This window comes from Lissotriton helveticus, chromosome 4_2, assembly GCF_964261635.1.
Source record: "Lissotriton helveticus chromosome 4_2, aLisHel1.1, whole genome shotgun sequence".
NCBI classification, from domain to species: domain Eukaryota; kingdom Metazoa; phylum Chordata; class Amphibia; order Caudata; family Salamandridae; genus Lissotriton; species Lissotriton helveticus.
Genome location: NC_136064.1, coordinates 40,414,025 through 40,486,113, shown reverse-complemented (window position 1 = coordinate 40,486,113; position 72,089 = coordinate 40,414,025).

Genomic DNA, 72,089 nt, shown 5'->3' with positions numbered 1-72,089 from the left:
AGGATATTGATCCAGAAACACGAGTCGATGCTCGTGTCTAGAGATGTCTGGAGACTACAAGTAACTACTTGCACCAAACCTGGTGAAACACTTACAAACCCTTTCTTTTCCACTTGCGAAGACTAACGAACTGCATGACCCAGTATGCACAGGGGCAATCCAGCTGAGAGGTGGAGCAGCGTGCGCCCTGTCCTGTTGGACTACTTAAGGCTCCCGTGAGCCTCCCTAGCTGTCGGGCTAGTGGTGCTGCACCTGCGCGCCCGGGAGGCATCGAAGCCAGCGACTGTTGTTGGGCAGCCTACTCAGCGGCCTCATTACTTATCTCTACTGATGAAGGATATTGATCCAGAAACACGAGTCGATGCTCGTGTCTAGAGATGTCTGGATACTACAAGTAACTACTTGCACCAAACCTGGTGAAACACTTACAAACCCTTTCTTTTCCACTTACGAAGACTAACGAACTGCATGACCCAGTATGCACAGGGGCAATCCAGCTGAGAGGTGGAGCAGCTTGCGCCCAGTCCTGTTGTACTACATAAGGGCTCCCGTGAGCCTCCCTAGCTGACGAGCTAGTGGTGCTGCACCAGCGCGCACGGGAGGCATCGAAGCCAGCGACTGTTGTTGGGCAGCCTACTCAGTGGCCTCATTACTTATCTCTACTGATGAAGGATATTCATCCAGAAACACGAGTCCAAGCTCGTGTATAGACATGTCTGTAGACTACAAGTAACTACTTGCACCAAACCTGGTGAAACACTTACAAACCCTTTCTTTTCCACTTGCGAAGACTAACGAACTGCATGACCCAGTATGCACAGGGGCAATCCAGCTGAGAAGTGGTGCAGCGTGAGCCCAGTCCTGTTGGACTACTTAAGGCTCCCGTGAGCCTCCCTAGCTGTCGAGCTAGTGGTGCTGCACCTGAGCTCCCGGGAGGCATCGAAGCCAGCGACTGTTGTTGGGCAGCCTACTCAGCGGCCTCATTACTTATCTATACTGATGAAGGATATTGATCCAGAAACACGAGTCGATGCTCATGTCTAGAGATGTCTGGAGACTACAAGAAACTACTTGCACCAAACCTGGTGAAACACTTACAAACCCTTTCTTTTCCACTTGCGAAGACTAACAAACTGCATGTCCCAGTATGCACAGAGGCAATCCAGCTGAAAGGTGGAGCAGCGTGCGCCCAGTCCTGTTGTACTACTTAAGGGCTCCCGTGAGCCTCCCTAGCTGACGAGCTAGTGGTGCTGCACCTGCCCGCCCGGGAGGCATCGAAGCCAGCGACTGTTGTTGGGCAGCCTACTCAGCGGCCTCCTTACTTTTCTCTACTGATGAAGGATATTGATACAGAAACACGAGTCCATGCTCGTGTATAGAGATGTCTGTAGACTACAAGTAACTACGTGCACCAAACCTGGTAAAAAACTTACAAACCATTGTTTTTGCACTTGTGAAGACTAACGAACTGCATGGCCCAGTATGCACAGGGGCAATCCAGCTGAGAGGTGGATTAGCGTGAGCCCAGACCTGTTGTACTACTTAAGGGCTCCCGTGAGCCTCCCTAGCTGATGAGCTAGTGGTGCTGCACCTGCGCGCCCGGGAAGCATCAAAGCCATCGACTGTTGTTGGGCAGCCTACTCAGGGGCCTCATTACTTATCTCTACTGATGAAGGATATTGATCCAGAAACACAAGTCGATGCTCGTGTCTAGAGATGTCTGGAGACTACAAGTAACTACTTGCACCAAACCTGGTTAAACACTTACAAACCCTTTCTTTTCCACTTGCGAAGACTAACGAACTGCATGACCCAGTATGCACAGGGGCAATCTAGCTGAGAGGTTGAGCAGCGTGCGCCCAGTCCTGTTGGACTACTTAAGGCTACCGTGAGCCTCCCTAGCTGTCGAGCTAGTGGTGCTGCACCTGCGCGCCCGGGAGGCATCGAAGCCAGGGACTGTTGTTGGGCAGCCTACTCAGCAGCCTAATTACTTATCTCTACTGATGAAGGATATTGATCCAGAAACACGAGTCGATGCTCGTGTCTAGAGATGTCTTGAGACTACAAGTAACTACTTGCACCAAACCTGGTGAAACACTTACAAACCCTTTCTTTTCCACTTGCAAAGACTAACGAACTGCATGTCCCAGTATGCACAGAGGCAATCCAGCTGAGAGGTGGAGCAGCGTGCGCCCAGTCCTGTTGTACTACTTAAGGGCTCCCGTGAGCCTCCCTAGCTGACAAGCTAGTGGTGCTGCACCTGCGCGCCCGGGAGGCATCGAAGCCAGCGACTGTTGTTGGGCAGCCTACTCAGCGGCCTCATTACTTATCTCTACTGATGAAGGATATTGATCCAGAAACACGAGTCGATGCTCGTGTCTAGAGATGTCTGGAGACTACAAGTAACTACTTGCACCAAACCTGGTGAAACACTTAGAAACCCTTTGTTTTCCACTTGCGAAGACTAACGAACTGCATGACCCTGTATGCACAGGGGCAATCCAGCTGAGAGGTGGAGAAGCGTGCACCCAGTCCTGTTGTACTACTTAAGGGCTCCCGTGAGCCTCCCTAGCTGACGAGCTAGTGGTGCTGCACCTGCGCGCCCGGGAGGCATCGAAGCCAGCGACTGTTGTTGGGCAGACTACTCAGCGGCCTCATTACTTATCTCTACTGATGAAGGATATTGATCCAGAAAAACAAGTCGATGCTCGTGTCTAGAGATGTCTGGAGACTACAAGTAACTACTTGCACCAAACCTGGTGAAACACTTACAAACCCTTTCTTTTCCACTTGCTAAGACTAACGAACTGCATGACCCAGTATGCACAGGGGAAATCCAGCTGAGAGGTGGAGCAGCGTGCGCCCTGTCCTGTTGTACTACTTAAGGGCTCCCGTGAGCCTCCCTAGCTGACGAGCTAGTGGTGCTGCACCTGCGCGCCCGGGAGGCATCGAAGCCAGCGACTGTTGTTGGGCAGCCTACTCTGCGGCCTCATTAATCATCTCTACTGATGAAGGATATTGATCCAGAAAAACAAGTCGAAACACGTGTCTTGAGATGTCTGGAGACTACAAGTAACTACTTGCACCAAACCTGGTGAAACACTTACAAACCCTTTATTTTCCACTTGCGAGGACTAACGAACTGCATGACCCAGTATGCACAGGGGCAATCCAGCTGAGAGGTGGAGCAGCGTGCGCCCAGTCCTGTTGGACTACTTCAGGCTCCCGTGAGCCTCCCTAGCTGACGAACTAGTGTTGCTGCACCTGCGCGCCCGGGAGGCATCGAAGCCAGCGACTGTTGTTGGGCAGACTACGCAGCGGCCTCGTTACTTATCACTACTGATGAAGGATATTGATCCAGAAAAACGAGTCGATGCTCGTGTCTAGAGATGTCTGGAGACTACAAGTAACTACTTGCACCAAACCTGGTGAAACACTTACAAACCCTTTCTTTTCCACTTGCGAAGTCTAACGAACTGCATGACCCAGTATGCACAGGGGAAATCCAGCTGAGAGGTGGAGCAGCGTGCGCCCTGTCCTGTTGTACTACTTAAGGGCTCCCGTGAGCCTCCCTAGCTGACGAGCTAGTGGTGCTGCACCTGCGCGCCCGGGAGGCATCGAAGCCAGCGACTGTTGTTGGGCAGCCTACTCAGCGGCCTCATTACTCATCTCTACTGATGAAGGATATTGATCCAGAAAAACAAGTCGATACACGTGTCTAGAGATGTCTGGAGACTACAAGTAACTACTTGCACCAAACCTGGTGAAACACTTACAAACCCTTTCTTTTCCACTTGAGAAGACTAACGAACTGAATGACCCAGTATGCACAGGGGCAATCCAGTTGAGAGGTGGAGCTGCGTGCGCCCAGTCCTGTTGTACTACTTAAGGACTCCCGTGAGCCTCCCTAGCTGACGAGCTAGTGGTGCTGCACCTGCGCGCCCGGGAGGCATCGAAGCCAGCGACTGTTGTTGGGCAGCCTACTCAGTGGCCTCATTACTTATCTCTACTGATGAAGGATATTGATCCACAAACACAAGTCCATGCTCATGTATAGAGATGTCTGTAGACTACAAGTAACTACTTGCACCAAACCTGGTAAAACACTTACAAACCCTTTCTTTTCCACTTGTGAAGACTAACGAACTGCATGGCCCAGTATGCACAGGGGCAATCCAGCTGAGAGGTGGATTAGGGTGCGCCTAGTCCTGTTGTACTACTTAAGGGCTCCCGTGAGCCTCCCTAGCTGACGAGCAAGTGGTGCTGCACCTGCGCGCCCGGGAAGCATCAAAGCCATCGACTGTTGTTGGGCAGCCTACTCAGCGGCCTCATTACTTATCTCTACTGATGAAGGATATTGATCCAGAAACACGAGTCGATGCTCGTGTCTAGAGATGTCTGGAGACTACAAGTAACTACTTGCACCAAACCTGGTGAAACACTTACAAACCCTTTCTTTTCCACTTGCGAAGACTAACGAACTGCATGACCCAGTATGCACAGGGGCAATCCAGCTGAGAGGTGGAGCAGCGTGCGCCCTGTCCTGTTGGACTACTTAAGGCTCCCGTGAGCCTCCCTAGCTGTCGAGCTAGTGGTGCTGCACCTGCGCGCCCGGGAGGCATCGAAGCCAGCGACTGTTGTTGGGCAGCCTACTCAGCGGCCTCATTACTTATCTCTACTGATGAAGGATATTGATCCAGAAACACGAGTCGATGCTCGTGTCTAGAGATGTCTGGAGACTACAAGTAACTACTTGCCCCAAACCTGGTGAAACACTTACAAACCCTTTCTTTTCCACTTGCGAAGACTAACAAACTGCATGTCCCAGTATGCACAGAGGCAATCCAGCTGAGAGGTTGAGCAGCGTGCGCCCAGTCCTGTTGTACTACTTAAGGGCTCCCGTGAGCCTCCCTAGCTGTCGAGCTAGTGGTGCTGCACCTGCGCGCCCGGAGGCATCGAAGCCAGCGACTGTTGTTGGGCAGACTACGCAGCGGCCTCATTACTTATCACTACTGATGAAGGATATTGATCCAGAAAAACGAGTCGATGCTCGTGTCTAGAGATGTCTGGAGACTACAAGTAACTACTTGCACCAAACCTGGTGAAACACTTACAAACCCTTTCTTTTCCACTTGCGAAGACTAACGAACTGCATGACCCAGTATGCACAGGGGAAATCCAGCTGAGAGGTGGAGCAGCGTGCGCCCTGTCCTGTTGTACTACTTAAGGGCTCCCGTGAGCCTCCCTAGCTGACGAGCTAGTGGTGCTGCACCTGCGCGCCCGGGAGGCATCGAAGCCAGCGACTGTTGTTGGGCAGCCTACTCAGCGGCCTCATTACTCATCTCTACTGATGAAGGATATTGATCCAGAAAAACAAGTCGATAAACGTGTCTAGAGATGTCTGGAGACTACAAGTAACTACTTGCACCAAACCTGGTGAAACACTTACAAACCCTTTCTTTTCCACTTGCAAAGACTAACGAACTGCATGACCCAGTATGCACAGGGGCAATCCAGCTGAGAGGTGGTGCAGCGTGAGCCCTGTCCTGTTGGACTACTTAAGGCTCCCGTGAGCCTCCCTAGCTGTCGAGCTAGTGGTGCTGCACCTGCGCGCCCGGGAGGCATCGAAGCCAGCGACTGTTGTTGGGCAGCCTACTCAGCGGCCTCATTACTTATCTCTACTGATGAAGGATATTGATCCAGAAACACGAGTCGATGCTCGTGTCTAGAGATGTCTGGAGACTACAAGTAACTACTTGCCCCAAACCTGGTGAAACACTTACAAACCCTTTCTTTTCCACTTGCGAAGACTAACAAACTGCATGTCCCAGTATGCACAGAGGCAATCCAGCTGAGAGGTTGAGCAGCGTGCGCCCAGTCCTGTTGTACTACTTAAGGGCTCCCGTGAGCCTCCCTAGCTGTCGAGCTAGTGGTGCTGCACCTGCGCGCCCGGAGGCATCGAAGCCAGCGACTGTTGTTGGGCAGACTACGCAGCGGCCTCATTACTTATCACTACTGATGAAGGATATTGATCCAGAAAAACGAGTCGATGCTCGTGTCTAGAGATGTCTGGAGACTACAAGTAACTACTTGCACCAAACCTGGTGAAACACTTACAAACCCTTTCTTTTCCACTTGCGAAGACTAACGAACTGCATGACCCAGTATGCACAGGGGAAATCCAGCTGAGAGGTGGAGCAGCGTGCGCCCTGTCCTGTTGTACTACTTAAGGGCTCCCGTGAGCCTCCCTAGCTGACGAGCTAGTGGTGCTGCACCTGCGCGCCCGGGAGGCATCGAAGCCAGCGACTGTTGTTGGGCAGCCTACTCAGCGGCCTCATTACTCATCTCTACTGATGAAGGATATTGATCCAGAAAAACAAGTCGATAAACGTGTCTAGAGATGTCTGGAGACTACAAGTAACTACTTGCACCAAACCTGGTGAAACACTTACAAACCCTTTCTTTTCCACTTGCGAAGACTAACGAACTGCATGACCCAGTATGCACAGGGGCAATCCAGCTGAGAGGTGGTGCAGCGTGAGCCCTGTCCTGTTGGACTACTTAAGGCTCCCGTGAGCCTCCCTAGCTGTCGAGCTAGTGGTGCTGCACCTGCGCGCCCGGGAGGCATCGAAGCCAGCGACTGTTGTTGGGCAGCCTACTCAGCGGCCTCATTACTTATCTCTACTGATGAAGGATATTGATCCAGAAACACGAGTCGATGCTCGTGTCTAGAGATGTCTGGAGACTACAAGTAACTACTTGCACCAAACCTGGTGAAACACTTACAAACCCTTTCTTTTCCACTTGCGAAGACTAACGAACTGTATGTCCCAGTATGCACAGAGGCAATCCAGCTGAGAGGTGGAGCAGCGTGCGCCCAGTCCTGTTGTACTACTTAAGGGCTCCCGTGAGCCTCCCTAGCTGACAAGCTAGTGGTGCTGCACCTGCGCGCCCGGGAGGCATCGAAGCCATCGACTGTTGTTGGGTAGCCTACTCAGCGGCCTCATTACTTATCTCTACTGATGAAGGATATTGATCCAGAAACACGAGTCGATGCTCGTGTCTAGAGATGTCTGGAGACTACAAGTAACTACTTGCACCAAACCTGGTGAAACAATTAGAAACCCTTTGTTTTCCACTTGCGAAGACTAACGAACTGCATGACCCAGTATGCACAGGGGCAATCCAGCTGAGAGGTGGAGCAGCGTGCGCCCAGTCCTGTTGTACTACGTAAGGGCTCCCGTGAGTCTCCCTAGGTGACGAGCTAGTGGTGCTGCACCTGCGCGCCCAGGAAGCATCGAAGCCAGCGACTGTTGTTGGGTAGCCTACTCAGCGGCCTTATTACTTATCTCTACTCATGAAGGATATTGATCCAGAAAAACGAGTCGATGCTCGTGTCTAGAGATGTCTGGAGACTACAAGTAACTACTTGCACCAAACCTGGTGAAACACTTACAAACCCTTTCTTTTCCACTTGCGAAGACTAACGAACTGCATGACCCAGTATGCACAGGGGAAATCCAGCTGAGAGGTGGAGCAGGGTGCGCCCAGTCCTGTTGTACTACTTAAGGGCTCCCGTGAGCCTCCCTAGCTGACGAGCTAGTGGTGCTGCACCTGCCCGCCCGGGAGGCATCGAAGCCAGCGACTGTTGTTGGGCAGCCTACTCAGCGGCCTCATTACTTATCTCTACTGATGAAGGATATTGATCCAGAAACACGAGTCGATGCTCGTGTCTAGAGATGTCTGGAGACTACAAGTAACTACTTGCACCAAACCTGGTGAAACACTTACAAACCCTTTCTTTTCCACTTGCGAAGACTAACGAACTGCATGACCCAGTATGCGCAGGAGAAATCCAGCTGAGAGGTGGAGCAGCGTGCGCCCTGTCCTGTTGTACTACTTAAGGGCTCCCGTGAGCCTCCCTAGCTGACGAGCTAGTGGTGCTGCACCTGCGCGCCCGGGAGGCTTTGAAGCCAGCGACTGTTGTTGGGCAGCCTACTCAGCGGCCTCATTACTTATCTCTACTGATAAAGGATATTGATCCAGAAACACGAGTCGATGCTCGTGTCTAGAGATGTCTGGAGACTACAAGTAACTACTTGCACCAAACCTGGTGAAAAACTTACAAACCCTTTCTTTTCCACTTGCGAAGACTAACGAACTGCATGACCCAGTATGCACAGGGGCAATCCAGCTGAGAGGTGGAGCAGCGTGCGCCCAGTCCTGTTGTACTACTTAAGGGCTCCCGTGAGCCTCCCTAGCTGACAAGCTAGTGGTGCTGCACCTGCGCGCCCGGGAGGCATCGAAGACATCGACTGTTGTTGGGTAGCCTACTCAGCGGCCTCATTACTTATCTCTACTGATGAAGGATATAGATCCAGAAACACGAGTCGATGCTCGTGTCTAGAGATGTCTGGAGACTACAAGTAACTACTTGCACCAAACCTGGTGAAACAATTAGAAACCCTTTGTTTTCCACTTGCGAAGACTAACGAACTGCATGACCCAGTATGCACAGGGGCAATCCAGCTGAGAGGTGGAGCAGCGTGCGCCCAGTCCTGTTGTACTACTTAAGGGCTCCCGTGAGTCTCCCTAGGTGACGAGCTAGTGGTGCTGCACCTGCGCGCCCAGGAAGCATCGAAGCCAGCGACTGTTGTTGGGTAGCCTACTCAGCGGCCTCATTACTTATCTCTACTCATGAAGGATATTGATCCAGAAAAACGAGTCGATGCTCGTGTCTAGAGATGTCTGGAGACTACAAGTAACTACTTGCACCAAACCTGGTGATACACTTACAAACCCTTTCTTTTCCACTTGCGAAGACTAACGAACTGCATGACCCAGTATGCACAGGGGAAATCCAGCTGAGAGGTGGAGCAGGGTGCGCCCAGTCCTGTTGTACTACTTAAGGGCTCCCGTGAGCCTCCCTAGCTGACAAGCTAGTGGTGCTGCACCTGCGCCCGGGAGGCATTGAAGCCAGCGACTGTTGTTGGGCAGCCTACTCAGCGGCCTCATTACTTTTCTCCACTGATGAAGGATATTGATCCAGAAACACGAGTCCATGCTCGTGTATAGAGATGTCTGTAGACTACAAGTAACTACTTGCACCAAACCTGGTAAAACACTTACAAACCCTTTCTTTTCCACTTGTGAAGACTAACGAACTGCATGACCCAGTATGCATAGGGGCAATCCAGCTGAGAGGTGGAGCAGCGTGCGCCCAGTCCTGTTGGACTACTTAAGGCTCCCGTGAGCCTCCCTAGCTGTCGAGCTAGTGGTGCTACACCTGCGCACCCGGGAGGCATCGAAGCCAGCGACTGTTGTTGGGCAGCCTACTCAGCGGCCTCATTACTTATCTCTACTGATGAAGGATATTGATCCAGAAACACGAGTCGATGCTCGTGTCTAGAGATGCCTGGAGACTACAAGTAACTACTTGCACCAAACCTGGTGAAACACTTACAAACCCTTTCTTTTCCACTTGCGAAGACTAACGAACTGCATGTCCCAGTATGCACAGAGGCAATCCAGCTGAGAGGTGGAGCAGCGTGCGCCCAGTCCTGTTGTACTACTTAAGGGCTCCCGTGAGACTCCCTAGCTGACAAGCTAGTGGTGCTGCACCTGCGCGCCCGGGAGGCATCGAAGCCAGCGACTGTTGTTGGGCAGCCTACTCTGCGGCCTCATTAATCATCTCTATTGATGAAGGATATTGATCCAGAAAAACAAGTCGAAACACGTGTCTTGAGATGTCTGGAGACTACAAGTAACTACTTGCACCAAACCTGGTGAAACACTTACAAACCCTTTCTTTTCCACTTGCGAGGACTAACGAACTGCATGACCCAGTATGCACAGGGGCAATTCAGCTGAGAGGTGGAGCAGCGTGCGCCCAGTCCTGTTGGACTACTTAAGGCTCCCTTGAGCCTCCCTAGCTGACGAACTAGTGTTGCTGCACCTGCGCGCCCGGGAGGCATCGAAGCCAGCGACTGTTGTTGGGCAGACTACTCAGCGGCCTCATTACTTATCTCTACTGATGAAGGATATTGATCCAGAAAAACAAGTCGATGCTCGTGTCTAGAGATGTCTGGAGACTACAAGTAACTACTTGCACCAAACCTGGTGAAACACTTACAAACCCTTTCTTTTCCACTTGCGAAGACTAACGAACTGCATGACCCAGTATGCACAGGGGAAATCCAGCTGAGAGGTGGAGCAGCGTGCGCCCTGTCCTGTTGTATTACTTAAGGGCTCCCGTGAGCCTCCCTAGCTGACGAGCTAGTGGTGCTGCACCTGCGCGCCCGGGAGGCATCGAAGCCAGCGACTGTTGTTGGGCAGCCTACTCTGCGGCCTCATTAATCATCTCTACTGATGAAGGATATTGATCCAGAAAAACAAGTCGAAACACGTGTCTTGAGATGTCTGGAGACTACAAGTAACTACTTGCACCAAACCTGGTGAAACACTTACAAACCCTTTATTTTCCACTTGCGAGAACTAACGAACTGCATGACCCAGTATGCACAGGGGCAATCCAGCTGAGAGGTGGAGCAGCGTGCGCCCAGTCCTGTTGGACTACTTAAGGCTCCCGTGAGCCTCCCTAGCTGACGAACTAGTGTTGCTGCACCTGCGCGCCCGGGAGGCATCGAAGCCAGCGACTGTTGTTGGGCAGACTACGCAGCGGCCTCGTTACTTATCACTACTGATGAAGGATATTGATCCAGAAAAACGAGTCGATGCTCGTGTCTAGAGATGTCTGGAGACTACAAGTAACTACTTGCACCAAACCTGGTGAAACACTTACAAACCCTTTCTTTTCCACTTGCGAAGACTAACGAACTGCATGACCCAGTATGGACAGGGGAAATCCAGCTGAGAGGTGGAGCAGCGTGCGCCCTGTCCTGTTTTACTACTTAAGGGCTCCCGTGAGCCTCCCTAGCTGACGAGCTAGTGGTGCTGCACCTGCGCGCCCGGGAGGCATCGAAGCCAGCGACTGTTGTTGGGCAGCCTACTCAGCGGCCTCATTACTCATCTCTACTGATGAAGGATATTGATCCAGAAAAACAAGTCGATACACGTGTCTAGAGATGTCTGGAGACTACAAGTAACTACTTGCACCAAACCTGGTGAAACACTTACAAACCCTTTCTTTTCCACTTGAGAAGACTAACGAACTGAATGACCCAGTATGCACAGGGGCAATCCAGTTGAGAGGTGGAGCTGCATGCGCCCAGTCCTGTTGTACTACTTAAGGACTCCCGTGAGCCTCCCTAGCTGATGAGCTAGTGGTGCTGCACCTGCGCGCCCGGGAGGCATCGAAGCCAGTGACTGTTGTTGGGCAGCCTACTCAGTGGCCTCATTACTTATCTCTACTGATGAAGGATATTGATCCACAAACACAAGTCCATGCTCATGTATAGAGATGTCTGTAGACTACAAGTAACTACTTGCACCAAACCTGGTAAAACACTTACAAACCCTTTCTTTTCCACTTGTGAAGACTAACGAACTGCATGGCCCAGTATGCACAGGGGCAATCCAGCTGAGAGGTGGATTAGGGTGCGCCTAGTCCTGTTGTACTACTTAAGGGCTCCCGTGAGCCTCCCTAGCTGACGAGCTAGTGGTGCTGCACCTGCGCGCCCGGGAAGCATCAAAGCCATCGACTGTTGTTGGGCAGCCTACTCAGCGGCCTCATTACTTATCTCTACTGATGAAGGATATTGATCCAGAAACACGAGTCGATGCTCGTGTCTAGAGATGTCTGGAGACTACAAGTAACTACTTGCACCAAACCTGGTGAAACACTTACAAACCCTTTCTTTTTCACTTGCGAAGACTAACGAACTGCATGACCCAGTATGCACAGGGGAAATCCAGCTGAGAGGTGGAGCAGCGTGCGCCCTGTCCTGTTATACTACTTAAGGGCTCCCGTGAGCCTCCCTAGCTGACGAGCTAGTGGTGCTGCACCTGCGCGCCCGGGAGGCATCGAAGCCAGTGACTGTTGTTGGGCAGACTACGCAGCGGCCTCATTACTTATCACTACTGATGAAGGATATTGATCCAGAAAAACGAGTCGATGCTCGTGTCTAGAGATGTCTGGAGACTACAAGTAACTACTTGCACCAAACCTGGTGAAACACTTACAAACCCTTTCTTTTCCACTTGCGAAGACTAACGAACTGCATGACCCAGTATGCACAGGGGAAATCCAGCTGAGAGGTGGAGCAGCGTGCGCCCTGTCCTGTTGTACTACTTAAGGGCTCCCGTGAGCCTCCCTAGCTGACGAGCTAGTGGTGCTGCACCTGCGTGCCCGGGAGGCATCGAAGCCAGCGACTGTTGTTGGGCAGCCTACTCAGCGGCCTCATTATTTATCTCTACTGATGAAGGATATTGATCCAGAAACACGAGTCGATGCTCGTGTCTAGAGATGTCTGGAGACTACAAGTAACTACTTGCACCAAACCTGGTGAAACACTTACAAACCCTTTCTTTTCCACTTGCGTAGACTAACGAACTGCATGACCCAGTATGCACAGGGGCAATCCAGCTGAGAGGTGGAGCAGCGTGCGCCCAGTCCTGTTGTACTACTTAAGGGCTCCCGTGAGCCTCCCTAGCTGACAACCTAGTGGTGCTGCACCTGCGCGCCCGGGAGGCATCGAAGCCATCGACTGTTGTTGGGTAGCCTACTCAGCGTCCTCATTACTTATCTCTACTGATGAAGGATATTGATCCAGAAACACGAGTCGATGCTCGTGTCTAGAGATGTCTGGAGACTACAAGTAACTACTTGCACCAAACCTGGTGAAACAATTAGAAACCCTTTGTTTTCCACTTGCGAAGACTAACGAACTGCATGACCCAGTATGCACAGGGGCAATCCAGCTGAGAGGTGGAGCAGCGTGCGCCCAGTCCTGTTGTACTACTTAAGGGCTCCCGTGAGTCTCCCTAGGTGACGAGCTAGTGGTGCTGCACCTGCGCGCCCAGGAAGCATCGAAGCCAGCGACTGTTGTTGGGTAGCCTACTCAGCGGCCTCATTACTTATCTCTACCCATGAAGGATATTGATCCAGAAAAACGAGTCGATGCTCGTGTCTAGAGATGTCTGGAGACTACAAGTTACTACTTGCACCAAACCTGGTGAAACACTTACAAACCCTTTCTTTTCCACTTGCGAAGACTAACGAACTGCATGACCCAGTATGCACAGGGGAAATCCAGCTGAGAGGTGGAGCAAGGTGCGTCCAGTCCTGTTGTACTACTTAAGGGCTCCCGTGAGCCTCCCTAGCTGACGAGCTAGTGGTGCTGCACCTGCCCGCCCGGGAGGCATCGAAGCCAGCGACTGTTGTTGGGCAGCCTACTCAGCGGCCTCATTACTTATCTCTACTGATGAAGGATATTGATCCAGAAACACGAGTCAATGCTCGTGTCTAGAGATGTCCGGAGACTACAAATAACTACTTGCACCAAACCTGGTGAAAAACTTACAAACCCTTTCTTTTCCAATTGCGAAGACTAACGAACTGCATGACCCAGTATGCACAGGGGCAATCCAGCTGAGAGGTGGAGCAGCGTGCGCCCAGTCCTGTTGTACTACTTAAGGGCTCCCGTGAGCCTCCCTAGCTGACAAGCTAGTGGTGCTGCACCTGCGCGCCCGGGAGGCATCGAAGACATCGACTGTTGTTGGGTAGCCTACTCAGCGGCCTCATTACTTATCTCTACTGATGAAGGATATTGATCCAGAAACACGAGTCGATGCTCGTGTCTAGAGATGTCTGGAGACTACAAGTAACTACTTGCACCAAACCTGGTGATACACTTACAAACCCTTTCTTTTCCACTTGCGAAGACTAACGAACTGCATGACCCAGTATGCACAGGGGAAATCCAGCTGAGAGGTGGAGCAGGGTGCGCCCAGTCCTGTTGTACTACTTAAGGGCTCCCGTGAGCCTCCCTAGCTGACAAGCTAGTGGTGCTGCACCTGCGCCCGGGAGGCATTGAAGCCAGCGACTGTTGTTGGGCAGCCTACTCAGCGGCCTCATTACTTTTCTCCACTGATGAAGGATATTGATCCAGAAACACGAGTCCATGCTCGTGTATAGAGATGTCTGTAGACTACAAGTAACTACTTGCACCAAACCTGGTAAAACACTTACAAACCCTTTCTTTTCCACTTGTGAAGACTAACGAACTGCATGACCCAGTATGCACAGGGGCAATCCAGCTGAGAGGTGGAGCAGCGTGCGCCCAGTCCTGTTGGACTACTTAAGGCTCCCGTGAGCCTCCCTAGCTGTCGAGCTAGTGGTGCTGCACCTGCGCACCCGGGAGGCATCGAAGCCAGCGACTGTTGTTGGGCAGCCTACTCAGCGGCCTCATTACTTATCTCTACTGATGAAGGATATTGATCCAGAAACACGAGTCGATGCTCGTGTCTAGAGATGCCTGGAGACTACAAGTAACTACTTGCACCAAACCTGGTGAAACACTTACAAACCCTTTCTTTTCCACTTGCGAAGACTAACGAACTGCATGTCCCAGTATGCACATAGGCAATCCAGCTGAGAGGTGGAGCAGCGTGCGCGCAGTCCTGTTGTACTACTTAAGGGCTCCCGTGAGACTCCCTAGCTGACAAGCTAGTGGTGCTGCACCTGCGCGCCCGGGAGGCTTCGAAGCCAGCGACTGTTGTTGGGCAGCCTACTCAGCGGCCTCATTACTTATCTCTACTGATGAAGGATATTGTTCCAGAAACACGAGTTGATGCTCGTGTCTAGAGATGTCTGGAGACTACAAGTAACTACTTGCACCAAACCTGGTGAAACACTTACAAACCCTTTCTTTTCCACTTGCGAAGACTAACGAACTGCATGACCCAGTATGCACAGGGGCAATCCAGCTGAGAGGTGGAGCAGCCTGCGCCCAGTCCTGTTGTTCTACTTAAGGGCTCCCGTGAGCCTCCCTAGCTGACAAGCTAGTGGTGCTGCACCTGCGTGCCCTGGAGGCATCGAAGCCATCGACTGTTGTTGGGCAGCCTACTCAGCGGCCTCATTACTTATCTCTACTGATGAAGGATATTGATCCAGAAATACGAGTCGATGCTCGTGTCTAGAGATGTCTGGAGACTACAAGTAACTACTTGCACCAAACCTGGTGAAACACTTACAAACTCTTTCTTTTCCACTTGCGGAGACTAACGTACTGCATGACCAAGTATGCAGAGGGGAAATCCAGCTGAGAGGTGGAGCAGCGTGCACCCTGTCCTGTTGTACTACTTAAGGGCTCCCGTGAGCCTCCCTAGCTGACGAGCTAGTGGTGCTGCACCTGCACGCCCGGGAGGCATCGAAGCCAGCGACTGTTGTTGGGCAGCCTACTCAGCGGCCTCATTACTTATCTCTACTGATGAAGGATATTGATCCAGAAACACAAGTCGATGCTCGTGTCTAGAGATGTCTGGAGACTACAAGTAACTACTTGCACCAAACCTGGTGAAACACTTACAAACCCTTTCTTTTCCACTTGCGAAGACTAACGAACTGCATGACCCAGTATGCACAGGGGCAATCCAGCTGAGAGGTGGAGCAGCGTGCGCCCAGTCCTGTTGTACTACTTAAGGGCTCCCGTGAGTCTCCCTAGCTGACAAGCTAGTGGTGCTGCACCTGCGCGCCCGGGAGGCATCGAAGCCATTGACTGTTGTTGGGTAGCCTACTCAGCGGCCTCATTACTTATCTCTACTGATGAAGGATATTGATCCAGAAACACGAGTCGATGCTCGTGTCTAGAGATGTCTGGAGACTACAAGTAACTACTTGCACCAAACCTGGTGAAACAATTAGAAACCCTTTGTTTTCCACTTGCGAAGACTAACGAACTGCATGACCCAGTATGCACAGGGGCAATCCAGCTGAGAGGTGGAGCAGCGTGCGCCCAGTCCTGTTGTACTACTTAAGGGCTCCCGTGAGTCTCCCTAGGTGACAAGCTAGTGGTGCTGCACCTGCGCGCCCAGGAAGCATCGAAGCCAGCGACTGTTGTTGGGTAGCCTACTCAGCGGCCTCATTACTTATCTCTACTCATGAAGGATATTGATCCAGAAAAACGAGTCGATGCTCGTGTCTAGAGATGTCTGGAGACTACAAGTTACTACTTGCACCAAACCTGGCGAAACAACCCTTTCTTTTCCACTTGCGAAGACTAACGAACTGCATGACCCAGTATGCACAGGGGAAATCCAGCTGAGAGGTGGAGCAGGGTGCGCCCAGTCCTGTTGTACTACTTAAGGGCTCCCGTGAGCCTCCCTAGCTGACGAGCTAGTGGTGCTGCACCTGCCCGCCCGGGAGGCATCGAAGCCAGCGACTGTTGTTGGGCAGCCTACTCAGCGGCCTCATTACTTATCTCTACTGATGAAGGATATTGATCCAGAAACACGAGTCGATGCTCGTGTCTAGAGATGTCTGGAGACTACAAATAACTACTTGCACCAAACCTGGTGAAAAACTTACAAACCCTTTCTTTTCCAATTGCGAAGACTATCGAACTTCATGACCCAGTATGCACAGGGGCAATCCAGCTGAGAGGTGGAGCAGCGTGCGCCCAGTCCTGTTGTACTACTTAAGGGCTCCCGTGAGCCTCCCTAGCTGACAAGCTAGTGGTGCTGCACCTGCGCGCCCGGGAGGCATTGAAGCCAGCGACTGTTGTTGGGCAGCCTACTCAGCGGCCTCATTACTTTTCTCCACTGATGAAGGATATTGATCCAGAAACACGAGTCCATGCTCGTGTATAGAGATGTCTGTAGACTACACGTAACTACTTGCACCAAACCTGGTAAAACACTTACAAACCCTTTCTTTTCCACTTGTGAAGACTAACGAACTGCATGACCCAGTATGCACAGGGGCAATCCAGCTGAGAGGTGGAGCAGCGTGCGCCCAGTCCTGTTGGACTACTTAAGGCTCCCGTGACCCTTCCTAGCTGTCGAGCTAGTGGTGCTGCACCTGCGCACCCGGGAGGCATCGAAGCCAGCGACTGTTGTTGGGCAGCCTACTCAGCGGCCTCATTACTTATCTCTACTGATGAAGGATATTGATCCAGAAACACGAGTCGATGCTCGTGTCTAGAGATGCCTGGAGACTACAAGTAACTACTTGCACCAAACCTGGTGAAACACTTACAAACCCTTTCTTTTCCACTTGCGAAGACTAACGAACTGCATGTCCCAGTATGCACATAGGCAATCCAGCTGAGAGGTGGAGCAGCGTGCGCCCAGTCCTGTTGTACTACTTAAGGGCTCCCGTGAGACTCCTAGCTGACAAGCTAGTGGTGCTGCACCTGCGCGCCCTGGAGGCATCGAAGCCATCGACTGTTGTTGGGTAGCCTACTCAGCGGCCTCATTACTTATCTCTACTGATGAAGGATATTGATCCAGAAACACGAGTCGATGCTCGAGTCTAGAGATGTCTGGAGACTACAAGTAACTACTTGCACCAAACCTGGTGAAACACTTAGAAACCCTTTGTTTTCCACTTGCGAAGACTAACGAACTGCATGACCCTGTATGCACAGGGGCAATCCAGCTGAGAGGTGGAGCAGCGTGCGCCCAGTCCTGTTGTACTACTTAAGGGCTCCCGTGAGTCTCCCTAGGTGACGAGCTAGTGGTGCTGCACCTGCGCGCCCGGGAGGCATCGAAGCCAGCGACTGTTGTTGGGCAGCCTACTCAGCGGCCTCATTAATCATCTCTACTGATGAAGGATATTGATCCAGAAAAACAAGTCGATACACGTGTCTAGAGATGTCTGGAGACTACAAGTAACTACTTTCACCAAACCTGGTGAAACACTTACAAACCCTTTCTTTTCCACTTGCGAGGACTAACGAACTGCATGACCCAGTATGCACAGGGTCAATCCAGCTGAGAGGTGGAGCAGCGTGCGCCCAGTCCTGTTGGACTACTTAAGGCTCCCGTGAGCCTCTCTAGCTGACGAACTAGTGTTGCTGCACCTGCGCGCCCGGGAGGCATCGAAGCCAGCGACTGTTGTTGGGCAGACTACTCAGCGGCCTCATTACTCATCTCTACTGATGAAGGATATTCATCCAGAAAATAAAGTCGATACACATGTCTAGAGATGTCTGGAGACTACAAGTAACTGCTTGCACCAAACCTGGTGAAACACTTACAAACCCTTTCTTTTCCACTTGCGAAGACTAACGAACTGCATGACCCAGTATGCACAGGGGCAATCCAGTTGAGAGGTGGAGCAGCGTGCGCCCAGTACTGTTGTACTACTTGAGGACACCCGTGAGCCTCCCTAGCTGACGAGCTAGTGGTGCTGCACCTGCGCGCCCAAGGGGGCATCGAAGCCAGCAACTGTTGTTGGGCAGCCTACTCAGTGGCCTCATTACTTATCTCTACTGATGAAGGATATTGATCCAGAAACACGAGTCCATGCTCATGTATAGAGATGTCTGTAGACTACAGGTAACTACTTGCACCAAACCTGGTAAAACACTTACAAACCCTTTCTTTTCCACTTGTGAAGACTAACGAACTGCATGGCCCAGTATGCACAGGGGCAATCCAGCTGAGAGGTGGATTAGGGTGCGCCCAGTCCTGTTGTACTACTTAAGGGCTCCCGTGAGCCTCCCTAGCTGACGGGCTAGTGGTGCTGCACCTGCGCGCCCGGGAAGCATCAAAGCCATCGACTGTTGTTGGGCAGCCTACTCAGCGGCCTCATTACTTATCTCTACTGATGAAGGATATTGATCCAGATACACGAGTCGATGCTCGTGTCTAGAGATGTCTGGAGACTACAAGTAACTACTTGCACCAAACCTGGTGAAACACTTACAAACCCTTTCTTTTCCACTTGCGAAGACTAACGAACTGCATGAACCAGTTTGCACAGGGGCAATCCAGTTGAGAGGTGGAGCAGCGTGCGCCCAGTACTGTTGTACTACTTGAGGACACCCGTGAGCCTCCCTAGCTGACGAGCTAGTGGTGCTGCACCTGCGTGCCCAAGGGGGCATCGAAGCCAGCAACTGTTGTTGGGCAGCCTACTCAGTGGCCTCATTACTTATCTCTACTGATGAAGGATATTGATCCAGAAACACGAGTCGATGCTCGTGTCTAGAGATGTCTGGAGACTACAAGTAACTACTTGCACCAAACCTGGTGAAACAATTAGAAACCCTTTGTTTTCCACTTGCGAAGACTAACGAACTGCATGACCCAGTATGCACAGGGGCAATCCAGCTGAGAGGTGGAGCAGCGTGCGCCCAGTCCTGTTGTACTACTTAAGGGCTCCCGTGAGTCTCCCTAGGTGACAAGCTAGTGGTGCTGCACCTGCGCGCCCAGGAAGCATCGAAGCCAGCGACTGTTGTTGGGTAGCCTACTCAGCGGCCTCATTACTTATCTCTACTCATGAAGGATATTGATCCAGAAAAACGAGTCGATGCTCGTGTCTAGAGATGTCTGGAGACTACAAGTTACTACTTGCACCAAACCTGGCGAAACAACCCTTTCTTTTCCACTTGCGAAGACTAACGAACTGCATGACCCAGTATGCACAGGGGAAATCCAGCTGAGAGGTGGAGCAGGGTGCGCCCAGTCCTGTTGTACTACTTAAGGGCTCCCGTGAGCCTCCCTAGCTGACGAGCTAGTGGTGCTGCACCTGCCCGCCCGGGAGGCATCGAAGCCAGCGACTGTTGTTGGGCAGCCTACTCAGCGGCCTCATTACTTATCTCTACTGATGAAGGATATTGATCCAGAAACACGAGTCGATGCTCGTGTCTAGAGATGTCTGGAGACTACAAATAACTACTTGCACCAAACCTGGTGAAAAACTTACAAACCCTTTCTTTTCCAATTGCGAAGACTATCGAACTTCATGACCCAGTATGCACAGGGGCAATCCAGCTGAGAGGTGGAGCAGCGTGCGCCCAGTCCTGTTGTACTACTTAAGGGCTCCCGTGAGCCTCCCTAGCTGACAAGCTAGTGGTGCTGCACCTGCGCGCCCGGGAGGCATTGAAGCCAGCGACTGTTGTTGGGCAGCCTACTCAGCGGCCTCATTACTTTTCTCCACTGATGAAGGATATTGATCCAGAAACACGAGTCCATGCTCGTGTATAGAGATGTCTGTAGACTACAAGTAACTACTTGCACCAAACCTGGTGAAACACTTACAAACCCTTTCTTTTCCACTTGCGAAGACTAACGAACTGCATGTCCCAGTATGCACATAGGCAATCCAGCTGAGAGGTGGAGCAGCGTGCGCCCAGTCCTGTTGTACTACTTAAGGGCTCCCGTGAGACTCCTAGCTGACAAGCTAGTGGTGCTGCACCTGCGCGCCCTGGAGGCATCGAAGCCATCGACTGTTGTTGGGTAGCCTACTCAGCGGCCTCATTACTTATCTCTACTGATGAAGGATATTGATCCAGAAACACGAGTCGATGCTCGAGTCTAGAGATGTCTGGAGACTACAAGTAACTACTTGCACCAAACCTGGTGAAACACTTAGAAACCCTTTGTTTTCCACTTGCGAAGACTAACGAACTGCATGACCCTGTATGCACAGGGGCAATCCAGCTGAGAGGTGGAGCAGCGTGCGCCCAGTCCTGTTGTACTACTTAAGGGCTCCCGTGAGTCTCCCTAGGTGACGAGCTAGTGGTGCTGCACCTGCGCGCCCAGGAGGCATCGAAGCCAGCGACTGTTGTTGGGCAGCCTACTCAGCGGCCTCATTACTTATCTCTACTGATGAAGGATATTGATCCAGAAATACGAGTCGATGCTCGTGTCTAGAGATGTCTGGAGACTACAAGTAACTACTTGCACCAAACCTGGTGAAACACTTACAAACTCTTTCTTTTCCACTTGCGGAGACTAACGAACTGCATGACCAAGTATGCAGAGGGGAAATCCAGCTGAGAGGTGGAGCAGCGTGCGCCCTGTCCTGTTGTACTACTTAAGGGCTCCCGTGAGCCTCCCTAGCTGACGAGCTAGTGGTGCTGCACCTGCGCGCCCGGGAGGCATCGAAGCCAGCGACTGTTGTTGGGCAGCCTACTCAGCGGCCTCATTAATCATCTCTACTGATGAAGGATATTGATCCAGAAAAACAAGTCGATACACGTGTCTAGAGATGTCTGGAGACTACAAGTAACTACTTTCACCAAACCTGGTGAAACACTTACAAACCCTTTCTTTTCCACTTGCGAGGACTAACGAACTGCATGACCCAGTATGCACAGGGTCAATCCAGCTGAGAGGTGGAGCAGCGTGCGCCCAGTCCTGTTGGACTACTTAAGGCTCCCGTGAGCCTCTCTAGCTGACGAACTAGTGTTGCTGCACCTGCGTGCCCGGGAGGCATCGAAGCCAGCGACTGTTGTTGGGCAGACTACTCAGCGGCCTCATTACTCATCTCTACTGATGAAGGATATTCATCCAGAAAATAAAGTCGATACACATGTCTAGAGATGTCTGGAGACTACAAGTAACTGCTTGCACCAAACCTGGTGAAACACTTACAAACCCTTTCTTTTCCACTTGCGAAGACTAACGAACTGCATGACCCAGTATGCACAGGGGCAATCCAGTTGAGAGGTGGAGCAGCGTGCGCCCAGTACTGTTGTACTACTTGAGGACACCCGTGAGCCTCCCTAGCTGACGAGCTAGTGGTGCTGCACCTGCGCGCCCAAGGGGGCATCGAAGCCAGCAACTGTTGTTGGGCAGCCTACTCAGTGGCCTCATTACTTATCTCTACTGATGAAGGATATTGATCCAGAAACACGAGTCCATGCTCATGTATAGAGATGTCTGTAGACTACAGGTAACTACTTGCACCAAACCTGGTAAAACACTTACAAACCCTTTCTTTTCCACTTGTGAAGACTAACGAACTGCATGGCCCAGTATGCACAGGGGCAATCCAGCTGAGAGGTGGATTAGGGTGCGCCCAGTCCTGTTGTACTACTTAAGGGCTCCCGTGAGCCTCCCTAGCTGACGGGCTAGTGGTGCTGCACCTGCGCGCCCGGGAAGCATCAAAGCCATCGACTGTTGTTGGGCAGCCTACTCAGCGGCCTCATTACTTATCTCTACTGATGAAGGATATTGATCCAGAAACACGAGTCGATGCTCGTGTCTAGAGATGTCTGGAGACTACAAGTAACTACTTGCACCAAACCTGGTGAAACACTTACAAACCCTTTCTTTTCCACTTGCGAAGACTAACGAACTGCATGAACCAGTTTGCACAGGGGCAATCCAGCTGAGAGGTGGAGCAGCGTGCGCCATGTCCTGTTGGACTACTTAAGGCTCCCGTGAGCCTCCCTAGCTGTCGAGCTAGTGGTGCTGCACCTGCGCACCCGGGAGGCATCGAAGCCAGTGACTGTTGTTGGGCAGCCTACTCAGCGGCCTCATTACTTATCTCTACTGATGAAGGATATTGATCCAGAAACACGAGTCGATGCTCGTGTCTAGAGATGCCTGGAGACTACAAGTAACTACTTGCACCAAACCTGGTGAAACACTTACAAACCCTTTCTTTTCCACTTGCGAAGACTAACGAACTGCATGTCCCAGTATGCACAGAGGCAATCCAGCTGAGAGGTGGAGCAGCGTGCGCCCAGTCCTGTTGTACTACTTAAGGGCTCCCGTGAGACTCCCTAGCTGACAAGCTAGTGGTGCTGCACCTGCGCGCCCGGGAGGCATCGAAGCCAGCGACTGTTGTTGGGCAGCCTACTCAGCGGCCTCATTACTTATCTCTACTGATGAAGGATATTGTTCCAGAAACACGAGTTGATGCTCGTGTCTAGAGATGTCTGGAGACTACAAGTAACTACTTGCACCAAACCTGGTGAAACACTTACAAACCCTTTCTTTTCCACTTGCGAAGACTAACGAACTGTATGACCCAGTATGCACAGGGGCAATCCAGCTGAGAGGTGGAGCAGCGTGCGCCCAGTCCTGTTGTTCTACTTAAGGGCTCCCGTGAGCCTCCCTAGCTGACAACCGAGTGGTGCTGCACCTGCGTGCCCTGGAGGCATCGAAGCCATCGACTGTTGTTGGGTAGCCTACTCAGCGGCCTCATTACTTATCTCTACTGATGAAGGATATTGATCCAGAAACACGAGTCGATGCTCGAGTCTAGAGATGTCTGGAGACTACAAGTAACTACTTGCACCAAACCTGGTGAAACACTTAGAAACCCTTTGTTTTCCACTTGCGAAGACTAACAAACTGCATGACCCTGTATGCACAGGGGCAATCCAGCTGAGAGGTGGAGCAGCGTGCGCCCAGTCCTGTTGTACTACTTAAGGGCTCCCGTGAGTCTCCCTAGGTGACGAGCTAGTGGTGCTGCACCTGCGCGCCCAGGAGGCATCGAAGCCAGCGACTGTTGTTGGGCAGCCTACTCAGCGGCCTCATTACTTATCTCTACTGATGAAGGATATTGATCCAGAAATACGAGTCGATGCTCGTGTCTAGAGATGTCTGGAGACTACAAGTAACTACTTGCACCAAACCTGGTGAAACACTTAGAAACCCTTTGTTTTCCACTTGCGAAGACTAACGAACTGCATGACCCAGTATGCACAGGGGCAATCCAGCTGAGAGGTGGAGCAGCGTGCGCCCAGTCCTGTTGGACTACTTAAGGACTCCCGTGAGCCTCCCTAGCTGACGAGCTAGTGGTGCTGCACCTGCGCGCCCAAGGGGGCATCGAAGCCAGCGACTGTTGTTGGGCAGCCTACTCAGTGGCCTCATTACTTATCTCTACTGATGAAGGATATTGATCCAGAAACACGAGTCCATGCTCATGTATAGAGATGTCTGTAGACTACAGGTAACTACTTGCACCAAACCTGGTAAAACACTTACAAACCCTTTCTTTTCCACTTGTGAAGACTAACGAACTGCATGGCCCAGTATGCACAGGGGCAATCCAGCTGAGAGGTGGATTAGGGTGCGCCCAGTCCTGTTGTACTACTTAAGGGCTCCCGTGAGCCTCCCTAGCTGACGGGCTAGTGGTGCTGAACCTGCGCGCCCGGGAAGCATCAAAGCCATCGACTGTTGTTGGGCAGCCTACTCAGCGGCCTCATTACTTATCTCTACTGATGAAGGATATTGATCCAGAAACACGAGTCGATGCTCGTGTCTAGAGATGTCTGGAGACTACAAGTAACTACTTGCACCAAACCTGGTGAAACACTTAGAAACCCTTTGTTTTCCACTTGCGAAGACTAACGAACTGCATGAACCAGTATGCACAGGGGCAATCCAGCTGAGAGGTGGAGCAGCGTGCGCCCTGTCCTGTTGGACTACTTAAGGCTCCCGTGAGCCTCCCTAGCTGTCGAGCTAGTGGTGCTGCACCTGCGCACCCGGGAGGCATCGAAGCCAGCGACTGTTGTTGGGCAGCCTACTCAGCGGCCTCATTACTTATCTCTACTGATGAAGGATATTGATCCAGAAACACGAGTCGATGCTCGTGTCTAGAGATGCCTGGAGACGACAAGTAACTACTTGCACCAAACCTGGTGAAACACTTACAAACCCTTTCTTTTCCACTTGCGAAGACTAACGAACTGCATGTCCCAGTATGCACAGAGGCAATCCAGCTGAGAGGTGGAGCAGCGTGCGCCCAGTCCTGTTGTACTACTTAAGAGCTCCCGTGAGACTCCCTAGCTGACAAGCTAGTGGTGCTGCACCTGCGCGCCCGGGAGGCATCGAAGCCAGCGACTGTTGTTGGGCAGCCTACTCAGCGGCCTCATTACTTATCTCTACTGATGAAGGATATTGTTCCAGAAACACGAGTTGATGCTCGTGTCTAGAGATGTCTGGAGACTACAAGTAACTACTTGCACCAAACCTGGTGAAACACTTACAAACCCTTTCTTTTCCACTTGCGAAGACTAACGAACTGCATGACCCAGTATGCACAGGGGCAATCCAGCTGAGAGGTGGAGCAGCGTGCGCCAAGTCCTGTTGTTCTACTTAAGGGCTCCCGTGAGCCTCCCTAGCTGACAAGCTAGTGGTGCTGCACCTGCGTGCCCTGGAGGCATCGAAGCCATCGACTGTTGTTGGGTAGCCTACTCAGCGGCCTCATTACTTATCTCTACTGATGAAGGATATTGATCCAGAAACACGAGTCGATGCTCGTGTCTAGAGATGTCTGGAGACTACAAGTAACTACTTGCACCAAACCTGGTGAAACACTTACAAACTCTTTCTTTTCCACTTGCGGAGACTAACGAACTGCATGACCCACTATGCAGAGGGTAAATCCAGCTGAGAGGTGGAGCAGCGTGCGCCCTGTCCTGTTGTACTACTTAAGGGCTCCCGTGAGCCTCCCTAGCTGACGAGCTAGTGGTGCTGCACCTGCGCGCCCGGGAGGCATCGAAGCCAGCGACTGTTGTTGGGCAGCCTACTCAGCGGCCTCATTAATCATCTCTACTGATGAAGGATATTGATCCAGAAAAACAAGTCGATACACGTGTCTAGAGATGTCTGGAGACTACAAGTAACTACTTGCACCAAACCTGGTGAAACACTTACAAACCCTTTCTTTTCCACTTGCGAAGACTAACGAACTGCATGACCCAGTATGCACAGGGGAAATCCAGCTGAGAGGTGGAGCAGCGTGCGCCCTGTCCTGTTGTACTACTTAAGGGCTCCCGTGAGCCTCCCTAGCTGACGAGCTAGTGGTGCTGCACCTGCGCGCCCGGGAGGCTTTGAAGCCAGCGACTGTTGTTGGGCAGCCTACTCAGCGGCCTCATTACTTATCTCTACTGATAAAGGATATTGATCCAGAAACACGAGTCGATGCTCGTGTCTAGAGATGTCTGGAGACTACAAGTAACTACTTGCACCAAACCTGGTGAAAAACTTACAAACCCTTTCTTTTCCACTTGCGAAGACTAACGAACTGCATGACCCAGTATGCACAGGGGCAATCCAGCTGAGAGGTGGAGCAGCGTGCGCCCAGTCCTGTTGTACTACTTAAGGGCTCCCGTGAGCCTCCCTAGCTGACAAGCTAGTGGTGCTGCACCTGCGCGCCCGGGAGGCATCGAAGACATCGACTGTTGTTGGGTAGCCTACTCAGCGGCCTCATTACTTATCTCTACTGATGAAGGATATTGATCCAGAAAAACGAGTCGATGCTCGTGTCTAGAGATGTCTGGAGACTACAAGTAACTACTTGCACCAAACCTGGTGAAACACTTACAAACCATTTCTTTTCCACTTGCGAAGACTAATGAACTGCATGACCCAGTATGCACAGGGGAAATCCAGCTGAGAGGTGGAGCAGGGTGCGCCCAGTCCTGTTCTACTACTTAAGGGCTCCCGTGAGCCTCCCTAGCTGATGAGCTAGTGGTGCTGCACCTGCGCCCGGGAGGCATCGAAGCCAGCGACTGTTGTTGGGCAGCCTACTCAGCGGCCTCATTACTTTTCTCTACTGATGAAGGATATTGATCCAGAAACACGAGTCCATGCTCGTGTATAGAGATGTCTGTAGACTACAAGTAACTACTTGCACTAAACCCTGTGAAACACTTACAAACACTTTCTTTTCCACTTGCGAAGACTAACGCACTGCATGTCCCAGTATGCACAGGGGCAATCCAGCTGAGAGGTGGAGCAGCGTGCGCCCAGTCCTGTTGTACTACTTAAGGGCTCCCGTGAGCCTCCCTAGCTGACAAGCTAGTGGTGCTGCACCTGCGCGCCCGGGAAGCATCGAAGCCATCGACTGTTGTTGGGTAGCCTACTCAGCGGCCTCATTATTTATCTCTACTGATGAAGGATGTTGATCCAGAAACACGAGTCGATGCTCGTGTCTAGAGATGTCTGGAGACTACAAGTAACGCCTTGCACCAAACATGGTGAAACACTTAGAAACCCTTTGTTTTCCACTTGCGAAGACTAACGAACTGCATGACCCAGTATGCACAGGGGCAATCCAGCTGAGAGGTGGAGCAGCGTGCGTCCAGTCCTGTTGTACTACTTAAGGGCTCCCATGAGTCTCCCTAGGTGACAAGCTAGTGGTGCTGCACCTGCGCTGACTGTTGTTGGGCAGCCTACTCAGCGGCCTCATTACTTATCTCTACTGACGAAGGATATTGATCCAGAAACACAAGTCGATGCTCGTGTCTAGAGATGTCTGGAGACAACAAGTAACTACTTGCACCAAACCTGGTGAAACACTTACAAACCCTTTCTTTTCCACTTGCGAAGACTAACGAACTGCATGACCCAGTATGCACAGGGGCAATCCAGCCGAGAGGTGGAGCAGCGTGCTCCCAGTCCTGTTGGACTACTTAAGGCTCCCGTGAGCCTCCCTAGCTGACGAGCTAGTGGTGCTGCACCTGCGAGCCCTGGAGGCATCGAAGCCAACGTCTGTTGTTGGGCAGCCTAGTCAGCGGCCTCATTACTTATCTCTACTGATGAAGGATATTCATCCAGAAACACGAGTCGATGCTCGTGTCTAGAGATGTCTGGAGACTAACTACTTGCACCAAACCTGGTGAAACACTTACAAACCCTTTCTTTTCCACTTGCGAAGACTAACGAACTGCATGACCCAGTATGCACAGGGGCAATCCAGCTGAGAGGTGGAGCAGCGTGCGTCCAGTCCTGTTGTACTACTTAAGGGCTCCCATGAGTCTCCCTAGGTGACAAGCTAGTGGTGCTGCACCTGCGCTGACTGTTGTTGGGCAGCCTACTCAGCGGCCTCATTACTTATCTCTACTGACGAAGGATATTGATCCAGAAACACAAGTCGATGCTCGTGTCTAGAGATGTCTGGAGACAACAAGTAACTACTTGCACCAAACCTGGTGAAACACTTACAAACCCTTTCTTTTCCACTTGCGAAGACTAACGAACTGCATGACCCAGTATGCACAGGGGCAATCCAGCCGAGAGGTGGAGCAGCGTGCTCCCAGTCCTGTTGGACTACTTAAGGCTCCCGTGAGCCTCCCTAGCTGACGAGCTAGTGGTGCTGCACCTGCGCGCCCCGGAGGCATCGAAGCCAGCGACTGTTGTTGGGCAGCCTACTCAGCGGCCTCATTATTTATCTCTACTGATGAAGGATATTGATCCAGAAACACGAGTCGATGCTGGTGTCTAGAGATGTCTGGAGACTACAAGTGACTACTTGCACCAAACCTGGTGAAACACTTACAAACCCTTTCTTTTCCACTTGCGAAGACTAACGAACTGCATGACCCAGTATGCACTGGGGCAATCCAGCTGGGAGGTGGAGCAGCGTGCGCCCAGTCCTGTTGTACTACTTAAGGGCTCCCGTGAGCCTCCCTAGCTGACAAGCTAGTGTTGCTGCACCTGCGCACCTGGGAGGCATCGAAGCCAGCGACTGTTGTTGGGCAGCCTACTCAGCGGCCTCATTACTTATCTCTACTGATGAAGGATATTGATCCAGAAACATGAGTCCATGCTCGTGTTTAGAGATGTCTGGAGACTACAAGTAACTACTTGCACCAAACCTAGTGAAACACTTACAAACCCTTTCTTTTCCCCCTTACGAAGACTAACGAACTGCATGACCCAGTATGCACAGGCGCAATCCAGCTGAGAGGTGGAGCAGCGTGCGCCAAGTCCTGTTGTACTACTTAAGGGCTCCCGTGAGCCTCCCTAGCTGACGAGCTAGTGGTGCTGCACCTGCGAGCCCTGGAGGCATCGAAGCCAACGTCTGTTGTTGGGCAGCCTAGTCAGCGGCCTCATTACTTATCTCTACTGATGAAGGATATTCATCCAGAAACACGAGTCGATGCTCGTGTCTAGAGATGTCTGGAGACTAACTACTTGCACCAAACCTGGTGAAACACTTACAAACCCTTTCTTTTCCACTTGCGAAGACTAACGAACTGCATGACCCAGTATGCACAGGGGCAATCCAGCTGAGAGGTGGAGCAGCGTGCGCCCAGTCCTGTAAAGCCATGCGATGTATTGCATGCAAAGTAAATGTATATATTCCCTCTGGAGCCTTCCTAAACTTGTGGCAACACGACACAAAGGCCACCTTCCAAGCCGTTGACTGTTTGGAGATACCAAACAGCCATATTTGAGCAGGTGATGTGTTCTGAGATAGTTGCAAAATTCACCTGTACATATAGCTTGTGCTACATGTAAGATGGGGGTAAATGTGGGGTTGTTAAGCTTGTTGTAAAGAGACCTCAAACCGAAGGGCACGTCTTTGCCCTTCTTCCTGATTTCCTACAATTGGTCACTATAGCATCCTTTCCCATTGAAATAAACTCCAAGGTACTGGAAGCTTTTTACTGATTACATTCTTTCATCCCCCAGATGCCAGGTATGGTTCTGTGCCATTATTCTTTGCACTTGCGAATATCTTTTGAATAACGCACTCGCAGGCTTTTCAATTCCCCAATTGTTTTATTTCAAACTGTGTTTCAAACTGTGTTTGAAATAAAACAATTGGGGAAGTGAAAAGCCTGTGAGTGCGTTATTCAAAAGGGATTCGCAAGGATCCAATGTGGAAATGTTTTCCGGCGGGGCTCTGCCAGGAATTTTGCACCAAACTCAGAAGCGCCAGGGGTCCGGAAAAGTGAGCCAAACTCGGTGAATATATATACATATATATATTACCTACTGGCGGTCGCCAGTAGGTATATATAGTTAGGATTTTTTCTCTATGGGTTTTTTGAAAATTCTATGTCTAATAACTTTTGCGTTTGTGGACGGAATTGGCTGAAATTTTCAGGAAAATGGAACATTTTGTTTCTGAGCAGCCCTTGAAAATTTGGGGGGGTTCGTCAAGGGGGGGCTGAGAAAAAAGGGGGGTCCCAAAACGTGTTTTTAACATTGAGTTTTCCATAGGGCGGTTGGCCTCACTTTTAGCCCGAACGGGTGAATGGATTTGCACGAAACTTGGCAAAATTGTAGGGACTGGTAGCCCGATGTGCCTTTTGTAGGTCTCAATATATGTGCTACAGTGGATTTTGAGAAATTAACGTTTAAAAAAAGATATATATCTGTAACAGCGGACCGGGCAGCGCTCCAGGACGCGTACTTTTCGCGCAACGGAGCTTTGTGAAGCGAAGCTGATTGGTTCTCCGGCGTCTGTCAACATTCCAAACAGTCCGTAGCGGCCGCCATCTTGTCTGTCGGTAGGATCGAGAGACAAGAGGAGGCCAAAGCGAAGGGGCAAATGACCATAAGGGGGAATAGTAGATCCTCGCTGACCCCCTACGTTTGATGTGGAGGTTTTAAAAGGGCCCCGCGGGGCAAAAAAAACCCAAAATAATAATAATCGAACGGCTGAATGGATTTGCACGAAACTTGGCAAAATATTAGGGACTGGTAGCCCGATGTGCCTTTGCTAGGTCTCAATATATGTGCTCCAGTGGATTTTGAGAAATTAACGTTCAAAAAAAGATATATATCTGTAACAGCGCTCCGCTTCGCGTACTTTTCGCGTTACGGAGCTTTGCGAAGCTGATTGGTTCTCCGGCGTCTGTCAACATTCCAAACAGTCCGTAGCGGCCGCCATCTTGTCTCTCGGTAGGATTGAGAGACAAGAGGAGGCCAAAGCGAAGGGGGAAATGACCATAAGGGGGCATAGTAGATCCTTCCTGACCTCTTAGGTTTGATGTACCATTTTGCCAAGTTTGGTGTAATTCCGTTCAGCCATTCAGGCTGTAGACGTATGTAAATGTCCTATGGAAAATTGCATGGGGAAAACACATTTGAAAGTGTTGAAATTTAGAACCAATTAAAATGTTACTTTGGTTTTGTATTTGTGTGTGATGAAAGTTAATTGGTTATGTATATATGTCAAATGAGAGGAAACCACAGCCATTTTGTGATACTACTGTCTGAGGTACATTTGTGAGGAATTTTTGGTGGTGAATTTCTGGTGTTTGATTTACACAGTACTAACACTTCTGCTACTTTTAAAAAGGTGAGTTGTTAATTTGTAAGGGGAACTATGTTGTACACTTGAAGATAATTTGAAAAATGTTTTCTGTTATTTATTTGCAGTCCTTCTGTTATACTAAATACTTGATAAAGTTAGTTTTATATTATGTATTACTAAAAACGATAAATGAAAGTGATTATTTTTTTCTGCAATTTACAGCAAGCAATTTCAAAATAAAATGGCTCACAATGAAGAGACCGTGGCAATTTCTTTTGAATTGTCCACTACATTGATTGAAATTGAGAGCACCAATAATGAAATATTGTCACAAGGAGGACATGACTTGTATGATTCCATTAGATTGATTGAAATGGACAGCACCAAGAATGAAATATTGTCACAAGGAGATGACTTGAATGATTCCACTACATTGATTGAAATTGAGAGCACCAATATTGAAATATTGTCACAAGGAGGAGATGACTTGTACGATTCCATTAGATTGATTGAAATGGACAGCACCAATAATGAAATATTGTCACAAGGAGGAGATGACTTGAATGATTCCACTACATTGATTGAAATTGAGAGCACCAATAATGAAATATTGTCACGAGGAGATGACTTGAATGATTCCACTACATTGATTGAAATTGACAGCACCAATAATGAAATATTGTCACAAGGATGAGATGACTTGAATGATTTTTTTGATCAATCTCTTGATGGCGAATTTATCGAGTGTTTGGAGACCATAGAGTTACAAGAATCATCATTGGAGACTTTTAATTAGGACATTGCTGATGAGGACATGTTACTAGTTCTTTCAAATTTAGAAAATTCTGAAGAATAAATTTATATTTAGAAATCAAAAATTGTTTGAGACATTATTCATTTTTATTTTTAATTTATGAGGTTGTAGCGAAGTGATTGTAGTATAAAATGAGACTTATAGTATAGAGTGCAACATTTTTATGTTACATGGTAAGTTTACTCATATTTACTTCCCTTCTGCCACTATATTATCTCCAATGTGTATTTGACATCTCTTCTTCATCTCCGGCCTCCTTTCTCTCACTGTGTGTCTCCGATGCATCTTATCGCTGCTATTTTGTGTAATTACAGAAGAGAGTAAAATAAAATAGTTCGGAACGTGAAAAGGGGGCAAAGTAGAGTACTCCTCACCCCCTAGGCCTTTTTAGGCAGTCCCAAAAGGATCAGTTTCTGCTTTCCTGAGAGATTATGGTATGAGTTCCATATACCACAATAACTTGCATTACAACATGCAAGATATCTATCTCCTATTACCAACTTTTGGAGATATTCGCGCTAAGCGCGAACATCTCCAAAAAGTAACACCTGCCCTGAGCAGTTCTTAGCCATGTTATCCAATGGGAGGTGGATAACATGGCTAAGAGCATTAGCTCGGTAATGCATGAATATCGCTGAGTTTTTAGCGATATTCATGCATTGCGGCCGTTTATTATCGCATTTGCGATAAACCTTGATAATAGCAAGGTTTATCTTCGATAATTTCTGACGATGCTTAGTGGTAAAAAATTGGTTGGTAAGCATCGTTAGCGATAAATATCGCTTAACTTTGGTAATATGCCCCAACGTCTGTTAACGTTCGATTCGAAGGAAATGAGGAAGTGTTGAAAAACATTGTTTGCGCCATCTTGCCTTTTTTGAAATGCCACACTTTTGTCGTGCACGGCAGCCATTTTAGATGTCTTGACCAGACCCACTCTCTGCACGCTGTCGATTCGTAGCATGGCTCCTCACCCACGCAAGCATCTTCCCCAGGCACTGGTCACCACCGCTCTCTGTCTTATGCATGGGCAATAAACCTCCCCCCATCTGCGCTGCTCTTCCCTGAGAATCACACTCTGTGCCCGCCCGACACCTCCCTTTCGCCCTATTCACTACCGCACCCTCTGACACTCCTCTTCCTCTGTGTCCGATTGTCCAGGCTATCAGCTAGCCCTGCAGATGTAGTTTATGGCCCCAGCTGTAAAGAATCACCCCTCTTCAAAGGAGTTATAGTAGATCAAGGCCCACACCCGATGAGATCCGTCACACCACACGTGTTCCTACTATCTGAAAACCATCCTGTATTGTGATTGGGGAGGGGACCGAGCCTGAAGCGGAAGATTCCAGGAATGACTCTTTGTACATCAAAGTTTTTACAATTATGTGTCACATTAAAAATATATAGCACTCCAACAAAGTAGTAGGAATATAAAACTTTAATAACATATAAATATATACAACAAAACAAAAACAGTGAAAACATTTAAACAACGAAGAGACCGTGGCAATTTCTTTTGAATTATCCAATAGATTTATTGAAATTGACAGCACCAATAATGAAATATTCTTGTCAGTAGCGGTCTGTTGTGCGAATAGTTCCAAGGCAGCAGAACGCGCTGAAATCTAGATGGCACGAAGGTGATGTCTAGTAAGTTGCCGCCCAGCAAATAACGGCGTGGGGCGCCGCGGGGGTGAGTGAGTCCAGTAGGCACCACAGCTATTCTTACCGGCATTGCAGAATTACTGCTGGGGACAATGCCTGTGCTGTAGCAGGGTCACAGCAGAAACAAAAAGGATTCTGTTGAAGATGTTGTTGGTTTTCAATTTGAAAACAGTTCTGGTGTCAACTGCTATGCTAATGTAGTGGTTAATGTTTTGTTTTCTCTAGAAAATGTAAAAGAGGGGGAGGCAGTCCAAAGTTCCGTTAAAAGGGCAAAGGAAAGGATCGGTGGTTTGAACTATCAGTCAAAAAGGGGAGGGGGTGCAATAATTTTTCCTACCGGGTCACACTGTGCTTTCACCGGAAGTGAGGTCTGCAGGATTCTAGTAATTCAAAGTGAGGCTGGCGCCAGCATGGGAGCGCCGACGTCCCGCGGATACAGTTTCGTCACTCCACGGGCGATCATGGCAGTCATTCCCCATCGGGGGTCGGAGACTCCCGCGGCTCCTCTAGAATCTTCAAGGTCGTGGAGGACTACGGTGGTGGAGTCAACCAGTGACCGGGCCATTTCTTTATGCTGGGCCCGCTCTTGCCAGGTCGACCGCCATTTTGAGAGTTCGGCAGCTACCGGCGATCGCGGGGTCACATGAGCGGACGGGCTCCACCCTGCCGGGCGAGACGTTGCAGCATGGCCACAGTGGAAGAACCCTTTTCCGGGCGCCTGGAGCGCTGAGGGTGCAGCTGGGAAGCCTCCACCTGGGGAGGCGGGAGAGGCCTGTTCGCACCGTCTCTCCCTCCCAGTGCACCCCACGGCGTCTCGCTTGAGATTTGTTATGGCCGGACCAGGCGATGAGGACGAGGGGGGGGGGTCGGAGGCATGTGCAAGACATCCCCCCCCAGTGTTGTCGCAGCCATTATAAAAGAAAGAAGTGTCCCGTCCGTCTTCGGGCCGGGCTTCCGGTAGATGTCGGCCGGACGCCCCTGGCTCTGGCCCCATGAACGGGTTTCTTGGTTTATCGGCTGCAGCCGGATCCCGTCGGCCTCGGCCCCCCGACCGTTGGTGGCCGGACCGGAAGAGCATGTGGCGGGACTACCTGCAACTCTCAAGGGCCACCGCGGCCGGACTGGGAGAGAGAGGGGAGGGTCGAGGAGACATTCCCCCCCCTGCAACTGTTCAGCGTTGTAAAGGCAATCCCCTGGCCGGGTCCCGCTGGCCTCGGCCTCTCCTCCGGCTACACCCTACGTTAGGATCTCCTGGCCGAGGCGTGGCAGCAGGACCTGCCTTATATGGGCTGCTCCCGGCTGGGCGTAGCCGGAACCCTGCCCCACCTTGGAAGTTTCCAGAGTGGGGGCGGATGTTCTACTGACTTGCATTTTCCCTAGTCTATCGATTTTTTTGGCGTGGCAGGCGGTGGGACAGCGAGGGGTGATTTGGTTTCTCTTACTGTTTTTCTGGTCTCTCACCACTGGCATATTTTAACGTTTTCTTGTTTCTAAGACATTAATAGGTTTTATCATTACGTTATGTTATCGTTTCTTTGTTCGTTGTTTAATAAAAGTTCATGTTCATCAGTGGCCTACTGATTTTCGTTTTCCTATTTTTTTCTTTCCAGGTTGTTTCATGGTAACGTTTCTGTTAACAGGATACAGTGATCACTTCGTTATTATTGCATATGTCCTTTTCACTAGGGGTGCTCTCTGGTCGGGCCAGATGACGTATCTCTAGTAAATGGTCCGGGTGAAAAAGGTGCATCAATCAGTGGGGAGTAGATAGGCATGACAGATTACAACGGGGGAGAAAGGTCCGCATTACGTACCCTTTCACTACTTGCAAAGATTTTCCTACGTTTATTTGCAAACAGGGAATACCTCCAAAAAGAACTAATTCCCAAACAGTCAATGTTCGGACAATCAATCAATCAATGAGGAATGAAATAGGTACGACGTGTTAAAGGCTTGCGTTACCTACCCTTCACTATCTGCAAAGGGAGAGAGAATATTCCTATTCTTCCTCGTTTGCAGGCAGAGAAGATCCTTAAGAGAATTAACTTCGAACAATTCAATGCTCGATTGAAACAATCAACAAGGGGTACTGTGAACACAAATGAACGCCGCTTATGTACATACGCATTGCTATTTTCAACAGGTTGTTCCTAATGTTTCTATTTTAGCGAGGTCAAAAAGAGATCCCATTAGTGGCCTACTGATTTTGCTCGATTCCTTTTGTTTTTTTACACGATTTTTCGCTATCTGCAAAGACTAAACAGAGTATTGCGACTCTGTGCTTGTTTGTAAATAGAGAATGAACCAAAGAGAACAATCAATCAAATGGAGAGAGAAGCAGGCACGACGGATTACAAAGGGGGCAAAGGGCTGCGTTAACTACCCTTCACTATCTGCAAAGAGAGAGTACTCCTAATAGAAATGAGGGGTAGGGGGCAGCATTCAAAGCAGATCAGTGTGCATAAACACGAAAATGTTTTTACTTACCACGTACTTGACATTCGACAGCTTATGATATTTGCTATTAAAAAACCATTGAAATTCACTGAAAAAACCATAGGTTATAGACCATATATAGTTAGGAATTAGCATTTACAAAACCTTGAAAATTCACTGAAAAAACCATAGGTTATACACCATATATAGTTAGGAATTAGCATTTAAAAAACCTTATTTTACTCACACAAAACCATTGAAATTCCATATATAGTTAGTTGCACTAACTATATATCGCGCACCCGCAATCCACTGCTGATCATGTCACATATTACATCATTCATGACATGGTCAGTGACATCACTGATGACATCACTGATGACATCTCAAATGACATCACTGATGAGATCACTGATGACATCTCATTTGACATCAATGACCACATCACTGATGATATCATTCATGTGACAATACAATGCATCTCCTCACGTTTTAATATAACCTCTGTTTCACCCAGTGTTAAATACAGAGTATAATTTTTGAAACCATTGACACACCAATACTAGTTACTACATACGTACTCACTGATTCCTACGTCTACACACACATTCACTCATTCACCCATACAATCATTCATACATACAATCACTCATCTTTACAACACTATCATATGCACTCATACACCTATACAGACACTTACACTCTGCCACTCATCCATGGAGTTACTCACACACCTAGTCAGTCCTGTAAAGAATCAATCACACTTCCATTTTCTTGTCTATACAGTTAAACATAGAGCACCTTACATTTTCAAACATATACTAACACATACTTACTTTCTTATACAATCATTGATACAAGTACACATTGATCTGCACAGAGTCACACACCTCCCAGCCAGCCACACACACACTCAGTCTCCTATACAAATACTTGGACAATCAATCAATAACCCATATAGTTAATCATATAGCTACTGATCAACACATGCAGCAGTTTACAGAACAACAGACATAATGATGCACAAATTAAGACAGTTTAGTCACTAACCCATGCACTCAGTGAGACACATTTAATCACTCACTCATACATTCAGTCATGCACCTACTAAATCCTTCGTCCAGATACTTATACATCTACTCATTCTTCAATATGTAAAACATATTTAAACTTTACAGAAACACACAGTCACTGGATGATGTCATCAGTGATCTCATCAGTGATGTCATTTGAGATGTCATCAGTGATGTCATCAGTGATGTCACTGACCATGTCATGAATGATGTAATATGTGACATGATCAGCAGTGGATTGCGGGTGCACGATATATAGTTAGTGCAACTAACTATATATGGAATTTCAATGGTTTTGTGTGAGTAAAATAAGGTTTTTTAAATGCTAATTCCTAACTATATATGGTGTATAACCTATGGTTTTTTCAGTGAATATATATATATATATATATATATATATATATATATATATATATATATATATATATCTATATATATATTACCTACTGGCGGTCGCCAGTAGGTAGTTATAGTTAGGACCTAGTTTCCATAGGAAATCCTCAACATTCTATTTGGATTAACTTTGGCCCTGGTGGATGAATCTTTGCGAATTTCTCAAAGAAGATGGCTCGGTCCACTGCGCTCCTTCCCTGAAAGTTTGGGGGGGAATGGTGAAGTGGGGGCTGAGATAAAAGGGGGGTCCCAAAACGTGTTTTCTCCATGTTATTTTCCATAGGACGTTTAGACACGGCTACAGGTCGAACGGCTGAATGGATTTATAAGAAATTTGGCAAAACTGTAGAGTCCGGCTCGCAGATTACGCTTTTTTTGGAATGGTGTAAATCTGTTCAGTAGTTGCTGAGAAAATTAAAGTTAAAGTCAATTATATATCTATAAGCGCGCACGGGTGCGCGCACTCAAGCGGCTGCGCAGGAGCGGAATTTTTTTTTGCTGCGTGACGTCTGTTAACGTTCGATTAGAAGGAAATCAGGAAGTGTTGACCGCCATTTTGTCACTGCGAGTAAATATATTGTCATTTCAAAGCGTTGGAACATGGAAAGGGGAGAAGGTAGAGATTGTTTTGCTGCGTAGGTTCTCTCAGGGTGTGCAGTAAGGCCCTTAAACGCGAAAATATATATATATATTTTTTTTAAAGTTGCGTGGTGCGCGCACTCGGGCGCGCACACCTATTTACAAGAGTGTGAAAATGGAGATAAATCAGAAGTTTGAGTGCTTTGATATAAGGTGGCTCTGAAAAGAGCACTTGTGTTAATTGAGTTTTTTCTGCATTTATAAGTAAGTACCGATGCAGAGTCTGATGTTGCAGAGGAAGATTCTGTTTCCCTCATCCGTGAAATGAACACCATCTGTCCTATAGATGTCTTGCATGTGGTAACGCAAGTTGTTGTGGTAAATAGAACCCATGCTATAATCTCTGAGGAAAGCAGAAACAGATTTATTAACATGTCTCCTTGCTTTCTCAATTTGCGCACAATGTTGATTGGACCAATTCCATTTCTGTCTTTGGCATATATTGGAATATACCAAGGCAGTTCGAGGAAAAAGTGTCATCAATTGTCGAAAGGTGTCTTTTAGAAGCATTTCCAGACCTACCCCAGTCAATGTGCCTAGATCGTTCCCACCACAGTGCACAATTATAAGGTCTGGTTCTGGGAGATGCATAAAAGTTTTCACCAATGGTATTAATTGGTGACATCTTAATCCTCTTTGCCCAATCCACGTTATCTGCACATTTGGTAAATCAAGGTTGGAAATTCGTCTGCTTGCTGCATATTTTCCACTCCAGTGAATATAGCTGTGTCCTAAAAGCCAAACCTTCATTTTCAAGGCAGATGCACTCGTACTCCGATGGGTTCTGGAAGTGGAATGGCAGTTAGAAGCTGAAAGTCAGGATAAAAAAATGGATGAAGCTTGGTGTGGTTGAAAAACGAAAAATGATTGGTTGATTCTAATACGTGAAGATTGAAGACTACGTTGCATGTTAATGTTATGTAAAAGAAAAAGTAGTATTGGGTGTGAAAAAAATGACATGTAACAGAGCTGTGGATAGGCAGGTGTTTCTGGAGGGAAAACAGTGCTGTTAGTTTGCTGTAGAACGTTGAGATATGAACTTTTGACCTGTGCCTTCAGCCAGGTGCAGAATGAGGTGTTACCATGGAAACAGCCAGAGATGGCAGTGGGTGATGGGTGACTTTTATGTGACATTGAAAATATTGTGAGGGACAACCAACTGAAATGTAAATTTGAATACAAAATTTTGCGGGAGGAAATATGATTGGCTGAAGAGACATATATGAGTCTGTATTGACTGGATATCTGTGCCATTGAATTTTGGTTGCAGTGATAGCAGCATAATTGAGACTTCCGTCAAACGAATATCTATTTTGTGACTGTCACTGTTGTACATCGTACAAAGCATTGGTAAAGGTAAGTCTGTAACTGTTTGTTTTGTCATGTACCGTAAAATATGGTTTACTCACAAACAATGATTGATTTTCCTCATAGTTTGAAACTAAACTCATTTTTGGCTGTCATAATGTGTTGTATTTCTAAAACTATTTTTAATTTAAATGTGAAATATGAAGTATAAAATATGTTTAATATAAAGAGTAATTATTTGTGTGATTTTGAAGCCTTTATATATAATGAGAGAAGTTGTTTATGAAGTGAAAAAATGATATTAGCAGAGAGACAGATAATGCAGATAGAGAGAGAAATGGTAAATTACATGTGATACCGTCGTGAAAAAATGTTAATGGTTAATGAATTCGTAAACTTTCTGTCACACGACAAAATTAGAGTGCGGTTTCTGGACGCGGCCTGCATTGGTGGGTGTAGGGTGAGAGGGGCAGGTGGTTGAGTGAAATGAAATGAAAAGTTGGTATATTACATGTGATACCGTGTTGAAAAAGTGGTAATGTTTAATGAATTCTTAAAGTTTGTGTCAGACGACAAAATTATAGTGCGGTTTGTGGCCGCGGCCTGCGATGGTGGGCGTAGGGTGAGAAGGGCAGGTGGTCGAGTAAAATAAAATGAAAAGTTGGTACATTACATGTGATATCGTCTTGAAAAAGTGGTAATGCTTAATGAATTCTTAAACTTTCTGACAGACGACAAAATTACATTGTAGTTTGTGGCCGCGGCTTGCACTGCTGGGGTGAGAGGGGGAGGTGGTCGAGTAAAATAAAATGAAAAGTTCTGACCATGAGGTTGTACACAGATTTGTGCAGTAAATGTGTTCGTAAATTGAGGTACCAAACGGAGTATAAAAATATCTCTCTCACTCCTGCTGTTTGACTGCATCTTCATCTCCCTTCTGTTTTCCGTCTCCGTTGCCCTGTGTTATCTTATTGTGTGTGTGTCTGTCTGTGTCTGCCTTCAGTCCGGGTTGAGGAACTTTGCTGTGGAGGCACACACAGATAGTCTCATCAAAGTAGTTGGAACGTTTTGAAAAATCTATTTATATAATTGAAATGCTTTTTTGAAGCGCTAGTGAATGTTTTCTTTCACAATTACCGCTCGGTTGTTTCCATAGAGCAGAGGGTATGTTGTATTTCACTACTTAGTGCCTCTGCATCTGCACTCTGTTCTCTGGTGGCTGGCGGAGAAGTGTTTGTTATTGTGGAGATTAAAGCGTGATAAGGAGTGAAATACGACATAGCGTCTGGTCTGTAGAAGCGTGGGAGCAGTGATTAACACTGAGAGAAGCGGAACTGCGGTAGTGCTTGGTAAGAGTAATAAATTATTTTTTTACAGAGGTACAACTGTCTGCATGGTGCGCGACCTAGTAAGAAAGGGTTCACGGGCTGTTATAGGCCTGTGGGTTCTAGTATGAGTAAATCAGGTCGACAAAAGAAAATATTAAGTTAGTACAGCTGAAGCTACGTGGAACACATGAATACTGTTTCAATATACAATCATTTTAGTTGAGATTATGGATTAAAAGAGAGAACGTGTATATTTGAAATGTTTATTCAGAAATGCACTGTTTTCAAGGCAAGTTTCTTATCTAATACGAGTACAGACATTGCAAAAAACAAAGTAATCGGTATAGCCACTAGTACATAAAATACAAACGGTATAGTTGATGAAAAATGAATATGGTTTAGCAAAATTAATTATACACTCTTATGAGGAAGTATATTGGGGCAGATTTATGAAGGCCTTGCGCCGCCGGTGCGTCACTTTTAACATGGGAAAAAGTGACACACCGGCGGCGCAAGGCCTTCATAAATAAGGCTCATTATATGTTAATAAATGGAAGAAGGTCTCTGGCCTTTCAGTTTAGGAACGATACATGAAAATGCTAGTGGTTAGACAATATGTCTTTATCAATGAGCTCTCTGCATGCGAAGCACTATCACGTTTCTGTTATGCTATTGTGTAAGGGAAAAAAAACGCGCCAAAACGGACAAACTGGCGAGAGGGGCATGTATGTAATGTGTTGGATCGTTCGCAAATCAGTGTTGAGAAGAACTACTGTATTGAGATATCTTTTGAAGGTTGCAGTATTGCATTTGAAGTACAGTACGAAAAACAATGGAAATATTATTGAAAGAACATATTTTTCTCTTATGTATTAAAAAATATTTTAGTTTATGGAAAATTATTGAGGTACCAAATGGAGTATAAAAATATCTCTCTCACTCCTGCTGTTTGACTGCATCTTCATCTCCCTTCTGTTTTCCGTCTCCGTTGCCCTGTGTTATCTTACTGTGTGTGTGTCTGTCTGTGTCTGCCTTCAGTCCGGGTTGAGGAACTTTGCTGTGGAGGCACACACAGATAGTCTCATCAAAGTAGTTGGAACGTTTTGAAAAAACTATTTATATAATTGAAATGCTTTTTTGAAGCGCTAGTGAATGTTTTCTTTCACAATTACCGCTCGGTTGTTTCCATAGAGCAGAGGGTATGTTGTATTTCACTACTTAGTGCCTCTGCATCTGCACTCTGTTCTCTGGTGGCTGGCGGAGAAGTGTTTGTTATTGTGGAGATTAAAGCGTGATAAGGAGTGAAATACGACATAGCGTCTGGTCTGTAGAAGCGTGGGAGCAGTGATTAACACTGAGAGAAGCGGAACTGCGGTAGTGCTTGGTAAGAGTAATAAATTATTTTTTTACAGAGGTACAACTGTCTGCATGGTGCGCGACCTAGTAAGAAAGGGTTCACGGGCTGTTATAGGCCTGTGGGTTCTAGTATGAGTAAATCAGGTCGACAAAAGAAAATATTAAGTTAGTACAGCTGAAGTTACGTGGAACACATGAATACTGTTTCAATATACAATCATTTTAGTTGAGATTATGGATTAAAAGAGAGAACGTGTATATTTGAAATGTTTATTCAGAAATGCACTGTTTTCAAGGCAAGTTTCTTATCTAATACGAGTACAGACATTGCAAAAAACAAAGTAATCGGTATAGCCACTAGTACATAAAATACAAACGGTATAGTTGATGAAAAATTAATATGGTTTAGCAAAATTAATTATACACTCTTATGAGGAAGTATATTGGGGCAGATTTATGAAGGCCTTGCGCCGCCGGTGCGTCACTTGTAACATGGGAAAAAGTGACACACCGGCGGCGCAAGGCCTTCATAAATAAGGCTCATTATATGTTAATAAATGGAAGAAGGTCTCTGGCCTTTCAGTTTAGGAACGAAACATGAAAATGCTAGTGGTTAGACAATATGTCTTTATCAATGAGCTCTCTGCATGCGAAGCACTATCACGTTTCTGTTATGCTATTGTGTAAGGGAAAAAAAACGTGTCAAAACCGACAAAATGGCGAGAGGTGCATGTATGTAATGTGTTGGATCGTTCGCAAATCAGTGTTGAGAAGAACTACTGTATTGAGATATCTTTTGAAGGTTGCAGTATTGCATTTGAAGTACAGTACGAAAAACAATGGAAATATTATTGAAAGAACATATTTTTCTCTTATGTATTAAAAATATTTTCGTTTATGGAAAATTAAACGAGCAGAGGTGTGTGAGGCGGAAATAAGCAGTTCAAATGCGAAATGGCGTTTACAGTTATAAAAAACTCATTCTATATTTACACATTAATTAGGGCACATGTAGCATATATTACCGAGTTTTGCTTCGAGTACGTTTGAAAGAACATAAGATAAGATATACAATAGAAATGTTGAGATTAGACTTTAATAAAAAATAAAGTTCAAAATCGAGTATATGAAGAAAAAAAATTTAGTCCACAGAAAAGATCAAAATTTAACCAGCAGGAAATCATAATGTCCACTGTTAGTAAAGCCAATAGGTCTGTTCATGTTAAGAAAATATCCAAGAAAACGTGAAAAAGATAGGGAGGCAAAACGAAATGTGGACGTCAATGGCTTGTATAACAGTCATTCAAGTATTGTATAGGCGAAGTAGGCAGCAACTGCTTCTAACAGGAAGTCACTGTTATGATCCGAAAACATGTCAGCCATCCAATTGAAAAGAGGAAAGCAGCATTCATGATCTGTTATTATCGGAGCCTCTAGTACCATCAGAGGACAGCTCGGTGGGTTTTCAATGTAGCTGTCTGTCAGGAAATCTTGCGCCGCTGCAAATATATTCCAATGACCTAGAACTCCTTGTATCGCTGCAAAGGCCATAATCCCTCCGTTGCAACATAGCTGTTCATGATCAATTAACGGATTCATGAGATGATTGTAATTCACTTCAGGAGGTACCAAGTTGCAGAGACATAAGTCCAGGGCCCACATGAAATCACAGCTCAGGCAATGAAATACAGGCTGTACACAGGTGAAATAGCAATATCGAAATGATAATCGATATGAAGTATTCAGAGTCGAGAGTGCTAAGATGCCGTAGTAGTCAAGCATCTTCTGGCGAAATAGTTCTAAGTGTTCCGGCTTGTTTGCGAAGACAGGAGGGACATCCATTTTGAAATAAACGAGATGGGAACACAAATGTCGCAGCACTGGCAGTTCAACAGGAAGTCCACAGAAATAGGTCGCAGAGCATGGAGTGAAGAGTAGCAGAATGACTTGATATAATTTTTGGCAGTCCGGTCACTAAACCATTGCTTAGTAGTTATAAAAAAAATATCCTGTCTTGAAGTGGAGGATGCGTTTAAAATTAAGGGAGTCACCTTAGTACATTGTAAAGGAAGGCCACTCTTTTATGAGGAATGGTGTTGTCTGTGAATATTAGCTAAGTGAAACATATGTTCGCGTACAGATGCTACGCTAACTTCTTTTTGTGACAATAAGGCTGTTGTTCATGTCTTGTGATTCAAGGCCGGAATTCGCTGCCAGATGGAAACATCAAGGTTCAAATGCGTGGGGTAGATAAACTACATTCTTAAAGGGAAGCAAATGCAGAGTGATTTTTACCGCGTAAGCTTTGTCGTTTAAAAAGTCATAGTGATTTTCTTTATATGTAAAAAATAATATCACTGATGAAGAATGAAAAAAAATCGTTATAATAATAGGCACTGGTGTATTTTTGGAAAGATATGCAACATTACAGGGATTCCACTTAAATAAGTCATGTAATTGAAAGTGCCTGCATGTGGACGACTAAATACATGTTTAGGCGTTTAATATGCAGCTTTGAAAAAAAACGTGTGTATGGTTTAAAAATGAAATGTAAAGGTTTAAAGCAGGAGTTTCCAAAGCGGTCCTGGAGGGCCAGATGCATGGCAGATTAAAAAAATTACTACATGTTTTTCAATGGGGTTATCTTAAACATATGTTTCTTTATCTACTGTGCAGTTTTTCTGCATGTTGCCTATTCTTTGATTTTTACTGTTGCTGTGTCTTATACATTTTCCAGGGGCGGGTATAGGGTCATGGCAGCCCTGGGCAGGGAGCGTAGGTAGGGGGCTCTGTAACAGGGGGTTTGGGTGGGGCGGAGCGTGCAGCCCACTGAATAGGGGGGGTGGATCAAGGTGTTTGGAAGTGGAACAGAGCCAGAGCATGCAAAATTCCTGCCATGGGCCGCTACGCAAATATGTATGCATCCTTAGAGGATTATTATATTAAGGATATATATTAATATGGTGGCTCCTGGGGTTTGGTGGTCCTGTGCAGGTGTACTGCTTGCATATGCCCAAGGTTGGCCCTGTCTTTTCTGTCTATGCACTTGTTCTCCGTCACATGGGCTTTTAGTTATGAAGGCCTTGTGTCGCTGGTGCATCAGTTTTAACATGGGAAAAAGTGACATATCTGTGGCGCAATGGTTTCATAAATGAGACATTTTGTATCTTATTGTAATCTTGGGGAATTTATCTGTTATGCTTGTTCTTTGCTATAATGGCTCTATGTTGTGTAAGAAATAAGTCTGTAATAAGTTATTTACATTTTATTATTTTCTTTTTTACAGTGTTTGGTGGTGAAAAGCAACAACCTGCCTTCTGAATTACACAATTTGAGGAATTATATTCTTTTTTTCAGGTGAGTTGGTATTTTTGCATAGGCAATTTTTTTGGGTGCACATGAAAATAATGAAGAAGATTTTTTTAAATGTTTGTAAAATTTCATTTTGAAATATGATTTTATTTTGAATTATTCACATGGGTTTCTGCTTATACTAGATATGTATTTTGAGATATTCTCCACTGACAGTTGAAATTATCTTTTAATGGGCTTGGTGCATGTGTTGTTTTTGATGGAGTTCGGATTTATGGATCATTGGGGTATAATTCTTTCATGTTTCCATTACTTAAATCTTGTGAAGTGCTCATGATTTTTGAAATCTTTTTGCATTATGTTTGGCAGTCTTTCTCCTTTATTTACAGAGAGGTATTATGATATGGTTCTAGGTGTGATGGGTATCTTTCCTGCATATCTGTGATTATACTATGTATAGGTATTGTTTTACATATTCATGCAGAGGATTATTATGAGGTTGTTCTTCATGCTTAGTATGACATTTTGTATATGCTATGACATTTACATGGTGAGTATGCTGTTGAAACATAAAAGGAACTGTCTCTGTGGAAAGTAGTAATCTGTTAAGTGAATGCTATGGTTTGTATAGTGTGAGCCTTCTCTTCAGAGTGCATATAGTTTAAATAGCTCTTTGTACTGGTGAACTGAAAAAATGGGTCTCTAAAAATTAATTCTACAGTTAATCAATATTTGTGATATCTAGAAAATCTAAAAAGAAATTTTACCGTAAAATGTCTTTTAAGAACAGTAATTATTTAATGGAAAAAAAGATCAGTGTTATTGTTTAGGGTTATATTGCCAATTTCTTTTCAAAACAAGCGGAACGTGGTATCTTAATATATATACAGTTAATAAGTTAGAAATTATAAAAATATATGCAGTTTAAAAATTAGTAAAGGTACTTTTAAGTTATACATTTATGAAAAAAGATATAATTTAGTCTGTATATTTTTTTAAAAGGATACAGAAGAATAAACTGAGTCTAGTTATGGAGAATTCCTCAGAAGAGAAACAAATTCATTTTGAAATCATTAACGAAGTGATGGAGGAAATTTTAGATGCAGTCTTTGAAGAGGAAATTGATGAAAATAATGATTTTATGGACATGTCTTTAGACTCAGCTTACTTAGAGATGGTAGAAGGAGATGAGGACTTTGGACTTGAAGAAGTTACTGATGATATAATGCTGGAAGTTCTACTAGATTATGAACTTTTCAATGAATAACATTTTTTTTATAGTAAAGCATTCTTGAAGACAGTTTTCTTGTCCTATTCATCGATGATGTGCTTTATGAGAGTGATAAGACATGTTCTCATGAAGTGTAAAAGAGATTGTAGTAAAAAAGGTTAAAACATCTACGATGACCCATAGTTCTTGAAAAAAGTGTACTGTTTTTATGCTTTAAAAATTAGAATTAAAAACTGTCTATAATGTTAAAACAGATATGGAGTGTGATAAAATTAAGAACCAACATTTACTACAGGATTTCCTACTCTGTTCAGAGACTTTCTGTTATTTTCTTTATTCTACTCAGAAAATGAATCTGTGGTTTAAATTTGTACGTTATATGCTAGTAGTCAACTATAATATTTGTTATGTTTGTGTTTTACAGATTGAGAATTTCATCAAAATCTTAAATTAAGATGCCGACCAGAACTGAAAAAAGAAAGCTCTATAAACGGACTTACAATTTGAAGAAGAAAGGAATTGAAGAAGTATCAAAAGAACATAGGACGGATAAAAAGAAGAGTGCTTCTGGTAAGCAAACAAAAAAGTTTTTGAGAGCAATATGTGGAAGGAAAAATGTTAGTATTGAAGTCCATAAGGAAAAAAGTATAACAGTATCGAGAAGGAGACATGGAACCAAAGATAAAAATGTTTCTGGAATCAGCAGACAGGAAAATCTGTACAGTAAAACTCGGATGAATCAATTTAGCCAAATCAGGAAGCGTATGTTTTACAACAGAGTAGTTTCGAATTTATTACAAAAGGAGAAAGTTTCTAAAAGAAGATCTGCTTTTCTTAAGAAGAAACAATATATAGAGGGTATTGTTGAGCGCGCGTTTGAGACAAAAAGAAAATTATTTATTTTAGTACTTAATAGAATAAATATGCTAAATAAGGCAATACGAGTTTTAAAAGCTAAAAGTAAATGGAAGAGACACATAAATAGGAGTAATTTTTGTAAAGTGTTTTCTGGGAAGTGGATGCATACTTCAACTTCTGAACCATTTTTTAATGAAGAGAGTTACTTTCAAAGTAACGATTTGTTGCATGCAGTTGACACCAGGGGTCGAGGATATGAGGTGAAGGAGGCATGTGTAATTGAGAAAGAGAAAATTGTGGTTAGAAATGCAGAAGAGGTGATGGCTGGAGAAGCTTCAGGGGGACGTCCTAATGTTCCTGTTTACAGTTGGAATTGTAGTAGCATTTGTAGTGTACGACAGGATTCAATTGATTTCTTTCGCAATTTCTTACGTAAGTACACTAAAGAAAGTCTTGGAAAAAAAATTGTTATGTTGCAAGAATTAGATCGTTGCAGAGTGCGAGAAAAAATAGGTCTGCAAGGTCATTCTCTGGCTTGTCTTTCTAAAAAAATATGCCAGAGTGTGTTTCATCACTTCAGGATGTTAGCAGTGCATCATACTAAAATGAGAAAATTAGTGAGAAAGTTGTATTATGCAAAAAGTCCAGCACTTAAACTTAAACAGTTAAATAGTGCTCTTTTGCATGGATGTGAATTAGATGTTAAGAAGATTTGTGCAGAAATTGAGGTAAGTTATTTTGGTCCAGAGGAAGATAATGCAGAAACTGATATAATTATAGAAGGAAATGTGTTAGAAAATGTTGGACATGTTAATATTGAAAATTTTGAACAGGAAATAATAAAGTTTAAGGTAATTGCAGGTGAGAAACCAAATTTTTCTTGTGTCTGTTGTCGACGCATTCATTACAAAAGTCAAACTAGGTTAGTTGACTTATATTTAAAAAGTGAAGATGAAAGTAATGGTCAATGGAAAGATTTTGCAACTTATTTGTTGGTGGAAAACTATTTTGATTTGGGTTTTGAGCAACGTATTTGTAAATATTGTTATAATAAATTAAATGAAAATAAAATGCCTGCTAGAGCTGTTCATAGTAATCTAGAGTTGATAAATATTCCATCAGAATTGATGGATTTAAATACTTATGAGACTATTCTGATCCAATGTGTACATCCTTTTCAGGCTATTGTTCGTATGGAGCCTAAGACTGGTAAATTAAATCCTTCAGATTTACAAAGAGGATTAAAGGGTAGAGTTGTATATTTGCCACTTGATTTAAAAAAAAATATGGAAACAATTGGTGTTGAAAATGTAGAAGAGGAACCTCTAGTTATTCTAGTTAATGGTGTACCTACAAAGAGTAAGAAAATCTGGCAAGATTTAGTGGATGTTAGAAAAGTCAAAAAGGCAACGTTGTATTTAGTTCAAAACAATAAGTACTATAAAGATGTATACGTAGAAGAAGAAGATGTAAGTGAAGAAGAGGAGAGTGATTTGTCTATTGGACAAATTGAAAAAGTTGACCTATCCAGAAGTGAAGAAATTTATGAACATTACAGTGTTCATCCACTGCATTCCAAAGAAGCAATAGGGAATGCTATTGAATTATTTCAGATGAAAAAGGCGAAAGGAAATCCCATTAGTGTGTGGGAAGAAAGTTTGGAAGGTCGTTGTTTCCCACAGTTATTCCCTACAGGTGAAGGTACACGATATGATGATCGACCTTTGCAGAATCCTGCATCTGAATACCGGACAACAAGATTATATGCAGAAGATCCGAGGTTTCGCCAATGCATTCCATATTTGTTTCATCTTCTGTTTGAGAGTGACTTATCTGGTCTCTCTTATGCAGTAAACCATATCTTAAAAAGTGGAGTTCATCTGCATAATATTTCAGCAAAGGAATTTATGGATAAAGTGCAACAGAAAGATAGTGTTTTGGATTCACATCTAATTAATTTAATGGCTTGTCAGCGTGGTACTAATGAGTATTGGTACCGTCGTCATGGAGATTTGAAGTGCATGCTTAGAAACTTAGGAGCACCAACATGGTTTTTAACTCTAAGCTGTGCAGAGTATGCTTGGGAAGATTTACTTGAATTTCTTCAGGAGGCGAATGCAAACATAGAAAATATAAACTACAAGACACCCGGAGAACTGTGTTCGTTAGATCCGGTTAATGTTTGCAGATATTTTAATCATAGATTTGAAGCTATGATGTCTTTTCTTACAAACAAGAAAAATCCGCCTCTTGGTGAAGTAGTGGATTTCTTTTGGAGAAAAGAATACCAAGCAAGAGGTGCTCCTCATATTCATATGCTGTTATGGATCAAGGATGCTCCTAAATTTGGAAGAGACTCGGATGAGACTGTACTGTCTTTTATTGAACAGTATGCCACTTGTGACATACCTAATAGTACAACTGATAAGGACTTAAGAGGAAAAGTGTTACGCTTTCAAAGTCATCGTTGTGGAAAATATTGTCGGCGAAAATTCAAATCAAAGAGTAAATTCTACACCAAATGTCGTTTTGGATTTGCACGACCGGTACTTTCAAAAGGAAGAGTCAACAATTTGATGTCATCTTTGCGACATAACATCAGAAGAAGGTCACCTAAAAATACGTACAATTTAAGAAGAGGTGAAGAATCCAAATATATAAATGACTATAACCCAGGTGGAGGAGAACAATTTTCTGAAAAGGCTCCTGTGCTTACCCAAATCTACCTCTAACATCTTGGCTCATAAAGAAACAGGGATCCCCTTTTTGAGTGATCTAATTTTGTTAAGACCCCTTTTATTGTGGCGCTCCATCTGGCTGAATGAAGGTACCTCATTGAATAGAGCCATCATAGAGGATTGCCTTTCTTTGGACCAGCACCTGATGATCCCGTGGATCAAATATAACATTGATAACTTTCAAAATGTTTTTGGTTTCAATGTGTTTAATGATCGTTATTGCGCCTCTGTTATCTCCAAGTCTACCTTGAAAACGGTGTTTTTGAATTTTTGTGAGGAGAAGCGTGCTTTAGTAGAACTAAATCAGTCCACTTGTAAACTGTACAATAGCTTGAATGAGTTCACTGGATTTCACCCATATCTGAAAGAGGTGACCAGAGCCTCGCACCAGTTTGTACTAACCAGAATAAGGATGGGAACTGCACATTATCTGGTTGCGTGCCCTATTGTAAAAGTACGCCCCACTGGTCCATGTGCTTGTGATAACAATTCAGAACAGAGCACTATGCACTTTCTCTTGTCTTGCCAATTGTACAGTGAATTACGGAAATTCTATCTCAAGCCCATCCTAATAAGATTTGGAGTAAGAACAATCATGGACTCTATGAAACTGCTTTTTAAATTGCATCATCCGGACATTTGCTTCTTCACAGCTACCTTTGTACTTAAGGCCATAAGTGCTAGGAAAAGCATGCATTTTTAATCGTTCTTAACTATTTATTCCATCCCGCACTGGAGAATTAATGTATCATGTGTTTGTGTTTTTTATCTTATTGTGAAATGTATGTATGAAATTGTCTGTGCTTTTATGGACATGTTTTCTTTATGATCCGAATAAAGCTTTATGAAATGAAATGACTATAACCCAGTCATTTTGTCCATGTGGAATGCTAACATGGACATACAATATGTTACAGACAACTCTATTGCTGTGGCTCGATATGTAACGTCTTACATCACAAAATCTGAAAAGACGGAACTGAAGGAGATGTGGGAAGACATTTCTCATGAAAAGAGCCTAAGCAAGAAATTGTATACGTACAGTTTGAAGATGTTGTCTCATCGAGAAATTGGAGCATATGAATGTTGTGACCGATTATCATCAGCAAGTCTTTATGCTAAATCAAGGACTATTCTCTGGGTGAGTTTGGGTCTTGCAGAAACACGAAACCGTGTTCTAAAACCTGTGCAAGAAATTGAATATTTAGCCCAGAAAGAACCAAACAGTACAGACATTCTAAAAACAAATATGTTGGATACATACTATCCAAATAGAAGTACTCTTCTAGAAAACATTTGTCTGTATAAAATACTTCAAAACTACACTTTTAAAAGGAATGTTACAGAGAACATTGATAAAGGTGTATACGCTGTAATTGGACAAGAAGGATGTCTGGTGAAACAAAGAAAAGGACACTTGATTAATCATCGGAAACTGAGTTGCAAAACACCTGACAAAAGAGAAGTTTACTATTTTGCTCTTTTGCAACTCTTTAAACGATGGCGTAGAGAAGAGGAACTACTTGGGGAGTTTCATAGTTATGAAGATTCATTCAACGCTTCTAAAAGTAGTATTGAATGTCCTGTTTTTAGTAATTATCTCCAAATGTTGAATGATGAAATAGAGCAAGAAGCGACAATTGCAGCGGAGATTGCTAGAGATAGTTCACAAGATAGTCAAAGTTCGGCTTCATTAAGTCAAGATCCACTGGGACAACCAATTATCCAAAATGAAGCAGCCACCGCCATGGATGAGGTGGAAAGAGCAATGCAGCAAGGTCAAGAGGAAGCAATCAACTTAGAAGAATTAAATAAGCAATTTAATGTTGAGCAAAGACAGATATATGATGAAGTGACAGAGCACATTGAGCATGGCTTTCGTCATGAGAGAAAAGATTGCTCATGTATGTCATTTCAACCTATTCGATTATATGTAAGTGGAGAAGCTGGAACTGGTAAAAGTTTCCTAATTAAAGGAATTACTACATATTTACAGCAAAGAACTCAGTCAACACTGTCGTGTGTTGTTACTGCTCCAACTGGATTGGCAGCACATAATATTAAAGGTATTACTTTACATCGTTTACTGATGCTGCCAGTTGAACATGAAAATAAATTACAATATCACAAGCTATCTGGAGAAGCTTGTTTTGAAGTTTCTAGAGTGCTTAAAAAAATGAAACTTCTTATTATTGATGAAGTAAGCATGGTATCTAATTTAATGCTTGCTTTTGTGCATTTAAGAATGCCACAGATACTTAAGACAGAGTATGATGTGTTATTTGGAGGTAAACATGTCATAGTTTTTGGAGATCTACTCCAACTAACTCCAGTGAAAGGACAACCTGTATTTGAAACTGTTACGCATGAGGAGACTAGAAAGTGCCTGGGCAGTATTGGAAATGTTAATATATGGTCACATTTCAAATATACTGAACTGATTCAAAATATGCGACAGGCAAAGGATACTAAATATGGAAATATTCTTCAAGATATAAGGATTGGAAAACTAACTGAAGATGCGAAACACACTCTACGAACACGATTACTTTCCAAGCTGTTTCCTAATGAAGATAATGTACCTGAGAAAATATATAGTTTGAGTTTGAGTTTGAGTTTAAAAAGTTTTATATAGCGCTCTTTCACCAGCGGTTTCATGGCGCTGTAACTGGCAGATCTCCACAAGGGACAAAGGGAAGAGGACAGGTGACCGGAGACTAAATAAAGATTTTGCTGAAAAGATAGGTTTTAAGTTTCTTTCGAAACTGGGAATATGGAGTTAGGGATCTGAGCTCTAAGGGTAATGAATTCCAGAGAGCTGGGGCAAGGGTCGCAAATTTTGAACCCCCCACTTTTTCCGGCGAAACCGGGGGACTGTCAACAGAAATTGGGAAGAAGATCGGAGCTCCCTGGCTGGAAGGTAAGGGATAATCTCCGAGGAAATGAAAGCAGGGGCCGTGCCCAGTCGAGCCTGGTAGGTGATAGTCGCAAGCTTGAATTGGATACGTTCCCGGACCGGGAGCCAATGTAAAGTTTTCAGGAGGGGAGTGACATGTGAGGATTTGGGAAGGTTAAAGACCAACCGAGCCGCCTGGTTTTGAATCATCTGCAACCGCCTGAGACTATATGCAGGTATACCTGCATATAGGGCGTTGCCATAATCCAGGCGGGAGATGACCATCGCAAGGACGATCAGCTTCAAGGCCTCGAAGGTGAAAAATCGAGAGACCTTGCGGATGGTGCGGAGAGAAAGAAAGGAAGAAGAAACCACAGAACTAGCCTGGGAGTGAAGAGTAAGGTGAGAGTTAAGTTTAATACCTAGGGTCTTGACAGAGGTAGAGGGAACCGGAGGGAGACCAAGGGAAGGGGGCCAAAAAAGTGAAGACCAGGGACTGGAGCAACCACCCGTCAACACCAACTCGGTCTTATCGGGGTTGAGTTTCAGGTGGTTGAAATCCATCCAGTCCCAGATAAAAATCATAATAGACTGGAAATTAGAAATAGAAGCAGGAGAAGAAGATAGGTTGAAAACAAGTTGTAGGTCATCCGCATAGTTATATACGGAGACCTCCATTTGTTCTAAAGAAAAAATGAGGGGAGAAATGAAAGATTGAACAGAAGAGGTGAAAGGGAGGAACCTTGGGGGACCCCGCACTGGACCTTCCGGAAGTCCGCAGAGAAGTCACACAGGTGAACTGCCTGGGTGCGGTCCCTTAGGAAGGAGGATAACCATACCAGGGCTGTGCCTCCGATACCCGCCGCCGCGACACGGGAAAGTAGGATGGTATGATCCACCGAGTCAAAGGCGGCAGAGAGATCGAGGAGGACCAATGCCTGGGATTGATTGGTATCCCTCCCCTCCCTGAGGTTGTCAAAGACCGAAAGGACTACGGACTCCGTAGAGTGTGCGGGGCAAAAGCCAGCCTGACGGGAAGCCAATACCCCATTCTCTTCTACAAAGGTGCTCAGAGACCTGGTGACATGGCGCTCGAGCACCTTGGCCAAAAATGGTAGGAGAGAAATGGGGCGATAGTTGGCTGGGATGGAAGGGTCCACGCCAGGCTTCTTTAAAATAGGTAAAATAATAGCTGACTTCAAAGGGTTGGGGACAACCCCCTGAGAAAGGGAGCTGTTAAGAAAGTGAAGGGGAGGATCGGGGTAAGAGGTGTAAATGTGACGAAGTATGTGAGCGGGACAGGTATCAAGGGGAGAGCCAGATTTTACGAGGGGAATTATTGATGTAAAGGATTCCTTGGTCAGGAGGGGGAGAAAATGTAGTTGTCCTTGCGGAGGAGGGCACTGAGGGTCAACAAAATACGGGGAAGGTGAAGGGATGTTGACTTTGATAGCGGCGATTTTATCAATGAAAAAACTATTCAAAGATTGACAGAGGGCCTGGGAGGGGAAGGGCTTGAGGGAGGTGCGATCTGAAAAGGCTAGGTTCTGAACAATTGAGAAGATTTCCTTTGATTGGTTCTCGGCTGTGAGGATCTTGGAGGAGAAATAGGCTGTTTTAGCGACCAAGATAGCATTCTTATATTGGGCTAATAGAGTAGTGAAGTCAGCACTTAAGGTGGGACAATAGTTTCTCCTCCAGGCCCTCTCAGCACGGCGTACCGATAATTTGATGGTTTTGAGGTCATCGGTAAACCACAAATTGGCATCTTTCTCCCGCTTGGAGGTCAATCGCTTCAAAGGGGCAATGGACTCACTGGCTGAGGAGAGCCATTGTTCAATGATGTTGGCCTGAGCCAAGGTGGAAAGACCGTGTAAGGCAGGGTAGGAAGCACTTAAAAGGACAGACAAGTTCGCCGGGTCAACTCTGCTCCACGAGCGGACCCAGACATTTTTAGGAAGGGGGACCCTAGGTGTGGAACTAATAGGGAGAGCAAAAGAAATCAAGTGGTGATCAGACCAAGTGCAGGGAGAAATAGAGAGGGAGTCAACAGGGCAGTACAAGGACCAAATCTGGTCCAAGATATGCCCCTTGACGTGAGTAGGGGAGGATACATGGGAAACAAAATTAAGAGATAGCAGTGTGTCTGAGAACTCTCTTGAAGATAAACACTCTGCTGGGTCAGAGGGCCAGAAGTTGAAATCGCCCAGTAGTAACACAGAAGAGTTATTAACAGAGAGGGTGGCTAACACCTCCTGGAAATCAGGGAGAAAGCGTAGAGGTGACTGGGGAGGACGATAAATGAGAACACAGGTGAGAGGGGGGGATATAGACGTGGTGCGGATGGCAAGATACTCGGTGGTGGCGATGTCGGGGAGAGAAAGCAGTTGAAATGGAAGATCAGCGCGAGCAATGACTGCTACGCCACCCCACGTTCTGCCAGATGAACGATCCGCTCGAAGGGCGTAGTAAGGGGCGGGCAGAGTGGCTAGCAAAGTAGGTAGAGAGTCATCACAGAACCATGTCTCGGTTAAGAGGAGAAGATCCGGTGCGTGGAGATCTAACAGCACTGATAGTTCATGTGAATGAGCCACCGCCGATCTGGTATTCAAATAATAAGCCTTGAGGGTTTTAACTGGAACTGCAGTGGCTTCCTCTTTGGGGGGAGGAGCAGGGATGAGAGAGGCTAATGAACAAGAGCAGTGAGAAGCAGAGGATGAATCAAACAGGGATATACGTGAGTGTGTCGAGGGAGATAGAACCCACGGACCCTGTAGTCTGTGAAGTTGGGAAGAAGTGTAAGAAATACTATGGGCAGGGTGATGTGCCCCTAGCCCCGGTCGGCCGCGGACGGGCGCAGACGGGCTTAACTTAGGCGCAACTTCGGCGCGCCTTCGTCGCGCCAGCTGCGCCCGCCCGCTGCGCCGTTGGTAAGGGGAAGTGATTATATAGGGACACATGTGAGGGGAGTTTCGAATGGGGCGTGGCCGGGGGTGGAGGAGCCAGAGGACTGCACGCCCAGCCCAGACCCGCCCAAGGTGTGATGGCCGCCCGTCCCACTCCCCACACGAGGCAAGGAGTGGGCGATCAGCGGAGGCGGTCTGGCGGTCTGGGTCGTGATTGCAGGCGAAGGGGCAGTCAAAGAATAACTAAGCGCTGGTTCGTGGGCGCTAAGCGTTGTGCACTGAGCAGGTAGGCAAAAGTCTTTAAAATGTCAACAGGAGGAGTAAAGAGGTAGCAGATAAATCAGTGATATGCTTGATGCCAACTGTGAAAGAATGTTCAGTTTTTAATGAGAAAATGTTGAATTTAGAAAATCAAGAAATTAGGAAACTGGAAGCTAAAGATAGAATAGAGCATGAAGGTAGTACTATTGTTTTGTTTGAAAAGTTGAAGTTAAAATTGGATTCTCTTCAAAAAAGTATATCTAAAACTGCTGGTTTAGAGAAAAATCTGTATGTATGTTTAAATTGTCGGATAATTTTAAGGAGAAATTTACATGTAGAAAGAGGATTGGTAAATGGAGCAATGGGTAATGTTGTTGGTTTTGTCAATTATACAAATAGAGATGAGATTGAATTTTTAAGAATACAATTTGATGGAATTGAGGAAGTTCAGAAAATTAGTCGCTGTTCAAATCATTTTTTGCTTGTGAAAGACTTATATGTCCATCGGAAGCAATTTCCAATTTGTTTGGCATATGCAGTGACTATTCACAAATCTCAAGGTTTAAGTGTAGATTGTGCTTTGGTAAATATTGGAAGCACTGTATTCAAAGAGGGTATGGCATATGTTGCTTTATCGCGAGTTAGAACTTTATGTGGACTTTATTTAATTGATTATGATGAGACAAAGATTAGTGCAGATTTAAATTGTGTGAAGGAGTATAATAGGTTAAGAAGAGAATATGCTCCAAGTTTACCTCAATATCCTTTAATTGAAAGGCGTATGGTTGGTCAGAAAAGGAAAAATGAGGAGAAATGTGCTGAAGTAGTTGAGAAACGACGAAAAAAAGATGTAGCTGTTGTTGGTAGGCATAAGAACACGGTTAGTATTGAAGAGATTGTTGGATTTAAGTTTGAAAACAGGTCTGGTGTCAACTGTTATGCAAATGTAGTAGTTAATGTTGTTTTTTTTCTAAAAAATGTTAAGGAACAGATTGTAAAAAATCAAGAGCAAACATTTTGCTATTCCTTAAATTCTATATTTGAAAAATGTAGTAGTGGTGAAAGTGAAGTAGGAAGTGTTTCAGAACTAAGGAATGTTTTAGACATATGTGCAGGAGTAAATCAATTTTCACAGAATATTCAGCAAGATTGTCAGGAATTTATTATGTATATGTTTACAGTTTTGGAAGATGAAGGTGTAGATATTGATAATCTTTTTGGCCTTTCTTATAAATGGGAACTTAAGTGTGATAATTGCTCATTTTCAAGTAGTACTGATATACACAGTGAAAGATTTATATATTTAACATTACCAGACTGTAAAGAAGTGTCTTTTAATAAACTAGTAAAAGATGCGCATCAGAACATGGTCTGTTCTCAATGTAAGTCTGAAATTTTATCAACTTTATTTATCCATAGATATGGACAATATGTAATATTAATGTTTCAACGATGCAGAGCTGATGGGAGTAAATTGTCAACTTTAATTAAAAAATTTGTGGCTACTCAAGTATCTATTTCTAGAAGAACATTTGTAACTGTAGCCATCATTTTTCATGAAGGGCCTTCCACATCATCAGGACATTATACAGCTTATTTGAAGTGTGGATTCTCTTACCTGTTGCCTGTGTGGACTGACGAGGGAGCTTTGGACTGCGAGCACGCAGGAGCTGCTCTTCCTTTTACCCTCAAACAACTCCTCGCGGAACCCGCTCCGCGGGTCCCGCTTCGCCTTTGGTTTTCTGTCAGCGCTGCTGGAAGTGCGCTGTGTGTGCGAGGACTTCATCGGACTGAGCCTCTGTGGCGGTGGTGTGGGCAGGGCTGCGAGCGTGGTCAGGCGAGGACTTCAAGTCCCAGGAGCGCCTGACCCTCGGCATCACCAGCAGCTGACCCGCTCTCCCTGCTGGCTCCTCCCCCGCCTCAGCGCGGCTAAAACCAGCGCGTCAGTTTCTTCGTTGGTTCTCTTACCTGTTGCCTGTGTGGACTGACGAGGGAGCTTTGGACTGCGAGCACGCAGGAGCTGCTCTTCCTTTTACCCTCAAACAACTCCTCGCGGAACCCGCTCCGCGGGTCCCGCTTCGCCTTTGGTTTTCTGTCAGCGCTGCTGGAAGTGCGCTGTGTGTGCGAGGACTTCATCGGACTGAGCCTCTGTGGCGGTGGTGTGGGCAGGGCTGCGAGCGTGGTCAGGCGAGGACTTCAAGTCCCAGGAGCGCCTGACCCTCGGCATCACCAGCAGCTGACCCGCTCTCCCTGCTGGCTCCTCCCCCGCCTCAGCGCGGCTAAAACCAGCGCGTCAGTTTCTTCGTTGGTTCTCTTACCTGTTGCCTGTGTGGACTGACGAGGGAGCTTTGGACTGCGAGCACGCAGGAGCTGCTCTTCCTTTTACCCTCAAACAACTCCTCGCGGAACCCGCTCCGCGGGTCCCGCTTCGCCTTTGGTTTTCTGTCAGCGCTGCTGGAAGTGCGCTGTGTGTGCGAGGACTTCATCGGACTGAGCCTCTGTGGCGGTGGTGTGGGCAGGGCTGCGAGCGTGGTCAGGCGAGGACTTCAAGTCCCAGGAGCGCCTGACCCTCGGCATCACCAGCAGCTGACCCGCTCTCCCTGCTGGCTCCTCCCCCGCCTCAGCGCGGCTATAAACCTCCTTTGTGACACCGCAACGCGGGAGCGCGCGGGAGCGCGCCGGGAGAAGCCCGGGACAAGGGCGGGACCGTCTGAGGCCGTCAGAGGCTGAAGAAGGCTGGGCTGGGCCCCCCCCCTTAGTTTTTCGGTATCAAATTAGTGTGTTATTGCATTAATAGGCTTGTATTATATTTTAAGGCTTTGTTAATTAGGTTTTATACTATATAATTGTTATCTTTTTATTTTTAAATTATTCCCTCCTTTTAATATAAGTTTCATGACGGCTAAAAAACTACGCTCTGGGCGTGTGATTGTGGGGAGATCTGGGTCTAAAACCAAATCCAATCCTCTACGGAACAAAATTGCATCCTCTATGCAACTGAAAGGTCAATGCCAGCTTTTCAACTTATGGGACAAAGGGAAAGATAAACCCACTGATTTGCAGTCCCCGAATGAAATTCCGGGTTCTAATGAATCGGTGCTTGTTAACCGGGTCATTGATGTTTCTTCTAGTTTAAGCTTGGTTGCTAGTCAATCTTTGCCTATTCTAGTTAGCCCCGAAGTTTTAAGGGGTTCGCCGTCGGCGTCTAACAATGTGCAGCTGAAACAGAATGCTCCCCTTGAATCTCTGGGTAATATGCCCTCAAAATCTGTCAAAATTGTTCCCTCTCAAGTTGCACTAATGGATGCTCTTAAAGTTCCAGTGAATATCGATCTGTTTTCAGCCGCGCAGGTTAAATCCCCTGGGGTAGGGAATGATTTTACATTGCCTGATATTGATTTAACAGCTCATAGGGCGCGAATAGGATCGGTACAGGGGAACCCTAAAGGTGAACCTTTAGAGGAAGCAATAATGATTTCAAGTTCCGGTCCTCTAAGTAGCACACCTTCTAATAAAATAGATTTTTCCCTTCCACAATTAAATCTTACATCCTGTTCAGGTCAAATGTTGAACAATTTAGGGGTTGGTTCCCCAAATATTAATGGGAGGTTAATTTCTAATTCTTTGTCCTCTTTGGAATCAATTCTCTCCTCGATTTTAAGGCTGCTAGAAAAGTTTGTGGGAGGTTCGGAATGTATTTTTGACACTGTAACGCAAATTTTGCAAGTTCTCTTGTTAAGTAAAAATGAGTTAGTGTCAGATCTTCCCATACCATCGGCCTCTTTGTTGGTACCATCGGCCCCTTCGTTGGTACACCCGAAAATAAGCGCGCCCTCCGCTTCGGCAGTTTTGGATTCAGCTCTATCTTCTCCTTTGATTGAAGGACAAAAGGAAAAGAAGCCGGTAGTTTTCGTAGCTGTCCCCAATCCTTCCAAAGTGGTTTCGGCTGGCGCTAATTGTATAGCTCTAATTAGCGACAAGATAGAGGCAACAGTAATTTCCCCTCTCATTCCCAAATCCGAAAATCCATCTCTTTTCCCTATATTCTCCTTGCCTTCAAGTAAAGAAGAGGAGATTTCTAAAGTAAATACGGTAGCGATGAAAAAGGAGAGTCCTCTGAAACATAAAAAGATTAAAATAAAGAAGAGGAAACCCATTCGAAGGTTTGCTAATAAAAGACAGAGGAAACTTTTCTTTGATAAGAATGCTGAATTAAGTATGGATGATTCCCCGCAGGCGGAGCAGCCTCCTCCCTCTCATGTAGAGGTTAGGGTTGTCCCGCCCAAAGAAAATGCCCTCTCCCCTGCTCTAGGTCCTATAAATTTTACTAATCCTTTTCTTCCCAAGGTTTCCTACCCTTCCGCAAATCCTTTTTCATATTGTAACGTTAAAGTAGGATCTGGCCAAGTAATTTCTAAGGTTTCCTCTCCTACTATCATCCCGCTTGCGCTTCCGTTGAATCCGTCAGCAAGACCCTTTCAGGCTCTATCCTCAACGGCAGTTAGTGTCCCAAAAGAAAAAATAAACGTGGATACGTTATATCTTGATTTCTCTCCCTTATTCGAACCTGATTTAATTTTAAATCGTTCTACCCTGTTGATCTGTTTCAAAGAGATCGAAGGTTTGAAATTAATTCAAACGTCCGATTTAGATATTGTATTTCTCCTTAATTCCTACATGGGAAAACCATTAAGATCAACAAGGGTGAAATTTTATTCGAAAGTTGTATTAAATCTTGTTCTACAGTGGGCAGAGGAATTACAAGTTAGAGGGATAGATGTCATGCCATACTTTGGGGATAAATGTTCTCAAAGTATTCTTGCTGATACTTCACTATCACTTCCCTTAAATATGGGAGTGCAGTTGTCGGATTGGTCTAATTCTAGATCAGAGGACCTAAAAATTTGTGTGGCTAAGAATGAAAGGCTAGTTTCATACAAAAATCCTCCCCTTAAGCAGACAGTGAAGGATGATCAATCTAAATGGAGTTGGTTACCTGGAGTTCTAGCGAGTAGATCTGTTTCCGGCTTTAAACATCATTCCAATTTTTAATAGAGAGCTGAAATTTATTTCATGGAACACTGCTGGATTTAAGGATTATAAGGAGAAATTGGGTTTCATACACTCTCAAGAGGCTGATATAATCTGTTTGCAGGAAACATGGGTCGAAGGAAGATTGGCTTTGGAAAAAGATTTCTTTGTTTTGGATTGCAGTGCAACCAGTACTAGAAGAGGCCATGCTAAGGGAGGGTTAGCATGCCTGCTATCTAACAGATTGCATTGGAACTATTCATATTACTTAGATCCAGGAAAACTCTTTCAAGCAATAACGTTAAAGGATGTTTTTGAGGATTGCCCTAATAGATTGTTGATTGTGGTAAACATTTATATTCCTCCCAATTGTAGTTTTAATGCTGGTCTAAAAACTCTGTTTAATTTTTTAACTAAAGCGTTTGATATCTCCCCTACTCCGCATGTGTTAATGTTTGGGGACCTAAATTGTAATATATCTAACTGCGGGTTGGAGTTGTTTAGAAATGTTTTATTGGAAGAGTCTTTGAATATACCATCAGCCCAGTTTCCCTCCAAAATCAAAATTAACAAAAGAGGTAAAATTATATTAGAGGGTCTACTTAATGTTGAATGCTTAATAGTAAATGGGAGGCTTCCATCCGACATCCCGGCAGCTTATACCCGTAAATCTGAAAAGGGAAAATCTATTATTGATTTTATCATGGTAGACTATGCCGGTTTTCACCTATTGAAGGATATGAAGGTCATTGAGACTAATCTTAGTGACCATAATGTGTTGTCGCTTTCTGTATCTGTTAAGCTTCAAAAAGCGGATCCGTGGAGTCTGGATATAGATTCTGTGAATTTTGACTCCAGCTCAGGGAAATGTTTTTGGAACCCTTGTATTGTTGGAAATCTGATGCCTCTTTTGTATTTTACAGTTGAGAATTTACCTCTCTGGGAAGGGAGAGTGCTGTTATGTTTTAATAATTTTTTGGATTCTGTAACGGCTAGTGCAAAAAAGAAACCAGGTTTGAAACAATCCCTTGTGGTCCCTCATCCACTAAGGGCTTTAAATAGAGAAATAAACAAAGTTGTAAGGGGGCAATTTTTATTCTTTACCGAAGAAGCTAAGTCTAAGTTGCTTCTCTTAAAAAGAAGGAGAGTTAGGCTCAAGGCCCGCTTAAAACGGTCTAAGGAAGATGCCCTCTGGATCCAACTGAGGGAAGCTTCTTATAATGGCCAAGCCAAGACATTCTGGTCCCTAATTGGCAAAGGTTGTGGTACCAGAGCCAGTCCTACGCCTATTGCCATTGAGGAACAGGTGTGGGTTAATTATATTGAGAAGTTGTACAGTAGCAATAATTTTCATGTTTTTAATGATGAATTGGATAATGTCTCATGTATTCCTGACTGTCCTACAGAAAAGGAAATTGAATGTGCCATTAAGAATATGCGCTCCTCTGGTGCGATGGGTCCTGATAAAATCCCAATTTTAGTATTAAAAAACCAGAGTGAACTTTGGAGTAAAATACTCTTCCCAGTGTTTAAATTTTGTTTTTCTAGCGGAACAGTCCCCCCCTCCTGGAAAGGAAGTATTATTGTCCCTTTATATAAAAAAGGGGCACGAGATCTACCACAAAACTATCGTCAAATAGCTTTGCTTGATGCGATTGGTAAGGTTTTTGCAAAATGTGTGCTTACCTTAATGAATCAATGGGTATTTGAACATAAAATCCTTCCCATGGAGCAAACAGGTTTCAGACAAAATCACGGAACTCTTGACAACCTGACTGCATTACAAGTTATCAATGAAAAATATGTGAGAGTCCGTGGTGGTCAGGTATACGGCGCTTTTATTGATTTCTCCACCGCCTTTGATAAGGTAGATAGAATTTTGTTATGGAGAAAGTTAGTTAACTTGGGTATGCCTTCATTCCTTATTAAGTTAATTCGCGCCCTTTATTCTGACACTTGGTGCAGAGTTCTACTTGGAGGTGAACGTGGTGTTTCTAAATTAATTCCCACCTCCAACGGGTTGAAGCAAGGTTGCCTTTTGGCTCCATTGCTTTTTTCTTTATATACAGTTGATCTACCCGTTACTCTCTCTGCCTGCGCCGGTTTTGCCCCATATTTGGGTGGAGCTCCAATTGCATGCCTTATGTATGCAGATGACATCTTGATTTTGGATCTCACCCCAAAGGGCTTGAACAATCGGCTGCATGCATTGTCTGAATATGCTGAAAGCCACTTCTTATCTATAAACACGGCAAAAAGCAAAGTTATTTGTTTTTCTGGTAGAAAGAAGCCTAAATGCCTTAACTATCCATGGGTTGTGGGGGGGGAAAAATTGGAATGTGTGAAATCTTATACCTTCTTAGGTAAAATTGTCACTTATAATTTAAGTGACAAACTACACATTGACAATAACTCTCGTAAGGCTATTTCGCAGGGAAAGAGCTTAGTTTCCCTATATAAAGCCACAGGTAGAAGGCATTTTTCTATTCTCTTAGATGTTTTTAGAGCGAAAGTTCCTGCCTCCCTGTTATACGGTATTGAGTTAGTTGATCTAAAAAAGTGTAGTTTTTTAAACTCTGTGGAGGGGAAAATTTTACGTAGTTTAATGTCTGTAGGTACTGCAAATTCAACTGCCTCCTTGAGACAGGAGCTGGGTTTACGTAGCAGCTGGGTCCAAGGTTTGGCAAGTATCATACGTTGGGTAGTAGCTTTATCTAAAGGTGAACCTAATACTTTACGAGTTCTTATAAAAAATGAATTATTAGGATCTCTTAATGACTTCTCACTGATTGTAAAAAACTTCAGATTTGCCGTGTTAAAATTGAAATTGGAGGAGGAGACTTTATTTCTATTTTCCTCTCCCCAATTAAAAACGGTTCTGAAGTCAGCCTCCTGGGAATTGGGGTTTTGTCAGGATAGAGACCTCTGTCTAGCAAAAAAAGGTTGTACGCCTGTTTTTGAATCTTATACCCCGCGGAAAGCTCAACCATATATGTATTGGAATATCTCCCATGGCGCTAGGCGCCTTGTGTATTTATTAAGACACAATTTGCTTCCGCTGAAAGTTCTACATGCCAGCTGGTTTTGTCATTCGGCACGTTGTGATCTTTGTCAATTGTATGATCAGGACTTAGATCACGTCATGTTTGTCTGTCCGACACTGATGCCTTGCAGGCGTAGATGGTTAAGACCAATTTGTCTACAACTCAACATATTATCTGCTTCTTTGTTTAAGGCTGCTTTGATTAACCCACCTAATGAAATGTTTGCTTTTAAACTGTACAACTTTTTTAAATGTTTTTTGGACTTGTATTAAGATGGAATAATATTTTAAGTATTTGTTGTTTGTATGTATATGCTGTTTTATGTGGACCTCATAAAGAGTTCCTTATCATAATAAAATAAAACTTGAAACTTGAAGTGTGGAAGTGGCTGGACGCTTTGCAATGATACCCAATTGACTTTTAAGAAACGTTTGCCTTTTGCCTTAACTAACTCCTATCTGCTATTTTTGGAACCCAAATTTCAGTAGAATCACTTGCTGTAGGAAGATTAATACTGTAAAGATATGAAACTTTCTTGTTTACAAATATCATGTGACTGAGGGTCTACAAATCTATAAATGAAATTTGTGTTTGGTATAGTGATAACATCAGGTAGAAATTTAGTTAATGTTTGATGGTATAAAACATGTTACACATTGTTACTGTAAAGGTTCACAAAAGAATAGATAAGATGAAGATTAAGAAATTTCAGAAAAAAACTACTTAACTCATAGTATTTGGCCATGTGGAAAAATATGAGAGAAGAAAATGAGTACTTTAGATAATTATTTTAGAACATATATGGACGCAAGTTTTTGGGAGAGGTATTTAAAAGATAATGAGTTAACTTATACAATTTGGCCACGCGGAAAGGTATGAGAGAAGAAAATGTATAGTTAAGATAGATTTTTATAGGAGATACTTGCACGGTGTTTTTTTGAGATATATTTAAAAATAGGTCGTATAGTTTAATTAGTTTGTAACTGTGGAAGATGTAGCGTGCTTACTCAAGAAATTGCGAATTTGAGAAAAACATTTAAGATATGTTTTTTTCAGGTATTTATAATATGTATGGAGATTTTGGATGTTTTTTTTAAACACAATCATTTTGATTGTGGGTTTTTTTCCCCGCTGTTATATGATGATTAATATTGAAATCACTGTTTATAGTGAAAATCAATGTATTCTGAGGACAGCAAAAATAAACCATTTAATATGTTGTTTGAGTTATTTTGTTACATTGAATTTAGAAATATGTATTAAAACATATTTTTTTACTGTCTTCCACAGATATTATATTTATAAGGTAAGTACAACTAATAACATCCGAGAGTTTTCTCTGCCTCTCTCTTATTGACTCCTACTTTTTTTTATTTTATGAAATGTACATTATAATCTTATTTTTACTTTTCTTCCACAGGTACTACGTTTTTAAAAGAAATTTACTTTACTTTTTTACAATTTTTTAGGTAAGTATAAAAAATAAAGAAACTTTTACATCACTGTGTCATTTCTTTGTCTATCCTGCTTAAAGCAATGTCATGTTTAATATAAGCACTTCCACATAGGATTGGGTGCATTGTTATAAGGCATGCTTTAAAAGTGATTTAATGAAATGAGCGACATTTTACTGAGTGAGTTCAGCAACACTGATATATGAAAACATTGGTGGGAAATGATATTAAATGTTACATGTTGTTCTTTCCAGGAGTTTAAGTCCTTTGCTGCAGTGGCAATTCTGCCTCAGCATTAGGGGGCCGGGGGGCTGAGTGGTACTTCTATGCTCATGATAGAGGTACTCCTTCATGAGCCACGGTTGAGATCTGTTCATGATACTGTGGTTCTGTCATGGCTCTGCTTAGTCAATAGAACGTGTCATGGAGGTACAATATTAGTGCTGTGCAAGCACAGCGGCAAGCCCATGACAAAACTGGTCTATTCTGAGGACAGCTGAGGCAATGCTCGTGATGGAGCGGCTCTGTCATGAGCATGGAAGGACTTAACAGGTGTTAAAAAAACATGAGGGGTCTCTTCAAAGAGAGTGTTGGTTGTAATTTAAAGGGCACTTTAAAACACATTGTAGCAGCTTTATGTTGACGTTGCGTCTCTTTGCGCCACAATTTCGTCAGTTTATTTAATACAATGACAGTGGAAATAATGTACCATATTTACAACGTTATGGATCTAGGAGATATGTCACATTCTAAAGCCCTGCACCATAAGGAAGTGTTCCTCTGAAGGAATGCGTCTTGAAAGTGGCTGACTGTAATGCATGATATTTAACTCAGTGACTTTCAGGCCCATGCTGTTTCAAAACTGTGCATGTGCTTGAAGCAGGCGTAGGTATTGACGCAGCATTGTGAATATAGTGCATTGGTGAGCCTTGCTGGAGCTGCATCACAGTTGCGATGCAACTCTAGCAATGTATTACTTTTTCAGCACAGATGTGTTACGCATGTATGGTGTTTTTGTACCATGGTGCGCCACATTTCAAATGTGGCACACCATGGGTAACGGAGCACTAGCATACTGTGGTGGACATTAACTGGTGCATATCTGGGTATGAAGTAGTTAACATAAATCTGCCCCATAGGTTACAAATCCGCGTTTAGTAGACTGTTTGGCCTTTGTAGTTTTATGTTTTTTCTGTTATTCTATGTAGGTATGTAATATTGCAATATTTTTGTCACGAAAAAGAAGCCATGAGTATTGGGTTTGTGAAAGATTGCAAGATTTTTAAAATTAAAAAGCAACAACCATGGCATTGTTTAATATAGTATTGTAAATACTTATCTTTAACAATGATGAGAGAGTAAAAAAAGGTTAACCTGATGTTTTAAAGTTATTCACAGGCTTCTTTAGAGGAAGTATTCTATATGATTGTAGCGTGGGTGTTTCACTTTTTTATAGGTAATACAATGCATTCTGTATGCTGTAGCAGGAGGAGTACTACATGCTTGAATATTCTTCAGTGCTTATTTTCATTTCGTAAGTGGTATTGAGACCGACACAGAACTTCAATGGATCGGAGGGGCTGTTCCTGTGCATCTGGAGGACTGCCAAGCCGTTGCAGCAGTGGGAGTGAGGCCTCTCACGACAGAGAACTTCAATGGATCGGAGGGGCTGTTCCTGTGCATCTGGAGGACTGCCAAGCCATTGCAGCAGTGGGAGTGAGGCCTCTCACAGGGGCGTAGCGCAGCTCCTTTTGATGCTCACAATTGCAGATAACAGGGTAGAGATGTCTGTGGAATTTACAGATGGTTAGTCACACTAGAGTGTGGGCGGCGCCCCTAGCACTTCATTACGGCACACAGGGGAGCCGCGTTGCACAGTTTGAGAATCAGAGACTTAGGAGATAATGATAAACCTTCATAATAGGAAGGCTTCTAAGTGATAAAAATCGCCTGTGCTCGGCGTTAAAAATATCACTGCTATCGGTGGAATTTTCCACGGTGTTAGTGCTTCTACAGCAATGGGAACACAATACTGATAGAAAATCCTGTAACAATCTCAGTATTTCACATTATCGCGTGAAAAGAAAGTCTTCCGAAAGATGTTGAACGTTGTTCTCTTTTGAGAGTACAAAAGATAGTGAGGGAAGTGGGTGGAGTCCTCCGTGTAAATTGCAGAATAGAAACTACTAAGAACCAATTGGAAGTGTTGTTTTCGAGTCACATGACTTCACATGCGCGTCTCGGGACGTGTAGGCGGTGACAGTATCTGGTCACGTACGCCATTTGGAAGTAGCGGTCTAATTCAGCGAAGTTTCAAAACGTGAAAAGGAGTAAATCCAAACACATCCGGATTTAATATATCTTCTGAGCTCGATTCAAGCATACAATTGTTAAAGTATAAAACCTTTTATATTTTTTTTAAAAATACCAAGGCGTGTACATTCGGTCACGCACGAAAGTTTAAAAAGACATTCGGCTCCATTTAATGTAAATTTTCATAATAATAAAAAAGAAGCCTAGGTTTAGTGTCTTTGACGTAGTATAAGTTCTTTGATGGGTCTATGAAGAAATTTAATAAGTTGCAAAGTTTTCACGAAATACATATGCGGGTGCGCGCGCACGAACGAAAGCCAAAAAAGCGGAGATAAACCCCCTTTATAATATGCTCCAGGAGCTCTTTTTGGTAGAATGAGTTAGTTCTGAAAAGAACTTTTTTTTTTTTTTTTTTAAAACAAGTGTTATGTTGTTTTTGATTTTTTAAACTTGCAACAACATTTTCATGTGTGACACAGGATCAAAATGAAATGAAGAAATTTATCTTTTCTCGGGGCATTTATGACTCTCAATTTTTAGTTTAGTAAGAATGAGGCTCTGCTCTCCGTACAGAAGAATTTCTCCACACTCGTTGCATTTCATGTGCACCTTTGCAAGATATGGTCTCAAGTCCATCACAGCACTCGATGGAGATACAGGTCGTCCACCAGAAGATGTGCTGGCCACCTCTGATGGTAATAGCGTGGCCAGGGCTCTTGTCGATGCCTTTGCAAATTCCACAAGGTGCACTTGTTTGACATGCCGCACCATGGTATGTATGGAAAAGGAATATTTTTTTCTTGGATTTCCTCTTGAGAGAACCGAATTGCATATCGTGCAGGTAACATTTGGCGCATTCACTTTCTTTTGTTCTTCAGGATAAGTGAAAAATTGCCAAATAAAAGATTCCTTTTTTCTTTTTAAAGGTAGTCGCTCATTTCCTTCAGATTCGGAAGATGAATGCGGGGCGGCAGCCATTTCAGCAAAGTCTTCCAAAGGGTGTTGAACGTCATTCTCTTTTGAGAGTAGAAAAGATAGTGAGACAAGTGGGTGGAGTGCTCCGTGTAAATTGCAGAATAGAAACTACTAAGAACCAATTGGAAGTGTTGTTTTCAAGTCACATGACTTCACATGCGCGTCTCAGGACGTGTACGCGGTGATAGTATCTGGTCACGTACGCCATTTGGAAGTAGCGGTCTAATTCAGCAAAGTTTCAAAACGTGAAAAGGAGTAAATCCAAACATATCCGGATTTAATATATCTTCTGAGCTCGATTCAAGCATACAATTGTTAAAGAATAAAACCTTTTATATATTTTTTTAAAATACCAAGGTGTGTACATTCGGTCACACACGAAAGTATAAAAAGACATTCGGCTCCATTTAATGAAAATGTTCATAATATTAAAAAAGAAGCCTAGGTTTAGTCTCTTTGACGTAGTATAAGTTCTTTGATGGGTCTATGAAGAAATTCAATAAGTTCAGATTGCAAAGTTTTCACGAAATATATAGGCGGGTGCGCGCAGTCGGTCGCGCACGAAAGCCTGGAAATGCGCTATCCATTTTATTGAGAACTGTTGCCGAGAGTGCGCACACCGGGTCGTGCACGAAAGTTTAGAAAGGCTATTTTTATTTACAGGCAAATTTTAATGCGTTGAAAAAAAGGCAAGGTACAGACTTTCTAATTCTGTATCGCTTTACAAGGAGTCTCTATGCAACTTGAACAGTGAAGAAAACGGCTCGTTTCCGAAAAAAATATTGCCAGAACTTTATTGACAAAAGTATAGGTTGTATACACGAGATATTTCTGAATTAGCATTTTAAAAACCAATGAAATTCACTGAAAAAACCATAGGTTTTACACACGTTATAGTTAGGAAGTAGCATTTACAAAACCTATGAAATTCACTGAAAAAACCATAGGTTTGACACCAGTTATAGTTAGCTGGAAATTTTACTGATATAAAACCAATGAAATTCCACGTTATAGTTAGTTGGACTCACTATAACTTGCGCGTGTAATGCACTGCTGATGACGTCACATATTACATCACTCATTACATCACTCATGACACCATCCTTATGACACAGTGACAGACCTCCTTTCACTGTAATCTAACCCTTGAAACACATATTCAAAAATAGTAACTAAAATTTTCAAAAAAATGGAGATACCCATACCAGTTACAACAACCAATTCAATAATTCCACCATCTATATACACATGCACTAATTCACCAACAGTTCTATATAGTCACTCATACATATATTCACTAATCATATGTAGTGATACACCTACACATCCTGTTACACACCGACAGTCATCCAAAAGTTATTCACACACATACTCACACATGCAAATAAACTATAGAACATCCATTTATTTGCATAAACAGCTATACACACACTACCACTTTACTTCTAAGGAAACTTACACATACTTACTCTCTTAAAAAATCACTTATAGAAACACATACTAATTTAAACAGGAACTCTTACAATCCCTCACTCTCATATATACTCACTTATATACATCAATATTCACATATACTAGATTAAAACATATGTAGTTACTGATGAAGACACTAATAAGACAGTCATTCACTCACTAACACAGACATATACACACTCATCCACCCATACAGTCCTGCACATATGCTGTCTTCAAAACACATACAAACAGAGACTCAGTCATTCTTGCATCTATGTACTAAGTAATACTCTCACCAAAGCATGCAAACACTCATACTGATACTAAGAAAAACATCTAAAAACCTATATACATACACATGTACCTACTCATCAACCCATGCAGCCACTTATACACAAAGTGAAACACTAATACATATTTTTAAATATTTAAGCATTACTCACTAATATATGTATTCACTAAGATATTCAATAATATATACATATATAACACATATTTATTTTTCAGAAAGACACACATTCACTGGATGGTGTCATCAGTGATGTCATGAGTGATGTAATATGTGACGTCATCAGCAGTGCATTACAAGCGCAAGTTATAGTGAGTCCAACTAACTATAACGTGGAATTTCATTGGTTTTATATCAGTAAAATTTCCAGCTAACTATAACTGGTGTCAAACCTATGGTTTTTTTCAGTGAATTTCATAGGTTTTGTAAATGCTACTTCCTAACTATAACGTGTGTAAAACCTATGGTTTTTTCAGTGAATATATATATATATATATATATAAAACAAAGACTGGTAGCCCCAGGTAAGGATGTCCTCACGGAGGGTGAACTTCTATCACGGAGGCCACAGCCGGATCAGGAAACACAGTCCATCCCAATACGCGGCTCAACGCGTTTCGGGTTTGCACCCTTGTTCACGAGCCTCACTTCATAAAAACCACGGCAGCCATTCTATTGCAAACCTGCCTTTATTTGAAAGGAGTCACACCCTTGTGGGCGTGTACTCGCACCTCCACGGCGTCTGCTGCAAGTGCATTGTGGTATTGGCAGTCACAATAGATTGTATTACCACAGTGGGTGGCGTCGTAGTTCAAAGTTTCAAAAATTAATAAAATACCCCAGTGGGTCGATGAAACAGCGTAAAACTGCATCCCGCTGTGAGTAAAGCTGCAATCCGTATAGAGCCCTCCGCTCCATTCTGGCACCCGATGTTGCAAGTGCCTGGATCCGCTCTTCTGCGGCGGTTCATCCTCGCGACCGAGCCTGGCCGCAAACATCAAACAAAGACTGGTAGCCCCAGGTAAGGATGTCCTCACGGAGGGTGAACTTCTATCACGGAGGCCACAGCCGGATCAGGAAACACAGTCCATCCCAATACGCGGCTCAACGCGTTTCGGGTTTGCACCCTTGTTCACGAGCCTCACTTCATAAAAACCATGGCAGCCATTCTATTGCAAACCTGCCTTTATTTGAAAGGAGTCACACCCTTGTGGGCGTGTACTCGCACCTCCACGGCGTCTGCTGCAAGTGCATTGTGGTATTGGCAGTCACAATAGATTGTATTACCACAGTGGGTGGCGTCGTAGTTCAAAGTTTCAAAAATTAATAAAATACCCCAGTGGGTCGATGAAACAGCGTAAAACTGCATCCCGCTGTGAGTAAAGCTGCAATCCGTATAGAGCCCTCCGCTCCATTCTGGCACCCGATGTTGCAAGTGCCTGGATCCCCTCTTCT